This window comes from Hibiscus syriacus, unplaced genomic scaffold, assembly GCF_006381635.1.
Source record: "Hibiscus syriacus cultivar Baekdansim isolate YM2019G1 unplaced genomic scaffold, ASM638163v2 tig00110377_pilon, whole genome shotgun sequence".
Taxonomy (NCBI): Eukaryota; Viridiplantae; Streptophyta; class Magnoliopsida; order Malvales; family Malvaceae; genus Hibiscus; species Hibiscus syriacus.
Genome location: NW_024062711.1, coordinates 622,184 through 694,272, shown reverse-complemented (window position 1 = coordinate 694,272; position 72,089 = coordinate 622,184). Strand labels below are relative to the sequence as shown.

Here is a 72,089-nt window from a genome sequence, read left to right as displayed (position 1 = left end):
ACTCAGCATCATCAGGCACACAATATCTACTTTTAAAACATAAAACTTCATCCTGATCAATTGCGTAATCTAAGTTTGTCCACTGCTCTACTTGCTCAAAGATGGAAAGCAAGGAGCTATCAAGGGGCTGTTTAGCCTTGATCTCATCAACCAAGGTCGGCTTAACTTGCAATTCTGCTAATAAAGTGCCATCGTCATATAAATTCATCCTGGCCATTAAAGATCTCAACTCCGATACTGCCTTTCGACTCAAAGCATCCGCTACAATGTTAGCTTTACCAGGGTGATAATCAATCACACAATCATAATCCTTCAGAAGCTCTAGCCAGCGCCGTTGTCTCAAATTAAGCTCCTTCTGGGTCAGGAGATACTTTAAGCTCTTATGATCCGTGAAAATATAACACTTTTCTCCATAAAGATAGTGTCTCCAAATCTTCAAGGCAAAAATCACTGCTGCTAACTCCAAATCGTGAGTAGGATAATTACACTCATGCGGTCGCAGCTGACGGGATGCATAAGCCACACCTTACTTTCCTGCATTAAAACACAACCAAGTCCTGAATGTGAAGCATCACTATACACTGTAAAATCCTTCCCGGACTGTGGTGAATCAACACCGGTGCTTGAGTCAAAACCACCTTTAATTTCTCAAAGCTCTCCTGTTGTGCCTCGCCCCAATCAAATGGCACATTCTTCCTTAACAACTTTGTCAAAGGAGAAGCAATGATCGAGAAGCCCTCAACAAAACGTCGATAATAACCAGCCAAACCCAAGAAACTGCGGATCTCAGAGATGTTCTTGGGTCGTTTCCAATTTATAATAGCCTCTATCTTGCTGGGATCGACCTGAACACCTCGCGCAGAAATAATATGCCCCAAAAACGACACTTCTTGAAGCCAAAACTCACACTTGCTTAGTTTGGCATATAGACGATGCTCTCTCAAAGTCCGTAGAACGATTTTCAAATGCTCATCATGCTCTGCCTCAGTACGAGAATAGATCAGAATATCGTCAATGAAGACCACCATAAATTGATCCAAATATGGTCGGAACACCCGATTCATCAAATCCATGAAAGCTGCAGGAGCGTTCGTCAAACCAAAAGGCATCACTAAAAATTCATAATGACCATATCTAGTGCGAATGGCCGTTTTTGCAACATCAGATCCTTTAACTTTCAATTGATAATACCCCGAACGAAGATCAATCTTAGAGAATACAATAGCTCCTTGCAGTTGATCAAATAAGTCATCAATCCTAGGTAGTGGGTATTATTCTTGACCGTCATCTTGGGTATTTATTCTTGACCGTCTTTCCGATAATCAATGCATAGCCTTAAAGACCCATCCTTCTTTTTCACGAACAAAACTGGAGATCCCCATGGTGAAGTACTATGTCGGATAAATCCTCGATCGAATAATTCTTGCAATTGGACCTTCAACTCCTTAAGTTCCTTTGGAGCCATGCGATAAGGTGCCATAGAAATAGGTGAAGATCCCGGATAAGTCAATCTCGAACTCTACCTCTCTATCAGGAGGTAACCCAGGCAACTCCTCAGGAAAAACATCAGGAAACTCGCTAACTGTACGAATCTCCTCGATTATGGACAATGCACCTTTAGTGTTCAAAATACAGGCAATGAACGTCTCATATCCCTTTCGGATCATACGATCAATTTCCATCGCTGAAACTATATTGGAGAGATAGCCACGCCGTTCACCAATTAACACAACAGTCCGACCATCTGAAGTCTTCAGGGTAGCTCGCTTGTACTCGCAATCCAGATTTACCTTGTGTTTATTCAACCAATCCATCCCAAGAATTAGATCAAACTACTCTAGAGGAAGCTCCATAAGATCAGCGAGAAAAATTTCTCCCTGCACCTCCAAAGGACAACGCCGAAATACCTTATTCACTAATACCGCTTGTCCTACTGGACTTGTAACTGTAACAGTATTTTTAGTGTTCTCGATCGGAATATGAAGGTTTCGAGATACTGAGCTCGATACATAGGAGTGGGTGGAGCCATTGTCCAATAATGCAAAGTATGGGATAGAATAAATAGTAAATGTACCTGCAATAACCTCTGGCTCATCTCTGTCATCACGTCGTCTAGTGGCATAAACCAAAGCTGGCTGTCTAGCCTCAGAAACTGTTGGCCCTCTATTTTGCTGAGGTCGAGCTCTACTGTCTGTCCTGGACGCTGAACCACGAGCCTTTACTTGGCTACGATCTCTAATTGGAGTCTGTACTGTAGTCTGAGAACGCACAGGAGTCTGGGTAGCGATCCGCTCATACGAAGCTAGTTGAGGACAATCCCTCCGAAAATGTCCACTAGATCCACAATGAAAACATGCTCCGGTCTTCCTATAACACTCTCCTCTGTGTCGTTTCCCACAAAAGTCACACTGAGGCACTAGAATCGGAACCGAAGAACCACCTCTACTAACAGCTGAAGGTGATGATGTTGTAGGCCTGAAGCGTGTATTGCTCCTCTGAGGGGCTGAGGTACGAGTCCTCTTACCAGACTGTCCGGATGATTCAGTAGGGCCAAAAGATTTCCTAGATCGCTCCTGATCAACACGCTCTCTACCAGAAGCTAACGCCTCCATCTCCTCAGCATCCTTGGCTCTGCTTACCAGCACATCAAAAATCTCATCTTGAAGGGCTACCACCTGCCTACGTAGCTCGTATCTGAGTCCGAGGGCAAATTTACGGCATCGATCTCTCTCGGTAGGCACCATACTGATTCCATACTTTAACAATTTCAAGAACTCTATCTCATACTCTGAAACAGTCATGTCACCCTGAACCAAGTCCTGAAACTGCTGTCGTCTCTGGACTAAGTAGCACTCACCCAAGAATCGGCTCCGAAAACGCTCCTTGAAGAAATCCCATGTCAAACGATCAGTAGGAACACTACCGGTCACTGACTCCCACCATGTATGGGCATTGCCATCTAACATCGCTACTGCCCCCAAATATCTCTTAGTTGAGTCCAAACCCAACTGATCCATGCGTCTTTCTGTATCATGTAGCCAATCTTCTGCTTCAGTAGGAATTCCTCCAAGCTGTCCTCCAAAAGTCCTGACCCCATTAGCAATTAGAGTTTGCAAAATAGGAACCTCAGATACAACACCAGCAGCTCTGACTGCTCCCTGTATCAACTGCAGAAACTGTCTACCAAAAGTCTCATCCAAAGCAACTCCGGTAGATTCTGGCTCAATATCTGTCGCTCCTATGATCGGTGTAGTCATGCCAATACCATCGGTAGGAGGCAGATTCGTTGGGGTCGAAGGAGCAGGATCACCTATCGGAGGTGGGGGATCTACTCGTATCTCATCGATCGGATCTGCAAATCTAGCCACTCGACCTCGTCCACGGCTAGTTCGACGACCACGTCTAGCACTCATTTTTTGTGGATCTCAAGTTTGCTACAGAAGATAAAACTTAGGGTTAGATAAGCACTTGGAGTCTCGAACACAGTTAAAAATTTAATAACTTTGTGACATGACCTTAATAACTCGTTTTGTAAATATTTCAAAATCGTATTTTCAATTGGGACTCATACACAGTCCGAGGTTTAAAAACCAAAAGCTCTGATACCAATAAATGTAACCCCTAGACCCGGCCTATGCGTTTCGACTAAGTCTAGTGGATCACATTATGATTCTTTAAGACATTTTTCCGAAACCGTTATTCAAACAATGTAAAATCACATTATAAATTACATGAAATTATAATAAATCATACTATCAAAACCTAACTTGTAAATATAATACCAATAAGTAATAAATTAATTTAAAACATATCTTAAAAATCAAATCACGATAAACCGAATAGTAATAGTAAAAATGTCATCATATTAAAATCCCATACTTTTAAATAAGGTCAATGTCAACAAAATAAAGTCAACTTGCAAGGTAAAAACATTACAATCAGATATACTTCAAGAGATATGTTGATCCTCCAAGTGCTCAATCCAGGGTATCTAACCAACAGTATCTGAAAGGGGAAAAACATTTCGAAAAGTGAGCTAGGCTCAGTGTGTCCCAATATTACCATAAAATCACTATAGGTACACTAAACATATCATAGTCCAAAAAGTCTCATAAAATTATACTGCAGTAAATCTCTTTAAAAAGCGTTACCCTAAGGGAACATCTTAGGGCCTGAGAGCCTACCCAAGATAGATTTCGGGCCGTGGGGCCTACCTAAGAACACATCTTAGGGCCGCAGGGCCTACCCGAGAATGATCTCAGGGCCGCAGAGCCTACCTAAGAGTCACATTAGGTCCGTAAAATTTTCCAGCTTGATCAGAGCTGTACTTTATAAATTCGTATTCCAAAAATTCAATTGCACCGTGTTATAAATTCCATAAATCCATAAACATGGTAATCATATACCATTTCAAAACAAATATCAGATAACAGTCATAATCTATAAATAATCACATTAAATCGGTGCATCAACAATACGGTAACCAAAGAATTCAGTGTACCACATATTAAAACAAATAAAACAATTCAGTAATAAATAGGGAACACACCTCGATAATAGTTCAAATCGTGGATCTACTGATTGCTGGCTTCACCACGCTCTGCTACAGTTTTCGAACCTAATTTATAATATCACTATATTACTAATGGGTAACATAAATAAATCTCTAAAATCATAAAATTTACGAGTCTTACGAGTGAATACTGGTATACGTGGTTTAACTGATCTAGAAGAACTGGGTCGAGCTATCGAACGATCCGGTGAGTCTCGTGCACCTTCAAATAACAATAATTTATCAGCCCCAAATCTTACTTAATTGTTCAAAGCTAAAATTCTTAAGTATCTAAGCATTTTCCGAGTTTGACTATCAATTTGGGGTATTTCGAGTATGAATTTGGCCAAACGGATTGCGGAATCGGAATCAGGACGTCGAAAAATATAAAGTATGACTTTTCGAAAATCCAAATTCTTGGTCAAAGTCAAAGTCAACCACTTTGACCGTCGATTTGGAGACCTTCGGTTTGAATTTGGTGAAACGGACTGCGGAAATGGATTTGGCACGTCGAAAACTATCAGGATAGGTATACTCGGAAAAGATTTACGGTCGTTTAAGGGTCGGTCAAAGCCATCTTAAGTTTTAGTCAAAGAAAGTCAACGGTCAACGGTCACGGTCAACGGTCACGGTCAACGGTCGGGTCGGGTAAACGGTCGGGTCGGGTCAACAGTCGGGTCGGGTCAACCCGGTTCAGACCGGTCAAACCGGTTCAGACCGGTCAAACCGGTTCGAACCGGTCAAACCGGTTCAAAACTGGTTAAACCGGTTTTCCAGCAGCTCACTCTCCCTGCGGCGGCGCGTGCGGCGCGTGAACAGTGCCACGGTGTCGGAAAATTCCCGGAAAAATTTCTAAAAATTATTTTGAGCGATTTCGAGATACTTACAACGATCAGTTCAAATTTTTGAACGGCGGAGAGCTCATATTTCAACTCGGCCGAATCTTTGACTGCTCCACCTCCTTACGCGCCGCTGTCGACGGCGAACAAGGTTGACACCGGCGGACTCGCAACGACACAAGGAACACGATGATGCAGGAGGTGTCGTAAACGGAACAACGATCGGCGGTGAATTTAAGTTTTTCCCGGCGATAGAGCTAAAAAAAACGACGATGCTTTGACTGAAAATTCCCGACGTTTGGCAGCGTTTCACTTCAATTAATTTGAAGGGTTTGTTCCTCGCTTGATGATGAACACAACGGTGGTTTCAATTTTACGATTGGGCGTCGAACGGCGTCGGAATCGGGCTTGGAAGTAAGGGTACGGGAGGAGAAAAACTTAAGCAATTTAACATTTGTGGTTTCTGATTTGAAACCAGAAACACGCTTAAATCACCAAAGCTGCCGACACTTTTAGGATAAATTTAGGGCTTGGTCCCTAAATTTCCTTTAACTCTAAAACAAGCTCCAAGTTTTAAAATATTTCAATTTAGTCCCAAAAATTTTACCAATTTTCACAATTAACCTCCAATTTCAATTTAATATTATTCTAAATTTTTCCGGGTTGTTACATTTTCAATTATTTAACATTGAACAAATACATTTTTTTAGTCTGAAATACATAATTACATATAAGATTATTGTTAATCATTTGACATTAAACGCTCATACTTTTACATAAGATCTTAAAAAACTCAAATTTTTTCATCATTTCCATTTTTTTCTCCAAAACATAATGGAACGAAGTTAAACTTATAAGAATATCAAAATCTAAGTTGAAGCAATACTTATATTATGTTACCAACCTTAATTAAACCTTATTATAGCTATTTTAGGTATTATCGAATTCTAAACAAATTACAGTTATTAAAGACTGTTATTTAGCATCTAATAATATTAATTAACAATATACAGAAGGAAAGAAATTCAAAGAATATATATATGGATATGATCAATACTGTATAAAATTAATAAGTTTTACAATAATTTATAATCATTAGATTTAAATAAATAAATTAGATTTAATTAAAATTTATAATTCACAAATAATTATTTTTTTAATTTACAGTAAAACAATATATCTTCTAGACGTAAATTCTGAAACCTTGGGTTAACTCTAGTATTTGATGTTTTTCTGGATTCACTGCGTCTTTCCAATGTTTGAGTTGTGTAGATTTTGAAACCTTTGGACTCATTCTTCGATTTAGATTTTTGAAACTTAACCAACTCTGCGTTGTATTGTCATTCAAAAATTTAAACCAAGCCATGAAATATGCATGCACAAATTAGGAATAAATCACAATGTCAGAGCAACAGAAAATATAAATAAATTTGTTGTCTTTAGGTCTCCATTCTGTTAAATCGAGTCTAGGGTTTATAAAACAATTTTATTTGACAAAGGATTAAGAAGTTTAGAGCAGCGGGAAAGCGAGGGATTTAAATAAAAAGTAGCAATGCATGATTCTTAATATTCAAGATTACGGTCGCATTCACTTGTCTAATGGCTGAGGTAATGGGACAAGATCGAGGATTAAGATGAGAATGATATCTTGAGTTTTTATGTATGAAACAAAGAGATAAGGATGGGGAAGAAATGAAAATAGTAAAGATGGGGAAGATGGATTTTGATGGTAAAAAGAGAAAAACATTATTTTATTATGAATTAAAAATATTTATTTATGTGTTATAAATTTTAATTAAATCCAAGTCATTTATTTTTTTAAATCTAATTATTACAAATTAGTGTAAAACTTATAATTTTATATAGTGTAAGTGGATTTTTATCTCTCTATATACATGATATTGTTTTTTTTTAAAAATTAATGATGATATGTCACTATCTTAGGGTAACACTTAAATATTATCATTAACTTTTTAACTGTGAGTGACTAGAATGAAATTGAAATATAATGTTAAATATGATTTTTAAAATAAAAATATTAAACGAAAAAATAATAAACATTTGGTTTGCCATATATATTTATATTGATATTGTACATTAAAGTACAATTTGATTAATAAAAAAAAGGTAGAAATTGATGATTATAGTTTCCTAAATAGCGTCACAATCCTGTATCTGGGCCGGCACCAGAAGCGCGAGTCTCCTCAATCCGTTTCTTACCACACTTTCCTTAATCCCTTATGTCTTATTAAGCTGCCGTAACCATATTTTTAAAACAATAAAATATTATTTTAAAAAACGATTATGACTCCCTCAAACGTGGATTCAACTCCTAAATCTTACCATATATACTATCAAATAAACCCACCAAACCCATGTTTTGTTTTTTCTTCTTTTCTTTGAAAATCCTTCCTTTTTTCCATTTTTTTATCGATGAACACAAAGTTTGACACTTCGTTTTCTAGCTCTATTCTCTTGTGCCAAGAAACTGAAGAAGCTTGTTTTTCTGAAACTGCAACAGAATGCTACGAAACTGTTTATTCCGACCATTACAAATCATGTTTTGTTTCAGACAATGAAGACGATGAGTACATCCAGAACTTGGCTGTAAGAGAAACCGATGTGGGATTCAAAACCAATCCATCCACCTGTAAAACCTGTCTTCAATCTGCTCGTTCGGATGCCATTCAATGGATTTACAACGTTTGTTTCTCTCCCCACTTATATATAGTTCCTTCTTTTCTTTTCTCTGTAAATAAATTTTCTTTTGTTTTTTGATGCAGACGAGAGAAACCTTCGGATTCCAACTTCATACAGCTTATTTGTCTGTAACATACTTTGATCGGTTTATTTCAATAAGATCTATTGATGTAAGTTTCTTTAAAATAATGATCACTTGGGTTTGTTGTTTTTGTTTGAAACAAGAGTTTTCGATGTTATTCATGAGCAGGAAGATAAGATGTGGGCTGTTCGATTGTTGTCGATAGCATGTTTATCACTGGCAGCAAAAATGGAAGAATGTGAAGTTCCCATTTTATCAGAGTTTTATACAAAAGATTATCAGTTCCAGAACAAAGTGATTCAAAGAATGGAATTATTGGTACTCAGCACGTTGGAATGGAAGATGAATCCCATCACACCTTTCTCTTATCTGCATTACTTCATCAGAAAATTTCATTCTCAATCTAATCCCAAAGGATTTATCTCCAAAGCTCTGGAACTAATTTTATCCATCACCAAAGGTAATGAAAAATAAAGGTTCAATCTTGAATAATCAACTCAAACTTTGTGTTTCCATTACGGAATTCGAATGTTTTCAATGCAGAAATCAATTTGGTGGATTATCGACCGTCGATTGTGGCTGCAGCTGCAGTTTTAGCTGCTTCAAACAGTGGTCTAACAAGAAAAGCAATGGTGGTGAAGATTGATTTCATTCCATTGTGGGGATCTTCACAAAGTGTGAGCTTTCTCTATTTTTGTAAATAATGTATGAATATACTTTGTATTTATAGTGTTATATTGGATGAATATACTTTGTATTTATAGTGTTATATTGGATGAAACAGGAAGAGATATATGGATGCTATAGAAAGATGGTCGAAATAGAGAAGAGGAAATGTAAGACGCCAAAGTTAGTAATAACCTCAAATTATTCGTCAGTACATAATGTAGTAGTTAAGGGTATTTCAGATGTCAGTCATGGAGGTGGCACCAAGAGGAACCTTATATTCAACGAGTCTGATCAAGATAGCCTGGCAAAGAAAATATGTCGGCCATGATGGATTCCAGTTTGATGTTTACTATTATTATTATTATTATTTCTTTTTTTGGTAATAAGATTTGGATTTATCAATGTTATTAAAATCGGATCGGACCGACCGATTCGACTGGTTGAACCGTGAACCGATCGTCTGTTCGATCCGATTAACTCCCAAAACCTGATTAGCACAGAACCGGTAAAGAATCGGAAGAATCGACTAAAAATCGGGAAAATCGGGGTGAACCGGCTGAAAACCGGTTTGAACCGCCAGTTCACTTTTTTTCTTTTAAAAAAAATTAAACCAAACAACGTCGTTTGTTCAACGAACCGAGTCAAATTCGAGTATTGCTGAGCTCGACTCGAACTCGAAAACTTTAAAAGTAAGCTCAACTCGACTCAAAAACTTACGAGCTAAAAATTATCAACTTGAAATATAATATTAAAACTTAAAATTTAAAAGGCTCGAACTCAAAAAAAAAAATTAAAAGTTCGATTGAAGCCTAAAATTTGAGCTCAATTGAAGCGAAAGAATAGTTCGCTTTGTGCTCACCAAAAGGCTCCATGATTTTGAATGTCAAATTACCTCTATTATTTATAGAAATAAGTTGGGATGGTCTTCTATGTTTCTTAGCCATGTGGGATTGTTTTGTTCTCATATTTTTACTCTTTAAACTTTTGGGATACTCTTCTATGTTTCTTAGCCATGTGAGATTGTTTTTTTTTTAAACAATTAAACCAAATGACATCATTTGTTATGATTTTTTTTAAACCCCAATTTTATTTTTTTATTATAGTTATATAATTATATTTATTATTTAATATGTTTTACCTTAAATATTATGTTGTAGTTGATTTGAATCATTTTGTTTCACTTGATTTTATGGTTTTTCATTTATACATGTTATGACTTGTGATATTTTTATACCTTTTAATATTGTAAACTTAAAAAAAGTGTTACATATATATTAATATTGCTTTGAATATTATGTAAAATTAAAAAAATATATTATTTTATATAAAATCCGGTTCAACCCCGGTTGAATCCGGTTGAACCAGTGAATCAGTACCTTCACCGGTTAAATGTCCGGTCCGGTTTTGAAAACATTGAGATTTATTGATGAAAAAGAGAGATTTTTGGTTGTTGCAATTAGTTTTTCCATTAAGATTGGGGATCTTTTATCCTGCAATTAACCAAAAAAAAAAGTAAGTAAATAAGAAAAAGGGTAGGGTAGAGAATGGGAAGATTGTTTATTTATTTTGATGGGTCTTTAGTTTTTGTTGTTAATCTTTGATTTGTTGTTGTTGAAAAGAATGGTTAGATATGATTCACATGTGCTATCAACTGAACCCCTTATATCTGTCTGTCCTAAGCCAGCACATGCGAATGCCTGATGTTTGTTCCTTTAGATTTAAGCTTGAGATCATTGTTTGGGGGAGCATCAGTTTCATGGCATTTGGCAAATTGGGTGTCAGAGGTTCCACACATCCACATGCCTTCGTGGGGTTCTTAGGATTAGTATTATTATTATCCACTCTGCCATCCTAAATTGTATTCTGCTCTCCATGTATCCTCTGACTATACAAGTCATATCCCAAAGGTTCAATGGTAAATCAAAATAGAGATAATTCATTACGTTACACCTCCACATGTTTTTGGTTCCCAATGTCTCTCTCACACAGAATTATTGAGAAACAAGTTTGAATGGTACTGTAGATGTTTAAGGATTCATTACTATATCAAAATTGCTTCAATAATTACCAAACTTGAGTAAGTCCATTATGAATGTACTTTTTTTTATATAAAAAAGATCATTTATTTTAAAATATCATACTCACGAGTCTCGGCCAAAGACATTTTAAGAGACAACGGAGAAGTGTAAAATTGCAGTGCCCAATAAGGTATGCATTTCAATTATCACACAGAGTGAATGAAATACTTACATGCCTTGCATGTTAATGAAAACGAACATAAGAAACAATAGAATTTGAGCAACCTAGAGCTTCACCTGTAAACAAAAAGTTCAATCCACAATGTATACAAAAATAATATGCTTTGAACACACCAAAATGCTAATCATGGTGATCCTTGGTCCTGAAATCTCTATTTACCTTGTGATCGGGAAAACTTCCTTGTCACTAATGAATCTAGACTAGATGTAGGAACATCGAGGCTTTATTGATGTTCATTTGGAAAACTGTTTCTCGTGGCTCATACGGGTATCGTCTTCAAGGCAGATGAAATCGGCATGCCTAAAAATCCTATGAACACGCTTACGAAGTAAGTGAGAGGAATTGTACTAGCAAATGTTCTCAAGAATTCAATAATGATGACTAGGAAGATCGCAGTGCAACCGAGGACAGCCACGAAAACGTAGTTATCTAATATACCCTTGAAAACATTTCTTTCCTCCATGTTACGTGAGCTGATCTCGTTGAAAACCTGTGGAAATTATGGAGCATACTTCGTAAGGTAAATTCATAGACACATAGAAGTTCAAATTTCCTGTGCATAACAGAGTATAGCTATTGAAGACAGATGGAGAGTATCAAGAAGCTCATAATAGAAGGCTACCTGACAGAAGACAAGTGAATTGAAAATAAGCGTGTTCAATGTCAGGACAGAATCAGGGCCGTCGAAACTAAACGTTGCTTTTCCTTTCACCTGAAGATACCATATATCCATAAACTGATAAAAGGATTGCCCTAAGATATTCTTCCACGTCGTATTACAGATAAAATTTCCGTTCTTTCCAACTGGTGAACGCTTCATTAGCTCATCAGTTGGAGGCTCAGTTGCCAGCGCTAGTACTCCCAGAGTATCCATAATCATGTTGACCCACAATAGCTGAACAGATGTGAGAGGAGCGCTCCCTGCAAAATGATTTGGCGCAAAAAGCATAGGCAAATATGACAACATTATATTCATTTGCAATGAAAGCTACAACATAAGTATAAAATAGTTGTAGACAAAACGTATCCCCTTCTTACCAGTCAAACATGCCGAGGAGAAGTTAACAATCAGTGCGACGATGTTGACTGTCAGTTGAAACTGTACAAATTTTTATGTATACCGAACGACCCCATTTGGCTACTGTCACAATTGTTGAGAAATTGTCATCCAGAATTATGACATCAGTACTCTCTTTAGCCACCTGGAATTGAGAATTGAGATTAGTTGAATCTTGATACAGTTAAATATCACATTTCTTTATATATTTAAGAAAAAAATACTAGCATGTAATAGGGACAGCCATTATTACAACGCTCCAGCATCAAGTGCATGAAAAGTGGTTGTACTCTTCCATAATCAGTTTGCATATATCGCATCAAAACTAATCATAAAGGATTCCCTCTACTTAGGGGGCCGTTTCTCAAGCCCTTCTTCTGTTCTCAAGTCTATGTCCCTTCTTTTATATCATACTGAAGCTAGCACTCCATTGAGAAAATGCATCACAATCGGACTCATTCTGTATAAAATCATTTGATTGTGACAAGATGCATGCAGAGTACAAAAATAATAACGAATTGATTACCTCAGTTCCAGCAATGCCCATTGCTCGTCCAATATCTGCTTCATGCAGAGCTGGAGCACCATTTGTTCCGTCACCAGTCACAACAACAACTTCATCAAATGTACTTCGCAATTGCCTTACCAGAGTATGTTTGTCCATGGGAGAGGATCGAGCCATCACCTGCAAAAAGAAAGGAAATGTAGGTGTGAATCACATAATTATTTTAAAATTAATTATTTAATTAAAAAATGATTATCACACTTTGACGACTCCATTGGGGATTATTTGAGAGTCAGACCTTACTCGATTATATGTTGTCTGAATACTTGGATTTTTATAAATTTGAATATGTACTTGAATTATGATCTTTTTAATTTTAATTTTCATATTCATGCATCATTTTTTAATTCTTGTAAATAGTTGTACTGATGTTTGATTTCTTTGTTTTCAGATTTGTTAAGAAAACAAATATCCCTAACGTTTGACACTGTATGCAAATTTGTCCCTATTGTTTTTTTGGAACATTTGACCCCAAAACTTTTTATTTTGATTCAAAAGTCACTCCGTTGGATTGAAACCGTTAGTCAACTGACAGCCAATGCCTCCAGCTGACTAAACAAGCACATGTGGACACAAATGGTGATTTGGTGTGTCCACGTCACTAAAGTATGCTGACGTAGAATTGACAAGTCAAATTATATTTTTTGTTAAAAATCAATATTTTTATCAAATACGTGTCACTCTCCTATTAGTGTAGATTTAGAGGAATAAAGGAAAACCCATTTTGCGTGGAAGGGGACTCGAACCTGGGGCAAGGGCGTGAAATGGTATGTCTCTTACCACTAAGCCAAATGGACTACTCAGTTTTATAATGAAATAAAACCTTATTTAACCCATAATTTATTTTCAAATTAATTAAAAAAATAAAACACGTGCATTATATATCACAGGAAGATGAAAAGGGGGAGACCCGGTTATTCCCAAAATATTAGGGTTTAAAAATCCCAATATTTCAAATCATTTCTCCTATCAAATTCTTCATTTTCCTTCAACCAACAGCTTCCAACCGATTACACAATCGCATATTTCAAAGGTGAGTTGATTTTCTTGAATCGAATCATTAATTATTTCCTCAAATTTAAATGGGTTTTCGACTAAGTTTTGTTAAATGTTTTGAGTTTGTACGGGTTTCGAATGAGTTTTGTAGATTGTATGAATGGGTTGTTTATAACCCTTGAACATTGTTGCATACTTTTGATCAAAAATGATTTATTCTGTGGGGTTGTGTTTTACAAATAATTTTTTTTTATTTGGTTTAGTTTGAAATTAACATTGTTTTGTGAATTCATTTAATTTAATAATTAATATTGTTTGTATGTTTTCGATTTTAGTAGAATTTGTGTAATAAACATGTTCGAATCTCCAACCATTGTTAGTTCTTCCTGACGATATTTCGTGTACGATGGTAAACAAAAACAATGTTATTGCAATAAAGTAGTACCTAGGGAAATTTTATGGACCGATTTAAACCCAGTAAGAAGGTATTACGGTTGCTTAAATTTTCCGGTAAGAATATGTTTATAATGACCTTGTATTAGTTAGCTTGAGATAAAGAATGCATGTATGATAAAGTGTTATTGCATATATCGATTGATAATGGAATATGTTTTCCCCTTATTGTAGCACTGTTGTAGGTATTTTGAATGGTATGATGGTAGCATGCCAGAGCGAGCAAATTACTTACTACGATAATTACGTGATAGTGAGCGAAATTTAACAAAAGAGAATGCAAGACATAGAAGACAGATTACAAGTTGTTCCTTTACTTCTACTACTCAAATGAATAGTGTGTTGTTGGAAAAAAGTGAAAGTGAAAGTGTTCAAAACAAAGTGAAAGAGATTGAAAGTGTGCAAAGTGAAGACAATGACAATAAATTAAAGCGAAAGATTAAGAGCTTGAAGGAAAAATCTAAAACAATGAAGAAAGACAAAGAATTTTATAAGACAATGTGTATTTGCTCAATGTTGTGTGTCATATGTATCTTTGTGGTAAGTTTACTTGCAATAGCACTTTCGGTGTTATGTTAAAGATTAAGTGTTTATGTATGTCTATTATTAAGTGTTTAACTGTTACTTATTAAGAAAAAATGACTAAGTTTAGTGTTTTCTATACATTAATGTATTTTATAATTCATAAGAAAACAAATACTGATAATTAATAAGTTAACCCGTAATTAACTTGTTTCATCAATAAAATGATTAACAGCATTTGTAATGTCTAAAATAACATATTCATATGAGATTTTTATCCCTCTCTTAGCATCTCACTCAAAAATTTATCCTGTACTAAAAAGGTATTTCATATCAAGTTAGGCAGATATTTTCCATACACAAAAAACAGCACAACCCAAACTATACCCTAAGAAAAAACAACACAACCAAAAGACCCACTCGATCAGACAATTCATTTCTTCTTCTTTGGTGCTATTGATTCTTGAGTGCCCATAGGTTCCTCAGCTCATCTGCTCTTCGTTAGTGCACTTGTACCAGTCTGGTAACAAATTAGAAGATTAAAATATTATTTAATTTGTCGAAGAATTGAAATTCTTATTTAATATGTTCCTACATAGAATGTCTGTTCTCTAGTCCTCAAATTTGTGTAAAGGCCTATCCCTTCGTATCTTTTTCCTCATTGATTTATCAGAAGTAACATGGGCCTTTTGTTTCTCTTTTCCTTTCCTTGATACATATGTTGGGTTTGATACGATCGTACTTGCTGATCTTGTCGAAAAATTCTCATCCTTATTGTTCTCCTACAACAACAAAAAGTCTACTTTAGAAATCTAACATAACTTTAAGTTTTACACCAAACTTAACACAATAACTCTAAATACTTGGTTTTCAGTTTTAGGCTGAGTATATGATATTTTATTACGACCTTGTCCACCATAATTTTCACAAGTCATAATAGGACCAATCCTACTAATATGTCCAAGTTTGACTTTTTTTTGGTTCATATTTTTGCTTCATTCGATTTTTCTTAGGCCTTCCAAGTATATCTCTATCAACCGGTGGAAGAACATGGCCAATTCCAGATTTCTTTCAATCTTGAGGCCCATTAATAGGTTGTAAAATATATTTATATGCTTTAATGTATGTGTATTTGTGATAATAGGAATGTAAAAACTCATATAGGTCCCCACTAGTATGCCATATTGCATAACAAGCATGCGGACACGAAATCCCACATATTTTCCACATTCTACAGGTATATATTCTTTCATTCAAGTCTACAATGTACTACCTATTCCCTTTCTTTACCTCACATTCATTATCTTCATTCCAAATTATTCTCCATTAAATGTTGTCTTTCTTCATGATGTCAATTTTTTTTCTTAATTAGTGGCCCATAATTGTACTTCCATGTAGTCAAGAATCTCCGCTTTTCAACTATTCTTGTCATTATCATGACTTGAATATCTTCAAGCATTGTAATGATGCTCTTGTACCTTGCATCAACAATGCTTGAATTAAAAACCTCACATAAATTATTGTCCACTATATCTGACTTGGCATCCATCATTTGAAAGGCCTTGGTCCACATTTTTCTCTTTTTGGATAAACAATTCAAAACCAAGTATGGTATCAATCTTGAAAGTGCATCTTTGTTCTCCTACTATTATATCTTAGTATTGAACTTCACAATTTGCCAAAAGACAAACTTATATGCTTTTGCTCTCTTCCTTCCAATCCAATTCGCAAACACGTGTCGAGCACAATTTTGATGTTCTACTCATGGTAGAACATCATTTATTGGAATCTCAATACCTTGTTAATTTTTTTTACTTAATTTAATATTTTATTCAATTATCATAGAACAATATGTAAACACTTCTTGTAACTAATTTTAGTTTTCAGACAAATATCATTTTCAATTAATCTAGAATGTTGAATTTAATATTTTATTCAATTATCATAGAACAATATGTAAACACTTCTTGTAACTAATTTTAGTTTTCAGACAAATATCATTTTCAATTAATCTAGAATGTTGCATTAAAAATAAACAAACAAGTTTTTTGTAGACAATTAGCAATTAATACTACTGTTGTAAATAATTTTATACAATTCTAATTCGTGAAATGTTGAAGAATTGGTTCCCAAACATTGCAATTTAATGGATAAGATTTAACTAAAACAAATACTGTTAGCAACATCAAGTGATATAATAATGGCAATAAAGATATATCAGCAAGTGATATAACAGCAGTAAGTCAGACTGTTAATAATAAACTAACAACTAGCACCAAGTAAATTTAATAAATTTAATTACCTTGTGTTGGTCATTGATGATGGTGTAGCCAAATCCATCATCTAATCCCAAGTCTACTGCCACTAGACTTATAAACCAAGAAAAAGAATCTGTGTTTTCACCCTCAACAACAAACCATGCGATAGGGTATAACTGATTATTGCCATCTATCCCAACAGCAGACAAAAATATGTCTTTGAATGGGTCACTAAGGAAACATCCATCTAGACCGATTATAGGCCTACACTCTTCTTTCCAGCCTCACTTCATAGCATCAAAGCATACATAAAATCGTTTGAAGTGAGGTGGAGAATTATCTGACACCCAATTTACTACTATATTTATTGTACTCCCTGAATTCTTTACCCGTAACTCATTTGCATAGTCCCACAAGTTAGCAAATACTTCCTTCATGTTTTCAGCCAACCTTAATGTCACCAAATTCTTTGTCTGTCGACATTTACTCAGCTTAACATTTACATGTATTTTAGATTGCACCATTCTTTGTATTTTTTAAGTTTCATTTTTGGGTGGTCTCTAATAGTATCTTCAAAATGATCTGCAATTACCTTAGCAGTCACCATCCCGTTACTAAAACTAACAATGTAGTTGTGTTCATCTATGAAATTTTTAACCTGTAGACTCCCTGCCATCTTATTTTTAGTCACATAGATTCTCCATGGATAACTTTTAAATGTAATACATTTGTAATTATTCTATTAATTTTAGAATGTACAATTATCAACTCTCTTATACTACATCTTGAGTATTTATGGATGACATATTTGAATTATTTGTCATATATAAATAACATCCCCAAACTAAAATGAGGACTCTCTGTATTTGGTTTGTAAATAGGATATATTCCTCTTCTCCTAGCACCTTATTCTTGTTCATCACCATTTGACCTAATCAAACTCCCATGATCATCACTATCATAGTAATTAGTATCATTCCTGCCTACATCTTCTGTAACTCTATTATTTCCTCCATCATCTACTGCCTCATCAGAGTAATTAGTGTCATTTTCTATCGAACCATTATCATTTTCCTATTCAACATGTTTTTTACCTTTACTATTCTCTCTGCTAGATTGCAGTTCATCATCACCCTCACCGTTAGATAAATATGGCACATCCATACTATATGTATTTTGTTCGTCACTATCACTCTCTTTATCATCTTCACTTGTATTCTCAGTTTCTTGGACACCCTCATCAGTAGCAGCAATAACAACATCAATACCACCCTCTCATTCTGTAGCAACATCCTCAACACCACCCTCCCATGAAATAGTATCCTAAATACCACCCCCATCACACTCAAAACCACCTTGTTCTACAACATCTCCGATGTCATCAAGACCAGCAGCATCAACTACATTTTCAGTAACCCTCTCAACAACACAATCACCAACACCATCACCAGTAGTTATTCGTAAGATATCATCAACAATAACAGGGGTGTCTACTTCATGCTCAACCTATATGTCTATAAACCCATATTTTACCCAATAATTCAGCATGGCAATTGTACTTGTATCATCCTAAAGAACCCTAAGATTATCTTGTAAACGACCACTAAATGGTTCATGGAAGTAGATAATTTGTATAGTATTAAAATACAACACATTTTGAATAATTTTAATTACTTCAAAGTACAAAATTGTGTCTGGATCCTCTTTCAACCTAATCAACTCACCACCTACATATCGCACGTATGGATCGCGGACAAACTTGCCACCAACATGAAAATTCATGTAATACTCCTTATAATCATCCATATGCATTTTAATAAAAAAATTGAATGTTAGCATACACATGGAGGGACCCAAAGAAGTAAAAATAAACAATGGATGCATGCACATAGAGGGACCACTTTCCTAGTAAAAAAACCAAACATGCAGTCCCCAACAATCATATACCCTAGAAATTGTAGTCCCCACCGATGATATATGCATGAAATTATGTTTTCCACCTTTGATTCATTTCTGGAAACCCAAATAATAAAGACACAAACCCAAATATATACCCTTTCGTGCAAAACCCAAACAAAACCCAAATCGGAAAAAAACCCTAACAGATTTCACATCAATTTGTACAGTTATTAACAACCCATCTATAAAACCCAAATATTTAACAAATAATTTGAGATAAAGACAGAAACCAAAACATTTAACCAAATTAATTTATACTAAACAAACCCAAATATTTTAGGTTTTTCTTTAAAAACTAAACTCACCTTCTATTGCATCTGAGATTGAGAGATTGAAAGGGGAAAAGATTTGGAATTAAAAGAGGATATGAGATTAGGGTTTTAGATCGATTCAAATTTGGGAATACTTGGTTTTAGGGGAAAATGAGATTAAACGCAGATGTGTTCGGGGCTTGAAACACGTGTTTTTATTTTGTTTAATTAAATTGAAAAGAAATTATGGGTTAAATAAGGTTTGTTTCATTATAAAATCGAGTAGTCTGCTTGTCCTGGTGGCAAGAGGCATACCATTTCATGCCCTTACCCCAAGTTTGAGTCCCCTTCCACGTAAAATGGGTTTTTCTTCATTCCTCTAAATCAACACTAATAGGAGAGTGACACGTGTCACTCTCTCATTGGTAAAAATTCACATTAAATTATTAAATTTTAACAAAAAATAAAATATGATGTGTCAATTCCACGCCAGTATACTTTAGTGATGTAGACATGCCACATCATCATTTGTGTCCACATGTGCTTGGTTAGTCAGCTGGAGGTGTTGAATGTCAGTTGACTAAAGATTTCCATCCAATATGGTGACTTTTGAATCAAAATAAAACGTTGTGGGGTCAAATGTTTCAAAAAAAAAGGGAAAATTTCCATATACTGTCAAAAGTTAGGGATATTTGATTGCATTATGCCTTTTTATTTTATCAAAAGGTTTGTGGGTTGCTCATAACACATATCACATGAGTAGCCCTCTGTACAGGCTAGTGAATCACTCCCGAAATACATACCCTTGTGATCTTTGTGAGCAACCCTTCGTGTAGACATAAGGAATGTACTTCCTTGAATTGAACACGATCCATTTAAGTCTATAATAGATACAAATTGAGGGTTTGATAGCCCAAAGGGGCACCAGTATCAAGGATAATTCGAGTACCTCTATTACTTTAGAACCAAAACCATGCATATAGTGAACCCTTGCCCTTCAAAAGTAATGTCGAAATATTGTTTGATAATAGTCACCCTAACATGTGTACACAAGGGAAGAACGGTTCTGAACCTTCGCTATTTACTTCAAATTCATAGAATAAATTTATTTCCTTATGAAAACATGCGAACTATATACCATGCGGTTAGGACTAATTTTCTAAAATAAATCATGTCGGGTAAAAAACATGTCCTGGTTAGATTGTTATTTTAATAAAAGCATGCTTGGTTAGATATTGTGATGGGGTAGGTGTTATATTCATATTTGAATATCACTTTTATCTTTATCGATTATTTTAACTATACTAATTCATTTTATCATTTTTTGTTGTTTTTTCATTTTCACCTTTTTGCATTGCATCATCATCATCATATCATAACAAGAAGGTGTTGATCAGCAAATGACTCTCCAATTGGAAAATTTTCATAAATAGAGAAAAATTATCAATCAAGTAGTCGCATACACAGACATACACTGTTGGACATGAAAAGTTTGGAGAAAACGATGAGGAAGTTCACTTGAAGATCAAGTATCAAAGTTGATCAATAAAATAACATCCAAGATTTTATAGATGATCACTTGATCCGAAAAATGATACAACTACGGAATCATGCCTACAGTTGTTACAACTTTAATCATCAAGACGTAATGCACAACTTCTACGCTACATAGGCATCATCTGAGATGGGTCATATTTTGAATAGAGCTTTTACATAAGTCTAGGAGGCCATAGAACACTTAAGGGGCATACTTTTCGAGGACAAAACTCAGACAAAAAACATCGACTTATTTTAAACCAAGCGTAAAAGCAAAAGCATGTATGTGAAAATGGATTATCTTGAATAAGGAATACTTTTTTCTCTAATGAAACTTGTTTTATGATATTCATTATTGGGATCAACACCCTTTTACATTGTATTCGTATTTCCATCTCTGGTTTTTGCATCTACATTATATTTATTTTAACATTTTTGCATGCATCATTCATAAAACATGGGTTTAATTCATGGAGGATTCCATGGCAGTGGTCTAATCACGTAACATGATGGAAATAAAAATTGAGAAAATGAAGAAAGAGTTGAAAGAGAATTTGCAAAAAATACAAACAAACTAAGAAGCCAAATTAGAATGATCACAAAAGACTACTATGGAACAAATCTTGCAAAACCAAGCCAACATGGTTGACCAGATTGTTGAGAAATTGGCTAGGATCAAAAAGAAAAAAGGCAAGGAGAAGATTTCCCCGAATTTGGAAACCATTGAGTGTGTGATGGTTATTGTGTGATTTGTGTGCTTATAAATTACACAAAAATATGTGCAAGTATACAAAATCGAACAAGTAATATAGAGTGAGTGAATATCGTCTCCACAGGGATTGGAGGAAATTACGAATTAAGTTAAAGCACTAATCTAAATTATCTAAGTATAGTTAGTGTGATGGTATGAAAAAATGATAATGTCGTGGCAAAAGGAAATGTACGCAGATAAAATTTCAGTGGTAGTGTGGATAGGTGGGAAACAAAAATATTATGGCAAAATGAGATGTATGAAATGTAACCCATTAAAAATACTAAGACAAAAACAAATGAGAATATGGGATTAAAAGAGATAACTTAACAATCCTCACACAAACAAGCTACAATAAGAATGATTGGTGGGGTCACTAAGGAATCCTAAGCTTTGTTTTCTAGAATGGTCCAACTTCTATGGATTATTTGCTCCTTAAAGTTTACTAAGAGTGTCCCTATGCTATCTCTAGTCAAGGAACCTGACAAATGAAAATTCCACGACAATATATCTCGGCGTGAACAATAGCATAAAACCTATTAATTAAATTCTACTCCTTTTAGTCGTTGAAATCTTATTCTTATCTCTAAGGTGGATTAGGTCTTAGTTAGTAGCTAAAACCCATTGCTCACGTTAATTTTCACCTAGTTTCTCTCAAACACTAAGTATCGAACCACATAGTTTCTCTCAAACACTAAGTAGTGAACCAAGAAACAACTACTCTTATAGCTCTTACAATTCTAAGTAATTAAATACAATGAGCAAAGCAAATAATAACCATAAAAACTTAAACCATTCATTGAAACAAACACTTAATCATTCATAAATAACCCACACTAAATAAGATTTAGTTCATTATGGGGTTTAAATCATCCAATGATATCATTTGTTTCATAACAACCCATAAAATATAAAGGAAAATAAAGCACAAAGATGGAGGAAAAACTCCCAACGCCCGTTGTCGTGAGCTCCCTCGGCCACCATGAACCACCTTAGCAATGCTAGCTTCTCTCGAACACCTAGCTTACCACTCCCTTGAGCTTGAAGATGGAGGACACCACTAAAAAGATAAAAAGGGGAAGAGAAAATAAAAGCTTGTAGATGCCCTTTACTCTTCCTTAGCTCACCCATTTTTTTCCAAAAAGATTTCTCTCTCATTTTTATGTTATCATGTTCTATTTATACCAATGGAATGCCTTAGGGGTTTATACCAAAATTCCATTAGTACCCTATGTAACATTCCCCTTACGTGAAAGGGAGTACAAAGGTGGTAGTGGTCCCCTCCTAGGTGGCTGGCAACAGGAATCATGTGTGGACTAGAATGTTGGCTGTTTTCTAAAACTATTTTCAGTACTTTTGTTTTTTTTGTGCCTAGAAATGTCATCCTAGTTGCCCAACAATTTCCTCCCAACAATTTCCTCTTGCTTTATCATCCCAAATTGTTGCGGCGATTCTCCCTGCTCACAATGGCCCTAAATGTGCCCTAAGACATCCAATAACTTATATGAGAATGCCCTAAATATAACATTTTTACGGAGTTATCAACGACACATGCTACTCCACAGCTAATCATTTCACCCTGAGATACTTTAAAGCTAACAAGCAAGCTTATTTGCCTTTAAGGCTCAAACAACCATGACAAATCCTCAGTGCAACCCCATTGATTATAGTATGTCTGATTCTGATTAAATGAAGAAGGGTGGGAATGATATCCTTGAGAACATGAAGAGCTGGTGCAAAGATTATCTCAAAGGGTTGAAAAGGCAGAGCTCCCAAGATGAAGTAGATGTATATGAGTTATCATTTCTTGACCTGGTGCTTTTACCCAAATTCAAAATGCTTGATTTTTGAAAAATACGATGGAACCAGTTGCCTTACTACCCATCTCACAATGTTTATTTAGAGGATGATGACTGGATATACCAATAATGATCAAATATTAATCAACTACTTTCATGATAGCTTGATTGGACCTGCTTCTAAGTGGTATAATCTGTTGAGCCTTACTCAAATTAGTTTATAGAAAGATTTAGCTCATGTCTTTCTAGGTCAATACAAGCACATGACTGAAATGGCCACTGACTGAACGACGTTGCAAAATATGGAGATGGGGTGTAACGAGAGCTTTCAATAATATGCACAACGATGAAGGGACATTGCTTCTCAAATGCACCCATCAATAACCAAAAAAGAGTTCATCACCATGTTCATTGACACATTAAAATCTCCATATATCAATCACATCCTAGGGGTTTCCACAAAGAAATTTTATGATATTATCATGTGTGGAGAGATGATTAAAATAGCTATAAAAATGGCAAGCTAGGGAGCAGTGACGTTATTAATATCGAGATAGGAGTTGAGATCAATATAGTGGAATCTTGTTCAACTAATCATAGGGACAAACCTTACAATATGGTCAGATAAAGGACTTATATTGACCAAATTCCAATGACATATGAGGATTTACTCCCAACCTTGGTTGATAGGAATCTTTTGACCTCAGTCCAATCTGAACCAAAAGAGCCACCATTTCATGAGGGATACAATGATGCAATATGTAGCTATCACAAAGAGAGCTCGTGGCACACAACTAAAAACTATGGGGTCCTAAAGTGAAAGGTCCAAAATTTGATTGATTCAGAGGCATTGACATTCAATAAGTGATGTGGTATTCCGACTAAGAAAAAAATCATTTGCATCTACCATGAAGCTTTTTGCACTTGCATGAAAGAGAGATTGTATTTGAACTTGTTTTTCTTTATTTCTTCCTCTGTTTGCAAGTTTATAAGTCACTTAACCATTTTTGAACATGCTAAATAAAGTATTACCGTATGAGGTAACGAACAATGAGCAAATTTTAACCTTGAAATTCTTTAAATATCAACTAAATTAGATGCTCTCTTGAGAATCAAAGTTATGTTCTCTTGGCAAGTGGCAAGATTAAACCCTTGTAAAACAAGGATCCTTGATCCTTCTCCAGCAGGTGCACCTGAACATCATATCTTCTATTGCAGGGACCGAGATAGCCTTCTCCTCTCATGAAGAGATAATCAAAAGGATTGGCATTCAGGTATGCATAGAAGCGAATGAAATATGCATCTTGCACATGAGGTTCCAAAGTTAATTGGTTTATACTTTTATTAAGAATGCTCAATGATGATTCTAATCTTCACAAATGGAATAGTGGAGTTGATGAATCTAGTTTAGGTCAGTTGCTTAGGAATTGAGCTCTAAAGATGAGATTTCTGACCTTCAATGACACTCAGACTATAATAGGTTCTTCTCGATGAACTTAGGAAATTGAATATGTATACATAGGAAGCTAATGTAATTATATAAAATTATATATATACAATAAACTAACATATTCTTCTAAATGGTTATATAGGTAACTCAAAAACTCTGGCTTTATGAATATATTACTTTCAAATTGTGACATCGATCGAATACCTAGTAATATGGTGTTTACTCCACCGTGGTTGTCTAGTCGAAGGCTCTGTGATGAGATGACTCCTTCAGGTATCCAAATAAAGGAAAACAAACACTATACATATACATACAATAAAGTTGAGCTATTCCTCTAAAGTAATTGGTTAAAAACCCTGGCTTTATGGATAGATTCCTTTAGCTAGCCGAATTAAGACAAATGAAATTAATTTAATAAATTTAAGAAAACGGAAAAGTCTGAGGTTTAAATAAATGAGTTTTAGTGAAAATAGACTAAGGGAGTTGATGAACACCTGTTATAGTCAATTTTACACGAGCGCTTAGAAATTTTATTTTTAGACCGATATTTTTGCACTACTTCAACTAAGGGAGTCTACGAAGCTTAAACAAGTGTTCTAAAAGGTATAACAATTGAGTATGCTAGTTAAATACTCAACTTTTGACACTTATCAAAGAGTCATAATTTTGGAAGATTAAAAGAGTAATTAATTCTTTGATGTCTAATGAACTCTTGTTTTGTAATTTGTCTCAATTGTGAACCTAAAGTAAGGGGAACCATTTTTAAAAAACTTCATCAAAAATTTTTCAAAATTATTTCATCAAACATTATTTAAAATTATTTCATTATTTATATTTTTCATAAAATAATTTCAAAATTTATTCATCAAACTTTTTCACTTTTTGAAAAACAAAAAGAAGAAGAAAACAATCTTTAAACAAGACAACCACTATGGAGTATATATTGGTAATTGATAAATGTCTCTCAGGCATAGAAGCTTATTATAAAATTTTGGGGCAAGAAAAACCAAAATCTTGGGGCAAAAGAACAAGTTGACATAAGTCAAGAATTTTAAGGGATACCCCATGTTTGATCTCAATCAATTGAATCATTCGACCTTTGTACAAAACATGGTTCTCTAATCAAATCAGAAAAGACAAATCACAGGCAGTAGTAAGAAGATTGGTTACTGTGGCTAAGCGTCAAATAGTACAGGGACTTGGCTATCAAGGTTAAATAGTACATGGACCAAGGCCACCAAAGCAGACATACATATTACGTAAATCTGCATCATTGCATCAAACATTCATCATCACATACAACATATGAAGCTTTGATTTCCCTCTCATGAGGATACCTTTAAAATTTCTTTTGAAATTACATCTTACCAAAAATGAATTCCATACTGTCATTCATGAAAACCCTTAAGATAGTTGCATTCATACATGTACATTATTTTTTTTAAACCTTTTAGGAAATGAAAGATCAATGACAATTAGATCTCCTCAACACGAAAGAGCAATGTTGTCTACGACAAGCAAATTGCCAAAAAGTGATGAGATCTCCTTAGCATGAAAGAGCAATGTCACTTACAAAATTAAGTTATCATTAGACAATTAGACTTCCTCAACGTGAAAAAATAATGTTGTCTTCATATGCATAATTACCCAAATACGACTAGACGTCCTCAACGCGAAGGAACAATGTCATATATTGACTATACCTCTTCAATATGAAGGTGCAATGTCAGCACTAGATTTGACATTAAGCAAATCACCCCAAATGCATCCAGATTCTCTTCAACGTGAATGAGCAGTATCTTTTTCAACATCAAATTATCTCCAGGCAATCAAATTTCCTCAACACGAAGGAACAATGTTGTCTTTAGATACAGTCTTTCAAATACGACTAGACGTCATTAACTCAAAGGAACAATGTCTTCCATTGACTAGATCTTATAACACGAAGGAATAATGTCATCATCAGATTTGGCATCAAGTGAATCACCCAAAGCAACTAGATCTACTCATCACGTATGAGTCATGTTGTTTCCAAAATAAAATTATCTTCAGGCAATCATACTTCCTCAACGTTAAGGAATAATTTTATCTTCAGACACACATACATTCAAATCCGACTAGCCATCTTTACCACTGATAACTCCGTAAAAAGACTTAATTTTTAATCTTTTCACCTATGTTATTACTCGTCTAGACAAAGTATGCATAGAATTTTAGTTGCATTTAGTTGCAAATAGGTTACATTAGCTTGTGGTGGATAAATTTTGCTTAGGTAAGATTTATTTGGTTTGACTGATGTTGCTGAGGAGAAAGGGTCGTTTGGATTATGTTTGTGCATGAAACTTACAGGGGAAGAACATTTCAGTCGTGACAACGAAAATTTGCAAAGGCCAACGGAACAAATGAGAACATGAGGAGCAGATTTATCTCGCCGAGGCAAGGGTTATCTGAGGAAGTCTGAAGCAGGTGTGACGAAACCGCCTATGTCACAAGCCAGCTGGATGACCTACTTCACGTGCAAGCAACCCTAAGTTATTTTGATAGCCGCCTTTCCTTTTTAAGTCTGGACATTTATTTGACAACGATTATTTAAGGAAACTCCAAAAAGTATGAAAAGCCCTAGGAGATTGGCAACTGACGAAATTGTTTTTAGCCATAAGAAGTTCTCTTTGTCACATTATATTAGTCTAACGTAGTTTACTATTGTTTTGTAGGTTTTAATTATTGCATGACCTTGAGATCTTCTAGTAAGCCTTTAGAACCATTTGACCCTGAAGTTGAGCAATCACTCAGATAAAGGTTGCGCATCCAAAGAAACAGAGAACAATTAAATCAACTCCAAATGCAACACAACATGAGAGATTTAGGACCTGATGCAGGTATCAATCTTCAAGTTGCAAGGCCAAGAGCAATACGAGATCATTTGAACCCGATTCTTAATGATCTCAATCCAGGCATAGTGGCACCTGAAATACAAGCCACTCATTTTGAACTCAAACCGGTGATGATTAACATGCTAAACTCTATCGGACAATTTGGTGGTTTACCCAATGATGATGCTAGGTAACATGTTCGTGCTTTCCTTGAAGTATGCGACTCGTTTCGGCAACAAGGAGTACATGAAGACGTGCTAAAACTAAAACTTTTCCCTTGTTCCCTACGCGATAGAGCAAGAGCCTCGCTCAGTAGAGTTCCTTCCGGCTCAATGGAGTCATAGGCAGATTTATGCAAAAGTTTCTTCCTGTGATACAATCCGCCCAATATGAACACACATATTCACAATGACATTGCTAGTTTTCGCCAAGGAGATGATGAATCAATGTACGAATGATGAGATAGGTACAAAAGCTTACTTCGCAAATGTGTTAACCATGGCTTTCATGATTGGACGCAAGTGGTAATGTTTTACAACAAAGTCAATGCACCAACTCGAATGATACTAGATGCCTCAGCAAATGGCACCTTACTGGACAAATCACCTGAGGAAGCTTTTGACATCCTCGACAAGATAGCAAATAATGATTATCAATTTCCAAATACAAGATTGGGAATCGTCAGAAAAACATCTGGAGCGTATGAATTAGAGGGTAAGGATTCAGTAGCCGCTCAACTTTCTGCCATAACCAACATGTTGAAAAATTTACAACGTCCTAATGAGGTAAGAGAAATTAAGGTGGCCAATAACGCATGCTTATTTTGTCACGACAATCATCATTAGAGTGAATGCCCGGAAAACCATGAGTCATCCAATTTCGTGGGCAATTACAATCGAAGCAACAACAACCCATATTCGAACACATACAATCCTGGTTGGAGATAACACCCAAATTTCTCATGGAGTCATAAAGGAAACAACAATAATCAGGCAACAAATTACAGGCCACAATAAACTAATTCTGACCATCAACATTTTTAGAATCAACATCATCAGCAGTCTTGGCAAAACAATAAAGGTATAACTTCTTCCTCTAATACTAATTCTAATATTAATTCCTTGGAGTTATCATTACAGGAGAACTAAGTGGGACAAATTGCCACATCACTACATTCTCGCCCACAAGGAAATCTTCCTAGTGATACGGAGATCACCAAGCATCATGGGAAGGAACAATGCAATGTGCTTACACTAAGGAGCAAAAAATAGATCAACCAAGATGACAAGTTTGGGGGAGAAAACTCCAACAGTTTTTGCCATGACATAACGCAACCTGATGACCGAACTGAAAATGTTGAACGAGAGGAAACACCTAAAGAGAAGGAAAGAATTGAAAGTGCATAAATGCATCGCTCAAACAATGAGAAATTCATGGCTGAGGCCAGAAATTTTTCAACAACAACATCAGATAATGTGAGACCTCAACCACCATTCCCTCAACGGTTGAAGAAGCATGATGATGACATCTAGTTCAAGAAATTTGTTGATATTGTGGATCAGTTGTGTATTAATATGCCTTTACTTGAAGCCATCGAGCAAATGCCTTCCTATGCCAAGTTTCTTAATGAAAATGTTACGAAGAAATGGAAGGTAGAATGCGTTACCACAGCAACATAAATCTGTTCAGCAGTGAGCAAACTCCCACCAAAGCAAAAAGATACTGGCAACTTTATAATACCATGCTCAATTGGTAGTAACTTTGTAGGACGAGCTCTTGTTGATTTGGGATCAAGCGTGAACTTGATACCAAAGTCTATATTTATGAAACTAGACCTGCCTAACCTCAGTCATCTTACAACTAGCCGATTGGTCATATGTGCGGCCAGAGGGCAGAATAGAGGACGACATCGTAAAGGTGGATAAATTTATCTTTCCAGTTGATTTCCTTATCCTAGATTGCGAAGTCGATAAAAATGCCCCGATCATCCTGGGACGACCATTCTTAGCCACTGGGAAAATCCTAATAGATTTTGAAAAGGGAGAGTTCACAATGCGAGTAGGAGAGCAAAGTGTCACTATCAATGTATTCAACTCTATGAAATATGTGGACGATTCAGAAGAGTGTCAATGCATTAGAGAAGTCGAGGAGAAGATAATCCTAGGACAAGGTGAATCTCTAAGACTCGATGAATACAACTCTTTGTATCATGACCCTACAATCGAGATGCACAAACAAGATACATTTGGCCCAAGCGAATTAAAATCAGAAGAGGATTCAAAAATTCATGGCCCTGACAACAAAAATCTAAACAATGAACGACCTGCAATTGACAACAATACATGATACGGAAAAGAGACAAAGGATCAATCGAAACTTCTTTATAACAGATCAGGTATGAAATTCGAACCCTTAGAATATGATGAAGTAAAGTCTTAAGAGTCATCCTTGCAACAAGCACCAAAACTGGAACTTAAACCTTTGCCATCACATTTGAAAAATGTTTATCTAGGAGTTGATAAAACTCTACCAGTGATAATTTCTACCAACCTAACCTCCGAACAGGAGAATAGTTTATTGAATGTTTTGTCACAACATAGAAAAGCTCTCAGATGGACAATGACAGACTTGAAGGGAATCAGTCCGACTATATGCATACACAAAATCAACCTTGAAGATAGCCATAACACTTCGGTTCAAAGAAGGCTCAATTCAATTATGAAGAAGGTAGTTATGAAAGAAATCATAAAATGGTTGGACGCGGGAGTAATATATCCTATATTCGATAATTCATGGGTTAGCCCAGTGCAGTGTGTGCCAAAGAAGGGTGGGGTGACCATGATTAAAAGCGAACATGATGAACTCGTCACCATAAGAACAGTCACAGGTTGGCGCATATGCATGGATTACAGGAAGCTCAACAAAGCCACAAAGAAAGACAATTTCCCCTTCCTTTTATCAACTAAATGCTTGATAGGTTGGCGGGAAAGGCATTTTACTGCTTCCTTGATAGATATTCAGGGTATAACCAAATAGCCATAACATCAGAGGATCAAGAGAAAATAACTTTCACATGTATGTATGGCACCTATGCATTTAGAAGAATGTCGTTTGGATTGTGTAATGCTCCAGCTACATTCCAAAGATGCATGATGGCAATATTTTCAGATATGGTGGAAGAATGCATGGAAATATTTATGGACGATTTCTCTGTCTCAGGTGATGATTTTGAACGATGCCTCGGTAATTTATCTAAGGACTGAAATGATGTGAAGAAGCCAACCTAGTGCTGAATTGGGAGAAATGCCATTTTATGGTGACCGAAGGAATAGTGTTGGTCACAAAATTTTATGTCAAGGCATTGAAGTCGATAAAGCCAAGGTGGACGTAATTGCAAACCTACCCCCACCCACTAGTGTGCGAGGTGTACGAAGCTTCCTTGGATATGCAAGCTTATACAGGCGGTTCATAAAAGATTTTTCTCAAATCTCTAAACCCTTATGTCTTTTGCTTCAACAAAATCATCCATTTTCATTTACTAACGATTGTTTGAATGCCTTCATAGATTTAAAGAAAAAACTTTCGACAGTACCAATCATTGTCCCGCCAGATTGGAACGAACCATTTGAACTCATGTGCGATGCTAGTGACTATGCAGTCAGAGCAGTGCTAGGGCAATAGAAAAGTAAAATTTTTCACGTCATATACTATGCAAGACGTACTCTTAATGATGCACATGTTAACTATACCACGACTGAAAAGGAACTCTTAGCAGTAGTATTTGCGTTCGATAAGTTTAGGAAATACCTAATAGGCACTAAGGTAATTGTGCATACAGATCGCTCAACCATTAAATATCTGATTAATAAAAAAGATACGAAGCCTAGACTAATTTGATGGATATTATTACTACAATAGTTCGATTTAGAGATTAAGGATAGAAAAGGTATAGAGAATCAAGTGGCAAATCATTTGTCTAGCCTAGATAAAAACCTGATTGTATTGACACTACAGCTATTAAAGAAGATTTCCCTGACGAGAAAATATTATTTGTCACGGCTGTGCCGTGGTATGCTGACATTGTTAACTTTCTTGTTAGTGGTATTATTCCTTCTGATTTATCTAGCCAGGGCAGAAAGAAGTTTCGACATGATGTGCGACATTACTATTGGGATGAACCATTTATATTCAAGCAATACGGAGACCAAATAATCCGAAGATGCATTCCAGAAGAAGAGAAGAAAGATATTATATACCAGTGCCACTCGTCACCATATGGAGGGCATTTCGGTGGAATGAGAACATTAACAAATGTGCTCAAATCTGGATTTTATTGGCCAACCCTGTTCAATGACGCTCATGAATTCTACAAGACATGTGATAGATTCCAACGAACATGAAACATATCAAAAGGGCACGAGATACCATGGTAAAATATTCTGGAAATTGAATTCTTCGATGTATGGGGAATAGACTTAATGGGACCTTTTCCCACATCTTTCGTAGATGTGTACATCCTCTTGGCAGTAGACTATGTATCTAAGTAGGTTGAAGCCATTGCTACACCTAAAAATGATTCCCAGACGGTGTTAAAATTTTTTCACAAAAATATATTCACCCGATTTGGAATACCACGAGCTATCATCAGCGATGAAGGCACTCATTTTGATAATAAACTGATTGCCAAGGCACTGAAGCGATATGGAGTACGACATAGGATTGCTATGGCATATCACCCTCAAATGAATGGACAAGTTGAAGTGTCTAACCGGGAAATTAAACAGATCCTTGAGAAAGCGGTCAACCCGAATCGAAATGACCGGTCGCCGAAGCTAGATGAAGCTCTATGGGCTTATCGCACAATATTCAAGACACCGTTGGGAATGTCACCATTCAAACTGGTCTATGGAAAAGAATGTCATCTGCCGGTTGAACTCGAACATAAAACCTACTGGGCCATCAAGAAGCTAAACATGAATGCTTAGCTTGCTGAAGAAAGAAGACTTTTAAAGCTTAACGAGATGGATGAACTCAGAGAACACACATACGAGAATGCCCGCCTATACAAGGAGAAAATAAAACCACGGCATTGCAGAAAAATACTGTCAAGGCAATTTTGTTCTGGACAACAAGTACTTCTCTTTAATTCACGTCTTAAGTTATTCCTAGGCAAGTTAAAATCATGATGGTCGGGACCATTCATTGTACACCAAGTCCATGACAATGGAGCAATTGAAATCCAAAACCAAAACGATGGTTCCATCTTTAAGGTGAACGGGCAGAGACTAAAGGAGTACAAAGGAGCCCCAGTCATGCGCGACAAACTGGCATCATTGGTACATGATAACCAAGAGTTTGCTTTACTTTCTTGCATAAAATTACTACCTCGAAACCACCCATTACTTTCCAAAGAAACAAATTGTTCAATAACTTTTTCTTCTTCATCGTACCTCAACTTCTCATCACTAAGCAAGATTTGTTTTTCTTTCCCCATCGTCACCACTGATATCAACCAAGAAAAATGGTAAGAACAAGGAAAGCCCCAGCCCCAACACAAACTTTCGAACGTTTCCAAACAGCCGAAGCAAAAGCACGCTTCAAAATTTTTCAGAAACGTCAAGTCTATTTGGAAGATGGATTCGTCTTTCCAACCAAGGAAGAGGAGTTGTTTAGACCGGAGGTGATGGACGTGATAAAGAAACACAACTGGGAGAAGTTTGCTCGCAATCCCAAAGTCGTAGCACCGGTGATGGTACGAGAATTCTATGCCCATCTCGAGGACCCTTCTAACCACACAGTTTATGTTCGAGGAAAGCTCATTTAATTTTCCCCCTCTGCAGTCAACCGATACTTTAAGTTGGGAAAAGTGGAGGAGCAGCACAAGCGATTTGTGGCAGAGGCCGATCAAGAAATGGATGACGGTGTACTACAAGATTTATGCTTTGGGTGGGCCAAGTTCGAAGGGAAATCCCCAACGAGAAAAAGAGTAGATCGACGAGCACTAAAACCGCACGTGAAATTATGGAACCACTTTCTCAAAGGCAAGCTGATGCCAACATCCCACAATACCACAATCCTCGTGAAGAGATTGTTGCTCTTGCACTCAATCATATACGGGAGGAAGATTGACATTGGAGAATTCATTTTCGAGCATATCCATGAATGTGCCAAGAGGAACCGGGGTAACCTTCTATTTCCCAACTTGATTACTGCATTATGCAAGAAGAAGAAAGTTCCTGAGGATCACTTCGAGGATTACATTAAACCAAATAAGGGTAATACTAGGAAAAAAGTCCCCGAGTTGATGAGTTTCAATGATGACGACCCATAGGAAGGTTTGGAGCAAGGAGCAAAATCAGTTGCCGTAGCTAGAATGGCTGTTGTGGTCACGTACACTCGATAAACGTGTGAAACGATCGGTCGCTTGAAGGACCACATGGAAATTTACTTCGAGTATGTCAAGGATAGGGACATGCAACTCAACGTCTTCTTCAAGAAGATACTCCCGAACACAAACATCATATTACCGACCTTCCCCGTTGTTATTCTCAAATACAATATAGGCGGCAGTACATTCCATGCCTCGATATCGTATGCGCCTCTAGAAGTTCCCCCAGAAGTACCCGTGGATGTGCCACCACTAGCAACTCAAGTACCACCTATACCAGAGGAAGGCCAAGGCGACACAGAAGAATTCCTCAGCTCCTCCTCCTTTTCATCCTCTGAAAGCAGTGATGATACTCCACCCCACTTATTCTTCAATGAAGATTTTACTCCAGCACTGCTGCAACCAACGCAAGATCCCATTCCGTCCCCTGTCAGTAAAGTTACACCAGCCTCAGTAACAGTTCCTAGTCCAGCACCAGTTCCAGCACAACTAACTCCTACTACCGAGCAGTCAACTCCAACACGAGCCTCATCCAGCAAGAAGCACTATAAGAGGACCGTAGGCCGTATACTTCAACCATCTCCCTCGCCAGTAGCAGTAGACTCAAGATCTGAGAGTCTCTCTCCTCTCACACGACGCCGAACGAGGGCGTCCGTAAGTTTCTCTTTTTTTTAGTTTTCCTTTTTCGTATCTGCATATAGATTCATGTAGTTCTAATTTCATGCATTGAGGATAATGCATCCTTTAAGTTTGGGGTAGGTATTATACCATATTTTACCATACTTTGTTAGAAAGTAGTTTACGATAATTGGTTGAAAATTTTGATTGTCACGATATAAGCAGGTTAAGGTTATTATTAGGAATGAATTAGGAATGCCCAATGATGAATGCATAATTTGATTGCCTAGGCCAAAATTATTGTTAAGATTGTCTAAAGAAGAGAACCAACCTTAGGCCTGATTCTTTCAAATTCATAAACACGATTGTAGGTTGTCTTTGTTTCAGGTAATCTGTAAAATTTTTGGAAAAGAACTTTCTACTTGCCGAGACTTCGAAAGTATTTTAAAGGTGAAGTAAAAACTCTCTAATGTTTGAAAACTTGAAAAATAAGAAGGGACACTCCTCTATGTAAAGGCATAAGCATAAAAACTCCATAAGAAATAACGAGTAGCCACAACATATGAGTGAATAAAAGTAGTCACAGGATGACTCTGCCCGACTAGCTTGGGGTGGAAGGTATGCTCCATTTCACCTAGAGTGTAGAACGGTAGTTGTGATGAGCTGACTCCTCTACGAAAAAAAAGTTGATAAATAACTAGGAGTATAAACCGCCTATGTCACAAGCCAGCTGGATGACCTACTTTACGTGGAAGCAAGCCTTAGTTATTCTGACAGCCGTCTTTCCTTTTTAAGGCTGGACATTTATTTGACAACGGTTATTTAAGGAAACTCCAAAAAGAATATAAAGCCCTAGGAGATTTTCCCTTATAAATAACCAGTCGTAACATCCAAAAAAAAGAGAGGAAGAAGAGAGAATAACTTTATCCAAGGCGTGAGCAAGCAACTGCAGTGCTTCTTCACCATCTACCCACCGATCTTCCTTGGTGTCCTCTATAACCAGACATTAGCAGAGCGGTGATCAGGCCTCGAGAGAGGATGATCACCAAGGAATGCGTAGTGCTGATCAGAATCGTCGCGATAGAGCCCTCGATTTTGGGAGTCATTGTTCCTTTGTTTTTAACTCTTTATCTATTTTGGGTTGTACTAAACATTGAATTTTGGATGATCTTTGATAGCACCATGAATGTCTTACTTGGTGTTAAACTTTGTGTTACCTGAACAATATTTTTATGTTTTATGAATGATGAAGTATGTTTAGCTTATGATTGTTTTGCTTACTGTTTAAATATTTTGCCTTATCATTGTGAGAGCATCGAGAGATCGCCTGGGGTTTTGGTAAAACATGTCTTGACATTGTAAGAGCATCGAGACATAGCCTTTTGTCTAGATAGTGATTCTCATATTCAATAGAATTAAGATAGATCGACATAAGCAATATAATGAATCTGGGATGATGAAGTTCTAAGTTGTCTACCTTAGAGATAAGGAGCGGTTTCAATCGACTAAAAGGGATAGACGCTAGAGTAGGATAGACAATGCCTATAGTTTACGCTGAGAGGTATTGCTACAACAACAGATTGTAGTTAACGCTGAGGAGTATTGCCATAGCAACCGTCTAAGAATACCTAGTAATCCTGTCGGGCAGCTTGAACGAGTCATAGCAATTCATTCTAGACTTAGAAATAATTGTTGTCAATACATGAGTTTAGCATCAGTGATCTATGATATGTCTGAATATGTGAGGTTGTTTGCATTCGATTTAAATCAACACATATCTTGTTTTATTTACTTTAGTGTTCTGCATATTTCTTTTGTCTCGACCAAACTTTACTGCACTCATTAAATCACCCATTTGCTTTAGTAGTTCTTAACTTGACAACTTAGTAGGACTTAGTTTATGACAATAGTTCTAGTTATGGTGAAAATATATTTCTCGACCAATTCCTGTGGAGACGATACTCACTTACCCTATATTACTTGCATCGATTGTGTATACTTGCACATATTTGCTTGTCTTAGCATATACATTTACAAGCGATCAACCACGAAGGAACAACATCGTCAAAACACTTTACTTTCTCAAACAAAAACATCACATCATCTAACAACGATTAGACTTCCTCAATACAAAAGAACATATCGCGTGTATCTTTTTTGATTGCTTCTCTTAAAGGAAAATTTCATCTTGCTTATCATAGTCTTCCTTGAAACACAAAACAAATTTTGCCTCACTCGAGGCAGTTTTATCTGACAATGATTAGAATTCATCAACACGAAAGAACAACATCGTCAACAAACTTTACATTCTCAAATGAAGCGTCATATCATCTGACAATGATTAGACTTCCTCAACACGAAGTAATATATCACTTGTATCTTTTTAGATTGCTTCTCTTAAAGGAAAATTCCATCTTGCTTATCATAGTTTTCCTTGAAACACAAAACAAATTTTGCCTCACTCGAGTTATTTTATCTGACAACGTTTAGACTTCCTCAACACGAAGGAACAACATCGTCAAAAAAACTTTACATTCTCAAATAAAGTGTCACAGCATCTGACAACGATTTGACTTCCTTAACATGAAAGAACATATTGCATGTATCTTTTAATATTGCTTCTCTTAAAGGAAAATTCCATCTTGCTTATCATAGTTTTCCTTGAAACACAAAACAAAATTTTCCTCACTCGAGGTAGTTTTATCTGACAACAATTAGACTTCCTCAACACGAAGGAACAACATCGTCAATAAACTTTACATTCTTAATTGAAGCGTCACATCATCTGACAACGATTAGACTTCCTCAACACGAAGGAACATATTGCTTGTATCTTTTTAGATTGTTTCTCTTAAAGGAAAATTCCATCTTGCTTATCATAGTTTACTTTGAAACACAAAACAAATTTTGCCTCACTCGAGATAGTTTTATCTCAAAAGCAAAAGTTTTATCTCACATAAGATAACTTCTTTTGAAAGCAATTTTATCTCGCTCGAGATAGCTTCTTTTGAAACCTGAAGTATTGGCATTGTTTATCTTGAAACATGTTTTGTCTTGCTTAAAATTTCTTTCTTCTAAAGACGCAACTTTTAAAATTTATCTCTTTGAAATCGTTTCCCTTGAAACAAAACTTTGAAAAATCACTCTTGAGATAAAGATAATTTTCAGTCTCACTTGAGACAACATCAAAATTTCAAAATAAAAGATAGAATCAGACAAAAACGCGTTATCTTTTTATCTTTACCCTATTCTTGTTAACACAAGAATGGGAAAAAAGGGGAAGGTGTAGACACTCGTTTTCATCTAGGTTGTAACCATTTTTTATGTTTATTATTATTATTATTATTATTATTATTATTACTATTATTATTACAAGTCAAAATTCAAGGGCCCAACATGCCCACTTACACATACATGACCCAAACTGGGCCAAAACAAAAGTCGTAAGCCCAAATCTAAGGCAAACCCTAACTACTAAGTTTGTTGCCATTACCATCCTCTACCAAGGCTTGCCGCTACCGATCTAGCCACCTACTACCACTATTGTCACCTCATACACTCACATGCGTCATTGTTTCACTCCACTGACAAGAAAAGTAGAGAAATCAATCAAAATAGGGCAATCATCAACCCTTACCCTAGCTCCACCAAATCAGTTACCCTAACCATTAAAGGACCGAGAACAAGCATATTAAAAGGGGGCTTGAATGAAAAATGGAAAAGAGGGGAGATCCTAAAAAAAGAGAAAATAGAGAGAAGAAATCGAATAAAAAAGGGTCATTCAAACTAAAACGAGAGGAAAAAAGAAGAAAAGAGGAGAAGGCTTACCTTCGAAGGACTATCTTTCACTAGAAGCATTCAAACGACGTTGGAAAATAAGTTACCGAGAGGTAACTCCTTAGATCTAGGTCGTTTGGTTGAGTTTTAGGCTTAGAGGATTTTAGATATGAGATTATGAGGTTGATAGCGTCATTTTAGACAGTGTATTTCGAACTTCGGCCGCCATGAAAGACGGTTGACGGTTCCACTGAGCGACAGAATCTTCTCCGGTGAGGGAAGGATTTCAGAGAAATTTTTATTTTCTTTCTCTCTTTGGTTTTGAGTGGCTGAATCAAATGGGGGGAGTAGGGTTGTAAAAATTTTATAATAGGGTATATATATCCCTCAAAACGACGTCGTTTAAGTGAACTAGGACAATCGTGTTTTTTGCTTTGTGGGCTAATTATGTAAGGACTCTGCCCTATTTTGTTTCAATTCAATCTATTCCTCAAATAGAGGTTTTTGAATTCCTGATTTGGTCTCATAATTTTTTTGCGAGTTCAGTTTGGTCATAATGCCTTTATATCTCATTTTAGGTGTTTTTTTTTCTTTTTCTGCATTTTGCTTGCAATTTCATATGTTTATATTTTGTTCACTATATAACTTGTTTATATGATGGCTAAATATTTAATTTGGTTTGCAATTTTAGATTTATTTCATTTTAGTCCTTTCTTCTATTACATGCTTGAAAATGTCACATTTACACTTGTAATCTTAATTTTGCTCCATATTCATTTTGATCATTCTTTATGTTGTTTCAATTTAGTCCATATATTATTATGTGTACACTTATTTTATTTTTATTTTTTGAATATAATATGCATATATATTATTTTAAGTAGTAATTTCAATATTTATAAAACTATAACGTTAAATATGAAGTGTGCATATATATATATATATATATATTATAGAAAAGTTCATGTATGTATTTATATATTAATACCAAAAAGGATATTTTTCAAATATTTTATTAAGTACTTTTTTTAGTTTTATAAAACTTTATAAGATTATTTGTTAATTATTCGAATAACTTATAGAAGATCCCCAAACACAGGGTGCCATTTCGAGGTTTATTCAAATAAAATATTTTAATATTATTATATATTTCTTATTAAGTTAATCAAATATAGTTTTTTTTCACTTTAAATATTTTTTGATATATTATTGTTTTTTATATTTTTTATATATTACGTTTTACACAATTATTTTAATAAATATAAATGTTCTTTGTTATTTATTTCATGTATTTATTTATATACCTTAGTTTAGTTATTTTATTTATTTATCCATGTTTAGTTTTATTATATTTTATCAATATTTCATTCATTCTATATACACCATTTATTACTATTGCATTAATAAATTATGCATTAATAAATTATGCATGTGTTTTCTCATTTTTTTGTTATTCAAAGGCAATGTTGTCTTACGTCGTGGATTAATGAAATTACGTCCAACATGACTGGACTAAAATTTCAGTTAATACACGTAGTAGAAGAACACCATTTTCAAATAAGATCGAGTGAATTAAATTATTTTCACTGAGGCGGATATTTTAAAATAGATTCACTCATTCTTTTAAAAATCATAAAAATAATAGGATCGTAATTTCAATTTTGAATTTGAATTTGTAAAATTCCACTACTTAGATAACATATAATTGAGAAGTGCCAATTTTGGGCGCCGTGGGGGTGCTAGCTCTGCCCCACGCGAAATCGACTCTCGAACCCTTAAAAAATGAGTCTTTGGTAAACGCATACCAATTTTTGTCTTAAAAATGATTTTTCTTAAAATTGTTTTAATAGATGTTTTTAGGTATTCGACCTACCTAACCCAAAGGTTGATGGAGACTCCAAATTTCAAATAAACCGAAATCCAAATTCATCAAAATAAAGTTATAATTATTTTAAAATTAATTATTTAACTAAAAAAATGGTCATGGCATAAGTATATATCAAACCCTCTATTCTCAAAAGGGTTTGGGGCAAATTTGCTCGGCGATGGGATTGTTGAGATTAAATGAAGAATCTTTGTGAGACTAACTTGAGCTCTAAAACATGATCTTTCATAGTTTGTGTTACTAGAGCATGAGTTTCTTACATGATATTTTCAGCATAAAGAAATCATTTTTAGACAAGGTTTCACCAATTTTTTCGAGAAAATTCAAGATAGAAAAAGAAAATGAACAGTGAGTTAATGAGACAGAGAAAGAGCAGAAGAAATCATTTTTAATGGGTTAACGACCAAACTTAACGGTTTGTTATGGCTTGACCCATTTTGAGTAATAAAATGAAATATTAGACATCAAACTTGAACAAAATAAATATTAGGCACTAAACTGGAAAGACTGGCATAGGGTGGACACCTTTTGTATATTTAAGCCTAAATATATTTTATAATTTTAAATTTTATTTAATATTTTAAATGATATTATAATGTGAAATGAATATATATAGAGAGAGAAAATTTGAAAATTTGGAATTAATCCATACCTTAATCCTATAAATAATTATAATTAAATTGGAATTTGAATACTTAAATTGTATAAAATAGATTTGAATTTTTTTTAAATGAAGGTTAACCTATAAAATACGAATTGTGAACTTAAATATTTTTTAACTCGAATTGATTGAGTACCCACCCTTACTTGGAGGTACACATGACACGTTTTATTATAGACTAATAAAAGGAAGTGACTTATTGAAAAGAATATTAATAGATCTTGACATGACTACAAATGTAGAAGGACAGAAATGGAGAAAGAATATACTTTGGGTCCAAAGAATGCATTAACCCAAAGATAGAAAAGGAGGAGTTTGGCGCTCAAATGAAATTAGAAAAATCAAAAGTTAAAAGTGATAGCAAATAGCAATAGCAGAAGCCGATCTCAAAGAAAATGGAAGAATTGATAACAAATTTGAGCAAAAGTCTGGGTTCATTCTGCAACCACCTTCAAAGCAGTTGCGACGCTCTGAAGCAATCCATCGACCGCCGCCCCATCCCTCTTGGTTATCCCCCTTTTCCTTTTCTTTCTCAACCTCTTTTTTTTTCTCCTACTACTAACCAAACTGTTCTTATTTTGATGATCGTACTTTTGGCAACTCAGATTCGGCTTCATCGACGTTCGTTCAATGCCTAAACCGTCGCGTTTCAACCGCCACAGCCGACCTCAACCTCCTCGATTCCATGTCCTTCGGCACCGTTTCCTTCGAGGAACTCTTAGGCCACTGTTATCAAGTCTTCGACAATAACCAAACCCATCTCCTTCATCTCCAAGATCGCCTCAAGCCTCTGGGTTATATTTCCCGTATGTATCAACACTTTTAATTTCTTTTACAGAATATATTGTAAGTTTCTACCTCACTTGTTTTTTTTATATATATAAGTAGAAGTTGATATTGAAGATGAAGACGAAGAGGATATTTTGGATTCAAAAGAAATATCTTCAGCCGTAACCAGTTCAGCTTTGAATAGCTTTGAAGAAGATACTTTGTTGTATCCTTCAACCTTTTTAAAGCATAATTTGCAAAACTTTTACCCCTCCTTAAGAATTTGACTAATGCATTAAAAATCAAGATAGTAGAATTGTAAAATTCACGTTTAATGCAAAACTTTTATCATAAAATAGTACATTAAATTAATGAAATCTTCTTTTATTAAGCACTGATGAAAAAGAAATTGGTGTTTTCCCTTGATGCTATTTCTTGTAGTCTTGATGAATCGCTGAGCCTAAAGAATTTTGGGCTCTCCGATGTTTGTCTTGCCACTTTAGCATCTCAAGGTTTGCGCTTTTGCTTGCTTCTTTCTTTCTTTCTTTCTTTCCTACTTCCCCCTTTCCTTACACTATTTAAATCATTATTTCTTGTAATTATCCATAGAAGATGAAATGAGTTATCATTTTTTGAGGGGTTTCGAGTAATACCCACTTTCAATCTATAGAAGATGGATTGGATTTTTACCCTTTCAGAATAAGAATGAGCTTCTACTATTGCCATTTTTGCATCCGCAGCTAATCAAAAGGTTGATGACTCTAATTTATCTTTTGGAGAAAACATGAAGTAAGTTTTCAGAGTCTTGAAAGTTCTTTATATTGATTGTACAAGGACCACTTGCTCTTTTGTTGGTCCTCTTTTTCTTTCCTTTACAAACTATCACTAAGCCTAAATTGCAGGTACAATGGAGACAAAACAAGCAACATCAAGGGTACAGATAAGCCTATTACAGACACAATTGAAGTAAATAGAGGTAGAAATTACAGAGTTTTACTACACTTTTAAGTTGCCATTGACCATCCATTTATTGGGTTTATGACTGACCAATAGCGGGTTGTAATCAATATTATGTCATTTTTTTAATGCCATGTTACGTTGCAGAAGAGGAAAAAGACCCAAATCACGTTCAAGCTCAAGCTAAGGGGCCAGTATTACAAGTTTCTAAGGATGGTTATGAAAGTCTTCCTTCGTATATGACAAATCTAGCATCGTGGGAGGTATGTAGTTCATGTGTTTGGTTGTTGAGGATTCTAACTAATGTTTTAAATTTCATGTACTTTGTTAGAGTTTTGCCTTTATGTTAGAGCTACACCAGGAAGGTTTTATAAAAACTCTTTCCACATTTAAACAGGGCATGATTAAAACTTGGAACATTGAAAACGCAGAATTAAAATGGTAAAAGAAAAAAAAATTACAACCTCTTCTTGAATTGAGTTTATTGCTTCTTGACATTGTGCCAAGAAAATGTATCATGGGATGAAGGATTGGGCTGAGCAAAAAATAGAAAATCGATTCGAACAGTAATAATTGTATGTTGAAGCCACGCTCCTGTTGTGATGCTTATATTGTTTCTTTGTTGGATGGATGCACCTGACTTGGGTTAGCTAAGGTATTAGGATGGTGATTTCTGATTTAAAGATCTCTCCATAGGTGCTTAAAATCTGAAATATATTGAATACCAAATCCTGTAGACATTTTTTTATCTTAAATTTTTAATTACCAATTCTTTATAAAGCATAACTGCTACATTCTCAATTGGTAATCATCCAATACAAATCGTGTTCATTTATTTGTGTACTTTCAGGATCTACTTGCAGCCGTGGAGAAGATCAACTCAAGTTTGAGCAAGAAAGAGAAAACAAAAGGTTATAACTATTTCCACCAAGATGAAATTGAAGCCTTGGACTTAGGTAACCCACTGCATCCTACAAATCGTCTCTAGTTTGATTATAACTTATTATATTTTCATATATCTCAGATTCAGGTGTAACGTCAAACATTGTTTTTTGTTTGACGTGATATGTTCATTTTTTATTATCATTCTAAAGATTTTCATATATATAGAGGGTCTTGGGAGGGTTATTCTTTACCTATATCCGAATATGTTTCTTAAGAGGCGCATATCCCTATACCATGACTTGATATAACATTGGATGTGGGTGCCGGATATGGATATTTCAAGAAAAATAAAGAATGGAAACAAAAAGATGAATATATTCCGTTGGTTCATTAAAGCATGTGGCCTAAATTAATTATTTATTGTCCTAGTATATTCCTTAACGAAGGATCGTCAGTTCACACATATGGCATGTAATGGTTTATAGCTAAAAACTGAGTTGACAAGTTCTGGTTGGTGCATACAGGGCCCAAAGGACGTGTTTACTTGCTGCTACTGGTGCGCATGAATCATCTGGTTGTAGAGACAATTGATGGGCTGATTTCTTATCGAGTCTTGTGAATGAGATCCAAACTGATGGGCATATCAACTTTATCAAGTATATTAAATACCAAACAGGATCGAAGTATATTATCACTGGTTCTTGAGAATGTAAACTATTTGAATTTGCCTGTGATCAGAAAGGCCAGGTCCTTACCGATCTGGCTTAACCTTTTGGATGCATTGAAGCTGGCTTTGCGGAGCTTCATGCGTTGCTTGCTGATTTGCAGTTTGCATGTGATAAAGGTTGGGAGGATGTTCAGTTTGAAACTGATTTGATGATGCTTGTGCACAAGATATCAAGACATTCCGGGGACATTTCTACTCCGAGTATCTTTGTTCAGGAAGCTTGTGACATCTTTCAGTCTAAGCCTTGTTTTCGTATAACATTTTCTAGTCGTTCTTGTAATATTGTTGCACACAAGCTAACTAGTTGGGCACTTCGTACTGGTGTTTCATTGTTTTTTTGATTCGGTTTGTCTTGATATCATCAATCATGACATTATGAATGATGTACCTGGTTTTTGATTTATGATAGTTGGGTACTCTTTTCCCCTTATTAGGTTTAGAAGGGGTTTTTAATGAGGTCCGTTGATACATGCATCGCAAGGCTCACATCAAAGGAAGAAGTAATAACTCTTCCAAATGATCCACTCGTCCAAGCCTTGGAAAAGAAGATCAGAACAGTAGTAGACTTGTGACGACTTTTTGAATGGGATCTTGATCTTATTTGGTCAATATGTTTTCTGGATATATAACCTTCTGTCTCTTAGCTTTTCAACGGTTCTTGAATCGCATCAATCTGATATTGGGAACTCAAGATATGTTCATTTTATTGAAGATATCACATGTAGAAATTCATATATGAGATTAATACGTGATTTTGTAAATATTACGAATTTTCAATATTTATATTGATTATTTGTAATATAATTTAATATAAGATGATATATTATCTTTCAGGATTATATTTATTATTTTATTAGAAATTAAGGTTGAGTTAAAACATTAATTTTAGTTATTATTATTTTACTAGGAATTAGAGCTAAGAAATATTTAGTTTGTTATTATTTTATTCATTAGTTATTTAGGACCTTTAGAACTCAGCCCCTATATAAATGAGGCTTCATTTAACTTTGTAAATCAGATTTCTTTGATTAATAATACAACGATAGTTCATTTTTGCAAGTGTTGAACACCTTGTGCCTTCGAAGCTTATTCTCTTGGAGTTCTTTCAAGTTCTTGTGAGGGAGATTAATCTTCACACTCCAATTTGTCATTTCATTGCGACTAGGAGGGTTGGTTAGAGCCATTTATCGAGTTTGTCTTTTCATTACTATGAGGAGGGTTCGATAGGACACTTATCTATCTATTTTCCACAAATACATCCGTACCATCAATCATCTTTACCGTCTACCTTCATAAGGGAGATCTTTTGATTTCTTTATTATCTTATTTTCAATTTCTTTATCTTTTGTTTATTTTGTTCTAATTTTATTGCCTTAATTCCAGCATCTAAAAGAAACCCTAAAGAATACTAGTTGATGTCGCCACCTTCCCCTATTTATCCCCTTTGTTCTTCATCGAGTCTAGAGCTTTCTAGGTTTGATTCTTCAACAAGAGCAACGTCCATTAACCCGCCATCTCTTCTTTATCAATTGATATCAGATTTGGGTCGATTCTTGGAAAGAAGGAAACAATCTTGCTTGTTCTTGCACACAAAACCGTCAAGGTACCCAACGGAGCTAGTTCAAAAAAGATTCGTCATTTCAGATTTTTTTATTTAATTTTAATTTAGATTCAAATCCTTCTTGTTAGTTTTAAAAAAAAAACAAAAAAGGGCTGAAAAAGCCAAAATTTCAAAAAAAATACAAAAGAAGGAATTTAGGGCTAATTTTCTCTAGATATCATATTCATCCTAAGAGTAGTCTCCAATCCAAAATTCACCCCAATTGGAGTTCGTTAGAGCCTTCAAGTACATCATTCAAGTTTCATTAGCAGATTTAGTCTAGAATCTTGTCAAATTTCTTGAAACTTCTATAGGAGAAATTTCGTGGTGAAAATTTTCAGATTGAAACTGCATATATTTAATATCATTCACACAAAAAAAATCAGAATTTTTAGAGATCAAGAACACCTTCGAACAAAGCAATCACAAAAAACAGATTGTTTGAGGACTCACCGTTCAACAGAGTCTACTAAATACTACTGAAGGTATTCGGTTCTGAACTTTTACAGGTGGTTTCTCGACGCATCGAAAGAAATTCAAGAATTTTTACAAAAGTTTTACACTGGTAACCCCCTAAAAAAACGTTGCTCAAGTTGATCCAGCGTTTTCTAGGTTTCTGGTTTGGTTTTTTTTTCTTTGACTCTTAGTGCTTTAGGTTCTTTTGTTTTTCTTCCTTTTTATTGTTCTTTTGCATTATCTAACACATTATCTTTCTTGTGTTAGTAGGACTAAAGAATTTGCATACTTCTTCTTTCTTTGCATTCTCGTTCTCTTGGAGTCTAACCCTTGTTTGGCCTCTTAGAGCTTTTAGGTTTTCTTATCACCTTTGCTAGTAATCAAAATCCGATACGAACTGTGGAAGACTACTAGGTAAATTGAGTTTTAAAGAGTACAAGATCGCCTTACTTTCCTCTCACTGTGTTACTTTCTTGGAGTGACTTGTGAGGTTTCTTGCTTTGTTGAATTTTCTTTCTTTTATTTTTATTTTACTTTAAAATTTTCTTGAGTGTTATGATTTCAGGATGGGCGACAATAATAGCAAGACACTTATGGCTATTTTAGCCGCACTTTCCCGACTCACGACTCAAATTGAAAGATTTGATAAACTGATAAATGCTTAATTTAGTTAATATTTTACTTTTAAATCACTCTTTAATCATTGAATTTTGTGGCTTATTTGTTCATTTTAATTCATTTTCTGTACAGGACGTAAGATTATAGAAATTGCAAAAAAAAGGACACAATTCTGCAGATTTTTTATTTTCAGAATCAAAGCTGGCTGGAATTCGAATTTGGATTAAACTCAAATTTAGGATAATATTTTAAACATTATATTTTATCTTTGTGTTTTAGTTTAAATAGATTTTTAGTATTTTAATTAAGTTTTAGGATATTATTTTTATATTTTATCTTTATCTTTGTATTTTAGTTTAAATAGGTTTTAGTATTTTAATTAGGATTTAAAATATTATATTATTTTTTTAGGTATTTTAGTTTAAATAGTTTTAAGTGTTTTAATTAGCATTTAAGATGTTTTAGCTTGTTTTTAGGATTTTGAAGGCTATAAATACCCTCTAAGGGTGAGCCTAGAAACATATCTCTCTCATTTTGAGAATAAAATCTTCTTTTTCTCTCTATTTTTCGCATACTTTTCTATTATGCTAAGTATAACTTTGGTTATGCTTAGCTAATTTTCTTTCAAGTCGAAGACTAAAGCGAAGGCTCAATTCCAAACGTGAGAATTGTAAGGTACATAAATCGCTTCGGATTTTCTCTCTATTTTCTGAAGCTTACTTTTCAAATCAAAACTATTTTTGACATTGGTCCGGATATTGTTATGGTTAATGTTTGAAGAAGGATTTGCTTATTGAAGCATATTCAACTTCCCGAGAACACACTTAACAAAATTGTTTGCTAAGAGGAAACTGAGATCGGAATCAGTTGTTGTTGAAACGGCACAATCCGAGTTGGCAGCGAAGAAATGTTCTTGTAAGCTTACGTGAATCTTAAAGTAAAAATTTGTTTCGATGATCCTAGGAATTTGAGACAAAGCTGAAGTCTGAGGCTGCTTTCACAATAAGTTTCTCTTTATCTTAATCTCTTTAATTTGTTTATTTAATTATTTTTTATTTAATTCTTATTTTTTATTTTAACCACAACTTTTAAAAAAAACTTTTTATATTTATTACTATTAATATTTATTATTATATTATTTTTATTTTTTTATTTATTTTATTTTAATATATCTTTTCAACTTCATCTGGAATTCTATCTTTTTCTAAAATCAAGAAAGATTTTTATTAAATCAGAAACACCACAGTCCCTATGGATCGACCTTGTTTCTCTATACTACATTTTCATTTTTATTTATTAAGAAGCCAGGAATTATTTTTGATAACAAAACGACGGTTATCAAATTGGCGCCGTTGCCGGGGACTAACGACAAGTACTGATTTATTTTTCTAGTTTTTGATTTATGACCAGAAGTAACCCATGTGAATTAGTAGATCTAGATCCAGAGATCGAAGCACGAGCACGGAGAATCCATGCACAAACGCTTCGAGAAAAGATAAAAAGACAAGAAGAACAAAAACAAAGTTCAGAAGCAGAATCAATTCCAGAGACAAACTCTGAAGCAGACGCATACAACATCCCGATGGCAGAAGAAGAACAAACGATCCGAAAGCTAGCCACAACTCCTGTCACTCAAACGCCATTATGCATTAATTTTCCAAGTGGCGGGACTCCGTTTCAATTAAAGACATTACTCATTCATCTTCTTCCCTCTATCCACGACTTTCCCACTGAAGATCCGTACAAACACTTGTTGGAATTCCACATGGTTTGCACTAGTATGAAACCATATGGAGTTACCGAGGATCAAATTAAATTGAGAGCTTTCACTTTCTCTTTATCTGACTTGGCTAAAGATTGGTTATTTTATTTACCTCCAAATTCAGTTAATCCATGGGCTGACATGAATCGAATTTTTCTTGACAGGTTCTTTCCAGCGGCTAAAGCAAGAGAGTTGCGAAGGAGCATTCTTTCCATTCAGAAAAAGAGCGAAGAAAGTCTTTATGACTATTGGGAGCGATTTAAAAAGCTTTGTGCACGTTATCCGCAACACGGATTAAGTGAGCAAACGTTACTTCAATACTTTTATGAAGGTCTTTTACCAATGGAGATGAAAATGGTGGATGCCGCCAGTGGATGAACATTAGTTAACATAACCCCAACAACAGCAAGAGAATTGATTTCAACCATGGCAACCAACTCTCAACAGTTTTCGAGTGAACCCAGCCGACGGGTTCACGAGATAAGTACATTTTCACTTGAAAATAAGTTAGATAAATTAACTGAAGTAGTTAATTCACTTGTTGCAGGAAAATCTAGAGCAACAAGAGTATGTGGGATATGCACAAAGCTAGACCATCCGATGGATTGTTGCCCGCTGATACAACAAAGAGGCAATGCAGAAATCAATACAGTAGAGAACTTTCCAGGTCCTCCACAAATACAATACAACCCATACAACAATACTTACAATCCAGGATGGCGAGACCACCCAAACTTCAGCTATGCGGCAAATCAGAGACCAACTTATCAACAAAGGCCTCCTCCTAAAAAACAAACGCAAAACTCATCATTGGAGGAACTCATAGGAAAGTTAGCAATTTCACAAGAAAAGTTCATTGCATCCCAAGAAAAATTCCAAAACCAACCGAAACACATCTTCAATAGTTAGATAATCAAGTAAGCCGACTAGCTCAAACTATGGGAAAATTGGAATCACAAGGAAAACTACCTTCTCAAACGGAGTTAAATCCGAGAGAGAATGTTAGTGTCATCACACTCAGAAGTGGAAAAGTTATCTCACACAAAGTTCTAGCAGAAAAAAGACACACATCAGGAAGACGCACATCAGGAAGAACAAGAGGAAACACCACCTCCAGAAATACAAGGTACGTCTGACTCACATCCTTCTCTTTCTTCTCATGAAATCACGCCACCACCCTTCTCATCAATGTTGATGAAGCATGATAAAAGAGCTGAAGAAAGGGAGATCTTAGAGGTTTTCCAAAAAGTTCAAGTCAACATACCTCTTCTTGAAGTAATTCGACAAGTACCAAGGTATGCTCGATTTTAAAAAGAACTTTGCATTACAAAGAGGAAATTAATGGGACACGAAAAGGTAAATTTTAGAGAACATGTTTCTACAATTTTTCAACGAAAACTCCCACCAAAGATGAATGATCAAGGTATGTTCGCTATACCTTGCAAAATAGGTAATTTCAAAATTAAACGTGCAATGTGTGACTTAGGAGCTTCAATTAATGTTATGCCATTTTCTATATATAAAATGATTACTAACGATCCTTTGAAGGAAACATGAATAACCATACAGTTGGCTGATCAATATGTGATCTACCAGTGGGAGTAATGGAAAACGTCTTGGTAAAGGTCGATGTATTATTCTTTCCTGCAAATTTCTATGTCAATGACATGGAACATGATAGGTCAGATTCTTATTCCTAGGTACTCTTAGGCCGACCTTTTCTAAGCACATCACATACAAAGATCGATGTTAGAAGTGGTATACTAACAATGGAATTTGATGGTGAGATCGTTGAATTTGATGTTTATAAAGCAATAAAATGTCCTGATCATGTTGAAAGAATTAATTTTGTTGATATTATAGATCCTTTAATTGATGAATATATTGAATCTAATTTTTCTTATGATCTTTTTAAGGTTCCTGAACTTTGCCACGAAGATGAAGAAAGGGAGTTTGAAAATATTAATTCAATCAATTCTGATTTATCTTTATATTCCTCTAAAACTAAAATTTTACCTTTTGTTTTGTAGGCACCTGAGGTAGAATTGAAGCAATTACCGGAGCATTTGAAATATGTCTTTTTGGGCAAAAATGAAACTTTACATGTGATCATCTCAAGTAAATTATCCAAAAGAGAAGAGGAAGCTTTGGTAGCGATATTGCGCTCTCACAAAGAATCCATAGGATGGACCATTACCGACATTAAAGGATTAAGTCCCTCGACTTGCATGCATAAGATCAAAGTCAAAGAAGAAGCAAAGCCATCACGTGAAGGACAACGTCGATTAAATCCACTGATGATGGAAGTAGTAAAGAAAGAAATTTAGAAACTTCTTGACGCTGACGTAATCTATCTAATTTCGGATAGTAATTGGGTAAGTCCGATTCATGTGGTTCCCAAGAAAATGGGAGTCACAGTGGTCGAAAATCAAGAAGGGGAGTTAGTGCCAACAAAAGTTCAAAATGGATGGCGAGTTTGTATTGATTACAGGAAGTTGAACTCTCTTACTTGAAAAGATCATTATCCTCTTCCTTTTATATATCAAATGATTGAAAGATTAGCTGGGAAAACTCATTATTGTTGTCTTGATGGTTTTTCAGGTTTTTTTCAAATTCCAGTGGCGTCAGAGGATCAAGAAAAAACAACTTTTACTTGTCCCTTCGGTACATTTACATATAGACGAATGCCCTTTGGTCTTTGTAACGCACCAGCCACCTTCCAAAGATGCATGCTAAGTATACTTTCCGACTATGTGGAGAAGGGCATCGAAGTCTTTATGGATGACTTCACGGTTTATAGTAACTCTTTTAATGAATGTCTTGATAATTTAACTAATGTGCTTAAAAGATCCTTAGAATATAACCTTGTTTTGAATTATGAAAAATGTCATTTTATGGTTGATAAAGGGTTAATTTTAGGTCATATTGTTTCCTCAAAAGGGACTGCGGTTGATAAAACTAAAACAGATGTTATACGCTCACTTTCTTACCCCACAAATGTGAGAGAAATTCGTTCTTTTCTTGGCCATGCAGGATTTTACCACAGGTTTATTAAGGACTTTTTGAAGATAGCACAACCTTTATGCAATCTACTTCAAAAGGATCGAGACTTTGACTTTAATTCAAAATGCAAAGAGTCTTTCGATTCATTAAAGGAAAAGCTTATTTCAGCTCCAATTGTTCAGCCGCCAGATTGGAATTATCCCTTTGAAGTTATGTGTGATGCATCAGACACTAGCGTTGGAGTCGTTCTTGGCCAAAAAATAGGGAAAAAGCCACATGTCATAGCCTACGCGTCCCGAACTTTGGACTCGGCTCAGAAAAATTATTCGACAACGGAAAAAGAACTTTTTGCTATAGTTTTTGCTTTAGAAAAATTTAGATCCTATTTACTTGGTACTAAAATTACTGTTTTTTCTGATCATGTAGCTATAAGTTATTTGATGAGCAAAAAGGAAGCAAAACCAAGGCTTATCCGGTGGATCCTGCTTTTACAAGAATTTAACTTGGAAATTAAAGACAAAAAGGGATGCAAAAATCTGGTAGCAGATCACTTGAGTCGAATTCCCCTTTCCACATCCGATCTACCACTTAGAGAAGAATTTCCTGAAGAAAAACTGATGGTGGCGCAAAGCATAACTCCATGGTTTGCAGACATGGTTAATTATTTGGCCACAGGTAAGTTACCATTAGATTTGATGAGAGCTGAAATCAATCGAATTAAGCGAGAATCCCAATACTATATTTGGGACGATCCTTATCTATGGAAGCACTGCTCGGATCAGGTAATTCAATGATGTATTGCCGAAAGTGAAGTAAACTCAATTTTACAATTTTTTCATTCTTACTCTTGCGGTGGTCATTTTGGGCCAAAATGTACATCTCATAAAATTCTTGAATGCGGTTTCTATTGGCCTAACATCTTTCGGGATTCTTATCTATTTTGTAAAACTTGTGAAAGATGTCAACGTACATGTAATTTAAGCTGTAGGAATGAAATGCCGCTTAATTCTATACAAGTTTGTGAAATTTTTTATGTTTGGGGAATCGACTATATGGGTCTTTTTTACTTCGTCATTTGGAAATACTTATATTATTTTAGCTGTTGATTATGTTTCTAAATGGGTGGAAGCTAAAGCCACTCGGAATAATGATGCTAAAACTATAGTTAATTTTTTGAAAAATATTTTTTTCCAGGTTTGGCACGCCACGGGCTATAATAAGCGACAGAGGAACACATTTCATCAACCGAGTAATCGAGTCGCTAATGAAGAAATTTAGAGTAACTCAAAGAATTGCTACCGCTTACCATCCATAAACAAATGGACAGGCAGAAGTATCAAATCGAGAAATTAAAATAATTCTTGAGAAAATTGTTAAATCGGACCGAAAGGATTGGAGTTTAAAATTAACCGATGCACTTTGGGCATATCAAACTGCTTATAAAGGTCCCATTGGATGTCACCATACCGGCTTGTTTTCAGTAAACCATGTCATTTACCGGTCGAGTTAGAACATTGGGCTTATTGGGCTGTTAAACAATGTAACATGGACATGGATGCAATTGGTGAAGCTCGGAAATTACACATTCAAGAACTTGAGGAAATTCGAAGAAATGCCTATGATAATACTCAGATATTTAAAGAAAAAACAAAAGAATTTCACGATAGTATAATTTCTTTTAAAACTTTTTTTGTCGGTCAAAAGGTTTTATTATTTAACTCCAAATTAAAATTTTTTGCAGGAAAACTCAAATCAAAATGGCTCGGACCATTTACAGTTACTCAAGTATATCCTCACGGTGCTGTTGAAATTGAAGATAACTCAGGAGTACGATTTAAAGTTAATGGTCAAAGATTGAAGCCATATTATGAAAATGCTCCGGTTGGTCTAATCGAAGAAATCAATTTAGAGGAACCCACGCTTTGAAAAATCAGGTCGTCGAGCTAACGGCGTTAAACAAAAGCGCTTGATGGGAGGCAACCCATTTCGTTTTTTTTATTTTTTTTTATTTTTATAGCGATTTTTTTTTCATTCTATTTATTTTACTTTGATTAATTTTATTTTTTCTGAACAGATCTGAATTTCGATCGAATATTTAACAAAAAATAGTGTAGAAAAACTGACTTGGTTCGAACTGTGCAGAAAAATTCGAACAGAACAGTGCAGAAAAAACTAATTTGGTTCGAACAGTGCAGAAAAATACACAATAGATTCAAACAATGCAGTGCAGAAAAAAAAAACAGTGCAGAAAAAAAAAAGATTTGGTTCGAACTGTGCAGAAAAGTTCGAACAGAGCAGTGCATCATCGGACAGTCTACTCTACAACAGCTTGTCTCGACATGGTCGTGATCGCCACTAAATTGGGGAGTATTTTTTTCCTCTCTTTGTTTTTAAATTTGATATACGTTTTGGGACAAAACGGAATAAGTGAGGGGGGAAGGATAAACATGTGCCAAATTTTTCTTGACTTGTTTAATTGTTTGAAATTGAGTTATTCTGATGCTGATATATTGTAATCGTTGGTTGCTAGTCTTGAATTTCGCTTTATACTCTTGCTTCCTTTTGAATTATGACCATGTTTTTTATCGAATTTAATTTGCATGATTGGTGATTGATATAGCTAGTGAATTTTTTGTTGAGTATTGATATTTCATGCTTTTGTCAATAAAGATGAACTTGACTCAATGCGTATAAACTTTTCTTGTGATATTTGAGCCTAACGAGCATACATTTTATTTCTTGCTCATGTGTGTGCCAAACTAATTAGGATATTCTAGAACTTGTAATCACAATGCATATCGAGACTACATGTTGAACGTAATATTTTAATGTGATAGGCGCACCTAGGATAAACCCACTTTTCCAAAAAAAAAACCTATTTATATATCCACTAGTGAACCACATTTGAGCCTATTTCCCTTTCTTTGTTTTTACACATCATAATTAAACCCGAAGCCTTTTTTTTCTCTCTTTTCACACCCTTACTGAAACTTGAGATCTTGTATCATTGTTGTTCCAGAAAAAAATTCAATGTTTCAAAAAAAAAAATAAGTTGTTCACTGTATCGAACATAAAAAAAGACCATTTGTTCGAAAAAAAGGGAAGGAAAAAAATCGATCGCTTCAATTGTCTTTCATCTATTTTTTTCCTTGTTTTGTTCTTCATTGCGCTTCATGTTAATTCGTGGATTATTCTTAATTATTTTGATCTCTTGTTTCGGTATTTTAAATCTTTCTTTTCGGCCTTTCCCTACCCTAACCTAAGCCCCGTTACACCTTGTTTAAAGATCCCTTGATTATTGCATTATGTTTATTTTTCGTGGTGGAGACTTGATTGGATTCCAAGCATATGGTAATATTTTGGTTAGTTTCGGTTTGAGCGGTTCCATTTACCCCAAACACTTTGAGCGGATATGTGTGAATCTTTGTGAGGTATTGAGTCATGTTTCATTGACGTTGGCAATTAATTGAGATATCTTGCATACTTTAAATTTTCTTGGTTATGTCTTTGCTTGATTGTAACTTGAATTCAACAAATGTCATGGACTTAATTCGATTGGAAGTTTGAGGAATAAATTGAAATTGAAGATGTCAACTTATGATTTTGATATGTTAATTGAAGAATGCTTGAGGACAAGCGTTGAATAAGTGAGGGAGAATTTGATAAGTGCTTAATTTAATTAATATTTTACTTTTAAATTACTCTTTAATCATTGATTTTTGTGGCTTATTTGTTCATTTTAATTTATTTTCTGTACAGGACGTAAGATTATGGAAATTGCACAAAAAGGACACAATTCTGCAGATTTTTTATTTTCGGAATCACAGCTGGCTGGAATTCAGATTTGGATTAAACTTAAATTTAGGATAATATTTTAAACATTATATTTTATCTTTGTATTTTAGTTTAAATAGGTTTTTAGTATTTTAATTCAGTTTTAGGATATTATTTTTATATTTTATCTTTATCTTTGTATTTTAGTTTAAATAGGTTTTAGTATTTTAATTAGGATTTATAATATTATATTATTTTTTAGGTATTTTAATTTAAATAGTTTTAAGTGTTTTAATTAGGATTTAAGATGTTTTAGCTTGTTTTTAGGATTTTGAAGGCTCTAAATACCCTCTAAGGGTGAGCCTAGAAACATATCTCTTTCATTTTGAGAATAAAATCTTCTTTTTCTCTCTATTTTTCGCATACTTTTCTATTATGCTAAGTATGACTTTGGTTATGCTTAACTAATTTTCTTTCAAGCCGAAGACTAAAGCAAAGGCTCAATTCCAAACGTGAGAATTGTAAGGTACTTAAATCGCTTCGGATTTTCTCTCTGTTTTCTGAAGCTTACTTTTCAAATCAAAACTATTTCGACATTGGTCCGGATATTGTTATGGTTAATGTTTGAAGAAGGATTTGCTTATTGAAGCATATTCAACTTCCCGAGAACACACTTAGCAAAATTGTTTGCTAAGAGGAATCTGAGATCGGAATCAATTGTTGTTGAAAAGACACAATCTGAGTTGGCAGCGAAGAATTGTTCTTGTAAGCTTACGTGAATCTTGAAGTAAAAAATTGTTTCAATGATCCGAGGAATTTGAGACGAAGCTGAAGTCTGAGACTGCTTTCACAATAAGTTTCTCTTTATCTTAATCTCTTTAATTTGTTTATTTAATTATTATTTTTATTTAATTATTATTTTTTATTTTAACCACAACTTTTTTAAAAAATCCCCATTTTATATTTATTACTATTACAATTTATTATTATATTATTTTTCTTTTTATTTTATTTTATTTTAATATATCTTTTCAACTTTATCTGGAATTCTATCTTTTTCTAAAATCAAGAAAGAGTTTTATTAAATCAGAAACACCACAGTCCCTGTGGATCGACCCTGCTTCTCTATACTACATTTTCATTTTCATTTATTAAGAAGCCATGAATTATTTTAATAGCAAAACGACGATTATAATGAACTTAACAATACCGTGAGAGAACGACAAGAACCACAACTGGATCTACCAAACCAGAATCCAAGACCAAACAATGCTAAATTTTTTGTACTCAGGCGAGAATAACCACGTTTCCATGTACCCGAACTCTTTGCAAAATCAAAGTTCACAATCCCATCTTTCAAAGGAGACAACGATCCAGACAGGTACATCAATTGGGAAGGAAAAGTTAATCTCATGTTCGCATACCATGACTGCCCCCAAGCTAAACAAGTTCCCCTCATCACCATGTAATTTGAAAGATATGCTCGAACTTGGTGATACAAACAAGGAAAAAGATCGAGAACTTCCAAATTCAAGTAATCACTTCTTGGACTGACCTCAAATAAACCATGAGAAAGCGATTCCTAGCGACACATTATACACGAGAAGTTAAACTACGACTACACTGACTTCGACAAGGTAGAAGTTCAGTTGAAGACTACTACAAGGAGATGCAGTCCTTACTCAATAGGGCTAACATAACCGAAGAAACAAATGACACCGTGTCAAGATTCATTATTGGCTTGAACTCAAACATCAGCGATCTTCTTGATCTCCATTGGTACGAAAACCTTGAAGATACACTAAAGAAAGTAATGACAACCGAAGCACAAATCCAAAGGAGATTCCGATTTAGAGAACATTACCAAGGTATTTTATCCTATTACCAAGGTATTCCTTCAAATCATTCCTCATTTTCTACTCCACCTTCTTTAAAAAAGCTGAGAGATGACAAACCTGACAAGGACAAACAACGACCAACAAAGAATGACACACCTCCAACCCCTAAAGATTAAATGAGAATTTGTGAGGAGGTTGTGAAAGCAAAAAAGAAAAAGCTGAGAAAGAGGCAAAAGCAAAAGAGGTCACTAGTTACAAAAGCCAAAAGAATAATGACCCTTGGGAGGTGAGTGAACCTAAATGTGAGAAGAAAAGAGTGACTCAAAATCTATGTGTGAGCACAAAAGAATTGAGTGAGATCGCTTTAGGGAATCAATTATTTCGATTTCTAACATTAACAAGGATTTGCCTAGTGTGTTTTCATCTTTGTTACAGGATTTTCGAGAAGTGTTAGGTGATTCACCTGATGGATTACCGCTGGAGAGAGGAAAACAACACCAAACCAATCTAATTTAAGGTCTCATCATACCTCGTCAAACATATAATCTCGAATAAACCAAAAAGTTAGATTTGTTACAAAAAGGCTACATCGAGGAAAGCCTTAGTCGTGACGCCATCTTAATGATGAAACAAGATTTGAACAACTCCACAGGCTTTATAGTTCATGCACATGGAATCCATGTAAATGATGAAAAAGTAAAGCAATACGAGACTGGTCCACACCATCTTCCATCGCCAAGAGTTTTTGAATAGTGCTAGGTAACCCTCCTGACGGGTTACCACCTGAAAGCCCTAATCACTGTGTCATATCATTGAAGAGTCACGATTTACGAGATTCTAAAGGTAAGTATTTTATTACTCATTTTAATGATATTGTAACATATTTCTTCTCCTTTTTACAAGGTAAGACTCTTGAAGTTGTCATCCATATTAAACACAACTCCTTTAAGTGCGTAACAAACCGAGGTAAGCAAAACACAATATATGATGCACTACCACGAAGGTATACTCTTACCTATCAAACGCATACTATTATTCCAAGAATTGAACATATCAAAGATGTATATCACGATAACTCGGATATTTCTACCCATACTTTTAAAAGTGCTTTTAATGAGTTTTATCTTGTTTATGGGTTTCCTTGTCAACTAAACAGGTTCTACAGTTCACAAGTCTCCTCCTGAGAATTTTTAATTCATGGAACACACTTAGGAGACTTAAGGGATTACTTTAACAAACCAGTTGACATGGTTTTTAAACACTCATTCTCGCCACACACGAATAAAACCATGGAGAAATTATTTGAAGAAATCATACAAAAAGCCAACAGTGGTCGACGCCATGTTGAATTTCAACCTAAACATCATATTACAAGACTTGTATGCAAAAGAGGATTTCAAGACTACAAGAAATCAGTTCCTACAAAGAAGAAACCTCAACTAAAACGCATAAAGATACATCACATTGATCTTGGTAAATGTTTCACAAGTTCTCCTTTCAACACATTTAATTCTCTTTCTCTTGGATTTTCAGATTCGATGATGAATCCTTTTAAGGAGTGGGGGAATGATACATGCACCAGAGTCCATAATACATGCTTCTTTGGACTAATGTTTCTACTCGAACCTATTAGAAGAATAAAGTCTTGAAGATTCAAAGCATATCTATTCGGTAAGCATAATGTGAATGAATCATTAAACAATTCTAATATTGCTCCCTTTAATGTTTCAGATTCGAGGTTGAATCTTTTTGAAGAAATGGAGGTTGATACATGCATCGCAAGGCTCACATCAAAGGAAAAAGTAATAACTCTTCCAAATAATCCACTCATCCAAGCCTTGGAAACGAAGATCAGAAAAGTAGTAGACTTGCAACGACTTTTTGAATGGGATATTGATCTTATTTTGTCAATATGTCTACTGGATATACAACCATATATATCTTAGATTTCCAAAGGTTCTTGAATTGCATCAATCTGATATCGGTAACTCAAGATATGTTCATTTTAGCGAAGATAGCACATGCAGAAATTTCTATACGATATTAATACATGATTTTGTAAATATTACGAATTTTCAATATTTATATTGATTATTTGTAATATAATTTAATATAGGATGATGCATTATCTTTTAGTATTAGATTTATTATTTTATTAGGAATTAAAGTTGAGTTAAAACATTAATTTTAGTTATTATTATTTTATTAGGAATTAGAGTTAAAACATATTTAGTTTGTTATTATTTTATTCATTAGTTATTTAGGACATTTAGAACTCAGGCCCTATGTAAATGAGGCTTTATTCAACTTTGTAAATCAAATTTCTTTGATTAATAATACAACGAGAGTTCATTTTTGCAAGTGCTGATTATCTTGTGCATTCGAAGCTTCTTCTCCTGGAGTTCTTTCAAGTTCTTGTGAAGGAGATTAATCTTCACACTCCGATTTGCCTTTTCATCGCGACTAGGAGGGTTGGTTAGAGTCATTTATCGAGTTTGCCTTTTAATTGCGACTAGGAGGGTTCGATAGGACACTTATCCATATATTTTTCACAAATCCATCTGCACCATCAATTATCTTTATCGTCAACCTTCATAAGGGAGATCTTTTGATTTCTTTATTATCTTATTTTCAATTTCTTTATCTTTTGTTTATTTTGTTCTAATTTTATTGCCTTGATTCCAGCATCTAAAAGAAACCCTAAAGAATCCTAGTTGTTGCCGCCACCTTCCCCTGTTCATCCCCTTTGTTTTTCATCGAGTCTACAGCTTTCTAGGTTTAATTCTTCAACAAGAGCAACGTTCATTAACCCATCACCGCTTTCCTATCACCTGTCAATGGCTACAGCATTTTTTGGGGCATCCCGTGTTTACAGCCTTCCGTAAATAGCATAGTTTCACTTTTATTCATACAATGGCCTGCGCAATCGAGTTACAAGCTATGTGGAGCTTCATAAATGCTCATTTTCAGTTCATTGATAGAGAAGGGGGCAATTTTTGACACCCGACAAGCTTGCTACATGCTGGTGATAGGTTTTTATTGGTTCTCAGCAAGTTCAGATGTCTTGTAAGCGTGACCAGCTTTAGCATTATTTCATGTATAGGTTAGGTTCTATGTCAGAATTTGCATATATATGAAATTTCTTTGAGAATATGATTGAATGTCATACTGATGCAGCTTTCATTAAAACCATCCATTCTGTACTACAGAGTAATGGTATCTGAACATGTAGAATGAGTTCAAACCTTTGTTGAACTCCCCACTGACAGGTCAGGATTGAAATTCCTCTACGTTTTTATCTGGTAGGGGTCATGATGTGCTTCCTACATGCATTATTTGAAAGTCTTTGGCCTTGCAAACAGTTGCATGTTAAGCTTAATGATAACAATCATCGGTCATTAAGGTATTAATGATTAGCCACATCCTTCACATCAAAGCCATTACCTGTTTTCTCAGGTTTTACTGGCATCAGCAGGGATTATGGTGCTGAGTTAACATCTAGAAATGTACGCATTGGTGCTGCTATTGTTCTGCAAAACACTGATAAAAGATCATTCTAAAACCTAACAGTGCTCTGAGGTTTGTGCATTCAAAAGAAAAAGAAGGCCCATTTGCCACTAATATATTTGCAAATTGCTCTGCATCAAGAACAAGAGAAGGCAATATGATCACATGGCAGCTACATAAAAGACAGCACGCAATTGCTGGTCCACCAGCTGCAGAATTCTCAATAAAAACAGTTTTTTTTGGTATATCATTCAGTAGGAGAAGTTTTTGGATGTTTCCCGTTAACGTTATCTTCCCCGTATTAGTTTTATGCATTACAAAGAAAAAATACTTTTGAGAATGAATGGCTTTTTTCTAACCCGTAGAGCAACTAGAAATAGCCATTGCGGACCACATCTACTTATTGGCATTGCTACCAAAATATTAATTTCCAACACAGAAATGTCATTCTTAACGTTGTCCAACTACAACGTCATGAGCTGATTTCAGTGCTTTTTGGGACAATGCTATATTCAATATTTTTTACAGTAAAAGAAAAACCTTCTTTATAGGAAATGATTGTCAACTTTCGGTGAAAGCTTGAATCAATCAATGCTGTAAGTAGGGTTTTAAACAGATTCTCCAACCCCAGAACTCTTTAATAATACTTCCCTTGTTATTATTTTGTCGATTTCTAACTCAAATTTCGTCTCCCTGATTGTTTATCCATATTCATACTTGAAAGATATATCATACTAATGAATTGGAAAAAATAGTATGATACATGACATACTTTTAATCCCATTAAAAGATGTAAGATGCTTTCATCGATAATGAAATAAGAAAATGTATCATTGTATGAACTTGCACGTGTAAATCCATGTCAAACTGATGTGTAGTTTTTCCATATTTTAATGGATTGCGTATTATTCTTTTCCTGACATTTTTTATACAGTTCCTGATAGTGTCAATTCAGAATTCATCTTTCAAGTTGTCTTTGATTGTATCCATCCACTCAACTCCTCGCAGGAACAAGGCTGCCTGCTTTTCTGCTTTAAAGTTGATTTCTACTAACTTTAAAAGAGGAAGAAATTATGCAACCTCTGCTTTTCTTTTCCATTCTCCTTCAAGTTTAACACCTGCTACTTTTTTCTCCACCATTAATCAACAACTTGTTTTTCATAAGATTGTGGAAACAATAATGATAATCAAAGTGATATTATCATAAAATAAGACATGCATCATAAGTATCGTCCTATGATTGAACCAAAAGTACTTAGACATTGATTTTTTTTTTTTTTGTTAACAAGTAGGTGAAGAAACTCTTAGTTGTTAATCCCACAGGTAGGGCCTCATAATAAACATCATCAATCAGAAAATTAAAAGAAGTAAAAGTATTTAGCAATCAAAGAGACTAGTTGCAAAAGAAAAGTCTGGGAGAAAGGAGGGGTCCAATTCCAACTAATGGGGCTTAATGGTGTTGAGCCATGTTAGGCCAAATCCAACCTCATCTTCTTCTTCTTCTTCTTTTGCAGGTCCACTAAAGTTTTCTTTGGCAAGGTTTTGGTATACATGTATATAAGGACGGATCAAAAGGGTGCCGTTGCACATGGAAATTTCAAATTCCTACATTGTTTAGGTATTTTCCATCGATTATCTAATATAACTTTCAAAATTCACATCATAAAATCTTGTATATGTACATATACATACATACAAACATTAACCCCACCATAATCTGTCCTAATATGAAAACAAGTTTTATATATATAAAACTTGTTTTCATATTAGGACAGATTATGGTGGGGTTAATGTTTGTATAAAGGTCATAAGGAAAGCATGTTTCAGGCAAAAAACTGATTGACCAACTCAGAAACCATGTCCTTTCTGTGGTCGCAGTTACTTCTTTTTCTTTCTTTTATCAACATAAGACACTGAGTTTTTGCTTTTGACCTTATAAAATTTTCATCCATCATTCTATCAAGGTATGGGGAAATAAAGGTTGTTGGATTCTAAACTCTCGTCTTTTTTTTATCTGATTTATGTGGTTACAAAATACGGTAGACTATTCAAAGATAAACAAAGGTGTAAAGTTTAAAGTAGTCCCCTTTCATTTCAAAAGAGAATTTTAAAATTTGAGTTTAATTTAATCAAGTGTCCTTCAAGGACTAATATTATAAGGATTATAGTTTTTTTATTAGTACGGGATGAATACAAGATAGTATTTATTTAAATTTTTTTCTTAACCATTGACACATACATACACTTTGTATATGTAGCAACTCAAAATTTTTATCATTAAGATCGCTTAATAGATTCATATAAATTAAAATTTTGATTCTATGGATATTTGTTATGTGGTTTAAAGGATTCGTAAAGGAAAAAAGACAATATAATATGTTTAGGGTTGCTTCTCAATTAAGCAAATTTATAAGGTATCAAATAATAAAATAATGAAGAAAAAAAAGGAGTTATAAAATGAACAAGTTGGGCATCACCTTAAAGCAAAATTTCTTCAATGGTTGAGGTAGTGTGACGTTTCACCCGCAATCCTGTTTCTATAATCCCAAAGGCAAAATCATGTGAACAAATTGTGGTACCACGAATCCATCCAACATCCCCTAGTTTAAGCTTTTTGAAGTCTTTATATTATGTTTTAGACCATACATTATATATGAAATATTGGTTTTCCAAAAACTATATATATATATATATATATATATATATATATATATATATATATATTTGATTTTTCCAATCTAAAAAAATCAAAATCCATGAGTGTTGGGTATATGTTGAATGTTTTTGTTGTCTTGAAGCATGGTGGGACAAATAGTCCAAAGCCAGCAATTCCCCTAATGATTGTTGAAGGAAATCGAGAAAGACAAAGAACAAACAATACATGGGAATATCTCTACAGCAAAATAAATGCAGAGGCAGAGCCACCCTTCACATTGGAGAAACAAATCAAACCACAATAACCTAACCTCAGCTACCACAGCTTTGTATTTTGCTGTCCCCTAAAACCCCCAAAGATAAGGACAAAACCGGGAACCTTCCCAGGCTCAAAATTATGTGAAATTGTGAATGTTAAGGTTTAAGACTTGAAGTTGAAGACAATAGACAAGGAATTCAATTTGAAGGGAATTGGGGGATAGTGACATTGGAAGAAAGGTAAAGGTATGCATTTATAGTTCTGGGTTTTAGAGATCTAATGAAATAGATTAGCTAGAGTGTTGGTGTTTTCTCAAGTGATTAGTGCTAAATGTGTGGGTCTAATAATAGGTGTCTGGGAATAAAGTAAGGAAAGCAAAGGTGCATGCCATTGCCCTGGGGAAGGGTAGATTATGGTAATATATTATTATAATGACAAATTGGTAGTATGGGATATAGTGTAAATAGTATAGGAAACGGAAAAAGTAGGAATTTTGGCAGGGTTGAGGGATTAGGATGCAAAGAATGTGAAGGTATTGGGTTGGTGAATATGGGTTTGATGCTGCCCATACACGCCGGCAGCTTTTACTTCTTTTTTCTCTCCATTTCGCACGCCTACTCTCACTAAAATCTATACCATTTTTCATTCTCTTTCTTCCTCAATAAAATATACACAATACATCATGATAGCTATATAGTACCTTGTATATATATGTTTGATTATACAGCTATTCAACTAACCCATTTTATGATATGGACCTCTATTTTCTTTTTCTCTTTTCAGATAAATTATACTATCCCCTAAAACACCATCTTAGCTGATTGTTAATAGAAAGGCCCCATATTAGTCAAGAAATAAAAGGAAAATGAAATTAGAAAGTTAACCCTAAAAGAATAAGCTATGCTAGAAAAGAACCCTCGGCCACTAACCGGCCACCTCCATTTTTCTCATCGATTACACAAAAAGAAAAGCATATTTTTTACTGTCACGACATAGTTTCCCAGCCCCTTTACTTTTTCTTTTTTACTTAATAAGTGATTGTGTTTTGCCAAAACCCAATTACATAAATCATAATTTTTGGTATCCTCCTTCATAGACTATATCCCATGTTGATGTTGTAGTATATACTGTTGTAAAAATCATAAGCAACTCACTGGTCATTCCATCTCTTCAAACACGCTTTCTCTTTCCCGACAACCTGAATCCGAAGTTCATTGATGTGGGTCTGTTTGGTGTTGGATTTAGATGGATACCTTGTTTAGACTTGTGAGTCTTCAATCATCGGATCAATCTTTCAACTCTAGCAGAACATCCAACAGCTCTAGATCGTCCAGACAAAACAATCACTACCAACAAGAAGACGAAGAATGCTTCAACGTTTTCATGGATGAAGAAGACTTCTCTTCGTCTCCTTCCCCTTATTATCATTACCCTCAACAACAACACCAGCCCCACCTTTCCACCCCCACCCCCACCACCGCTACTCCTACAAACACCTCCACTACCACTCACCATGCTTTTGAGTCGTCTGATTACTCCACCACTACTTTTTCCCCCGCTCGTGACCTCAACAACTTCGATTTCTCCGGAAAGTGGGCTTCGGATATCCTCCTGGAAACGGCGACTGCTATCGCCGATCGGAACAGCGGACGGGTTCAACAGCTGATGTGGATGCTTAACGAGCTTGGATCACCTTACGGTGACACCGATCAAAAACTGGCTTCTTATTTTCTTCAAGCTTTATTTAGCCGCATGACTGACTCCGGCGAGCGTTGCTATCGGACGTTAGCCTCGGTATCTGAGAAAACATCTTCTTTCGAGTCGACGAGGAAGATGGTATTGAAGTTCCAAGAGGTAAGCCCTTGGACTACTTTTGGTCACGTTGCTTGTAATGGTGCAATCATGGAAGCTTTCGAAGGTGAAAGCAAACTACACATAATTGATATTAGCAACACTTATTGCACACAATGGCCTACTTTGCTTGAAGCCCTAGCAACCCGTAGTGACGAAACCCCAAATCTAAGGCTAACCACGATCGTCACTAGAAAAAACGGTGGGGTTTCAGGCTCATCATCACAGGGCTTGGCCGCTGTCCAAAAGGTAATGAAAGAAATAGGGAAAAGAATGGAAAAGTTCGCTAGGCTTATGGGAGTTCCTTTTAAATTCAATGTCATACACCATGCTGGTGATTTATGTTACTTGGATTTATCAGAGCTTGATATCAAAGAAGATGAAGCCTTAGCTATCAACTGTGTTGGCACACTACATTCGATCACAGCCGTTGATAATCGTAGAGATATCGTGATATCAAATTTCAGGCGATTGCGGCCGAGGATAATCACAGTCGTTGAAGAAGAAGCTGATCTTGATGTTGGGGTTGATGGGCTTGATTTTGTTAAGGGCTTCCAAGAGTGTTTGAGATGGTTTAGAGTTTACTTGGAAGCCTTGGACGAGAGTTTCAATAGAACAAGCAATGAAAAGTTGATGCTCGAACGAGCGGCCGGTCGAGCCATCGTTGACTTGGTGGCTTGTCCGCCGTCCCAGTCCATCGAGAGACGTGAACCGGCCACGCGCTGGTCCAGACGATTCCATGCAACTGGGTTCAGCCCTGTGGCTTTGAGTGATGAAGTGTGCGACGATGTACGCGCCTTGTTGAGAAGGTACAAGGAAGGTTGGTCAATGACACAGTGCCCCGACGCCGGAATATTCTTGTCTTGGAAGGATCAGGTGATGGTCTGGGCCAGTGTGTGGCGGCCTTGACGACGGCCGTTGGCGTTTCCTTTTTCGTACATGGGATTGCGGTGGGGAGGGAGTGGTTCACACGTGTGTTGTGTTTTTCTCGTACGTGTAATGTGTATCGGCGTATTTCTATATGGTGTATGGGCTATATATTTAATTTGTGTTTTCTGGATGAGGAAAAAAAAAGAGATAGAAGGGTGGGGGAGTTCCTAAGAATTTGCTTTTGATTTTCAATAGGGTTGGGAGTAATTAAATTGATTTTCACTAATAATAATTTCTCATGGTTTTTCCCATTTTTATTATATGTAAAATTAGGGGCAGTGGGTTTTGAAAATCATCAAGTCGAGATGTTTAATTTTCTTCATTTAATTGCTCAAATACATAAATACTATTGCATGCGCATGTAAACTGATAATGAATTTTCTTATCTATTTTCCTATCTAACAATCAAGACTAGATGGTGAATTAAATTTAGATTAATCAATATTGAATATAATTAAATACTTAATATATAGAAATGATAGATTTATTTCATAAAAATATTATATAAACGTAACTAGAACTTAATTAACACCCCTAACCGAATTTGGCTTGCTGAAATTGCTATTAAGACTAATCAAGAAATTATTAAAGAAAACCATTTTTTTAGTCTAAACATAAGGTTGGTGTTGTACACAATAAGTAATCAGCATTGCTAAGTAATCTTTTTAGTTAGCAAATAGGTCATGGGGTTGGTATTTGGTGTTAAAGGGTTGATATCAGCTTAGGGAAATTAAACTAATAATTTTGGTCTTAGGACGGCCATTGGGTAGGAGACTTGGATTCCAACTATGGGTATTTTATATATAAAAAAAATGGATTAATGGAACTAAATTTAGAATATTTTAAAGCAAATCAATTATATTTCTGCTTTTCACTTTTAATCCTCAGAAAGGGAAAGCTCTGTTTGGTTTTTCTACATAACCTATAAAAATGCATTCATGGTAACGTCGGCTTTTTGGCCCACACACAAAACCAAAACAAGAAGGCAAATAAATTTTCTTACCACTTTTCTGAATATCTTCTCCTCTTCTTTACTTTTAAAGTCCACAATAACCATACATTCTATGATTTTTTGATGAATTATTTATGAAACTAATTTTTATTAATTTTTTTATCAAAATAACATTTAAAATTTTATCAAGGGTCTATTTGAAAATAGATTCTAAAAAATTAATTTCGTAAAAAATAAATTACATTTCATGTTAGAAATCATTGTACGGTGTTTGGATGATATAGTGTAATTCATGTTCTGTTGGTTGATCAATTTTTAAAAAATGATTTATTATAAACATCAAATACAATAAATAATATTATTCACTAACAAAATAATAATATTATTTTTAAAATATTAGAATATTTTATTTAATATTTATTACAATATTATATCTATAATTTTTATAAATAAAAACATTAATATTATTATATTTTATTAAATTATATTAATTATTTATTAAAATAAAAATAATATATTATTAATTATAGTAACTACTTAATAAAATAATCATATTATTAAAATATTAAAAAATATAATATTTAAATGAGAATATTATGTTATGTTTTAAGCAATATATTTTAATTTAATAATAATATTTTTATGAAGTTAATAAATAATATTAATTTTATTAATAATTTATTATATACTATTACAATAAAAAGTATAATATTATACATTATAATAATTATAATAAAACAATATAATATAATAGTATTAAAATTATAATTTAATATAATTTAATAAATAATATTTTTATTAAAATGATAATAAAATAATATATTAATATTAAATATATAAAATGATAATGTTTTTAGCATTTATGTTTTGGAGTGAAAAGTTCGTAAATTGATTTATGGAAAACCAGGCCATAAATTATTTTTAAAAAAAATACGAGAGAAATTATGTTGACTAGCTGTTTCCATTAACCAAATACTAAGAAATAATAAAAAAACTAATTATATGTAAATAAACATATCCTAATATTATATGTTTCATTTAACGGTTAAAAAATCTAAAAAAATGAGTGGTGTTTATTGTTGGACTAAAAAAACAGCCCATGAAGCCCGCTTTGATCGGGGTTCGACTCACTCGAGCACAAAGGTTTTTTATGTTTTAGCATATTCATTTTAAATTCTTAATAAATCACTACCCTTTAATCTTGTTTGTTTTTATAATAATTAAATTTATATTTTAATTTTGATGGTTGTAAAACATGTGTAATGGCACCAAGCAGTGGAAGTGTTTATGAGAAGTTTAGTTATATTTCTTCATGTTGAAAGTCGATAAATATGTAAATATTGAAGTTAAGAAATAATCAAAATTATTTTTATTAGGTTAGATTTCATGTTATATGTATGAAAATCCTATTAAACTCGTCGACTGTTTTGATTAACCTGGCTTAATATATTAATCAAAGAAAAGAGAAATGCTTGAATAAATGAACTTAACATGATGTTTTTCTTATCTCCAGCCCCAGGTACCGTTAAAATCGTAAAACTTTGTGGTATAAATTTATATCTTGTTGAAAAAGAAAAAGGCTTCACTTAGACATTGAAATGTTCTCTGGCACCTAACATTTCCTCTGCAGTTGTCAATATGCCTTTGTAAATTATGGTCCTAAACCTTTTCACCCTTTGTTATCTTAAGTTTCAACATCAATTTCCCGTAATTTGTTTAAAAAAATGACCAGCCGATCTTTTCTATCACCTCCGACCCAAGGGAAGTCTCCACTTCTGATGCCAATATATGGACACCCTTGGCCATGATGGAAATCCAAAATCGAACTCAAAAGGACCGGCTGGGTCACCGACTGTTAGCGGCAACCATACGTACCTCGAGTCGTTTAATTGAGCCGGATTCCACCGATCCGCCATAAAAACGTATGAACCCGGACTGCCTGGCAAAGGAATCACAAATGTACTCTGTGACAAAAACGCTGCAAGTCGAAACGTGTTCGTCCCTCCAATGCACGGGTCTCCGATTGTCTCCCATGGCCCCATCATCGACTCAGCCGCATGTGCCAATGCTTCATTTGGTGCCCATCCGGTGCAAGCCGAAGTGATCATGTAATAAATCCCCTGGTACTTAAAAACAGTAGGGGCTTCCCGGCGTAGTCCAACCAGAATCCTCTGCATATCAGGCTGCACATCTAGATAATCATCAGTTAGTGGTCCGATGTGAAGCTCACTATTACTCTGGGACGAATAAATCAGATATGCTACACCATCGTCATCCTTGAACACGGTCATATCCCGGCTGTCACGTCCATGGGGCCTTAGGCTACGGAGATACTGAAAAGGACCCGTCGGGGAGTCACCAATAGCAATCCCGACGGAAGCTTTGGAGTAGTTGCCAGTGTCAATATGCATCCACATTACATACTTGCCTGTTATCTCATTGTAAATAACTCTTGGCCGCTCCAACACATTGGATATGTGGAGATCATGGGTTTTATTTTCCATGTCCGCAGGCAACACAATACCCTCGTTTTTCCATGTCCACAAATCCTTGGAAGAATAGCAACCCACTCCAATAACGTCAATCTGATCACAAGAGAAACTTGTTAGAATAATAAAACATGGATTATTCACGCATTCAAAATAATAACTTACACGTCCCGTCGTTGAACCCTGGGGAACATCTCTGTACTCTCCGTACCAATAGTATGTACTGGAGATTTCATCGTATAGCACACCACCCCCATGAGCTTGAATAGGATTTACATCAGTATCCAACCAAATATTCCCTGGACGGTAGTAGTTGTCGCCGTTCACCGGATTTATGGCAGTTGCCGCCTCTGGAAAAAATACACGGCGAAGCGGGGAATTCTCATCGAGGAACTCATCCACCAGAGTGGCTGGGCCTGGTTGCCTCTGTCTCCGTTTAGCAGCTTGGAGGAATCGTTTCGTCCTATGAAAGTGAACCTGCGAATTCTCCTCCTCCACCTGGGATAGACTCACACGCAATTGGCTATCTCCACTCACTGCATTTGTGCCACTAGCAACAAAGCAGAGTTGGAGAAGAAGAAGGAACCCCACCAAGCTCAACGCCATACCAGACCTTGACCATCTGTACCCTGCATTCCAAAGGAAAGCGGTTGGTTTCTTATATGAACTGCAGCCATGTGTCAAGATTTTAAGCCTACCGTCGGCCATTGTTGACAAAGAAAATAATTCCATTCGATGAACCCCAAATTATCACTCACACACTTATTATTTATCTTCTAACTTAGTTTCTTTTCAATTAATTATCCGTGATAGTTGAAAAGTAATTTATAGACTGGACTAGAGATTTTTACTAGAAGACTGATATTATAATTATATTCTTCCGACCAAGAAAACCTTGTTCCAAGGAATCATGTAAAGAGTATTTATCTTTTAACTATGCCTGAAATTTTATTTAAACGGGGTTTACTACATGTAGCCAGACACGGGATGGTGGTGTCACGGTGCATATAGATCTGAGTTTTTTCATAACCACTAATTTTAATCTATTTATTAACTAATTTATACCATGTACGATAAAATTTTATTACGGACAGACAATCCTTGTAATTTAACTTTTTTCATACACTGCATCAAGATTCAAATTTAAATCTTATAAAATTTAATGTCTCATCGTACACTTTAACACACGAGTAAAACAATGCTATTTCCCTTCTTCAATTAGGTTGCAATATTTTGATATTTCCTCCAAAATCTTAATATATACATATTTTTTATATCATTTATGTCTATTTAATAATTTGTATTCGAAATTCATAACTAACCTTTTGATCTGATTTAAAAATTTATGGTGTGTTCTATTTGATGAACAAATAAATTAAAATAGAATATTATAAAATATTATTGTTGAACTAAATTTTGATATAATAATTAAGGTAAAATGTTTTTGGACTTGATTGAATTTATTCAAAGTTTTCAAAAATAATTCAAAGTCCATTTAACTTGGAATTGAGCACAAAATAATTTTCTGGACAAGCAGTTTCGATATTGTTCTTATAGTATCGATACCTCATGAACAGTACTGATATTGTTCATATGGTACCAATACCAAAGGTAAGGGAAGTATTGATACTTACTAGGTAGTATTGATACTACCAACAATGCTCAAATTCCAGAATGCAAAAATGATATCAATACCCAAAGGGGTGCCGATACTACTTTGTATAGTAGTACCGATATCATAGGCATAGTATCGATACCATCAGGCCCTAACGACTAGTAACGGCTAGTTGATTTAAAAATAACAAAGGTAGTACCGATGCTCCCTATAGAAGTATTGATACCCTTTGTACTGGGCAGTTTTATTTTGTAGAGAAAAACATCCCCAACGGCTCTAAAAGACTCCCAACGGTTAGAAACGACCACAACTTCATTCCAACATATAAATACAAGTTCCAGACACTTGAAGAAGGGTTAAAACATATATCCAAGCATTCAAACACAAGAAAAGAGTTTTTCAATCTTATTTTATCTCTCTTGTAAATATTAGTGTTTTAATGAGCTAAATTTGTAAACACCCTACCTTTGAGAGGTTTTATTGTTTACTTCTTTTTACCTTTTGTAAAAGGAGATTGATTCTATCTTAGCCAAGTGAAAATAT

The 72,089-nt window shown here is 34.9% G+C and overlaps 4 protein-coding genes across 4 annotated transcripts; 2 read left to right on the top strand and 2 right to left on the bottom strand.

The window, feature by feature from the left end:
• Positions 1-11,345: 11,345 nt before the first annotated feature.
• LOC120121634 (calcium-transporting ATPase 2, plasma membrane-type-like) lies at positions 11,346-12,053 on the bottom strand. Its single transcript, XM_039140951.1, has 2 exons — positions 11,724-12,053; positions 11,346-11,591 (listed from the first exon to the last, which is right to left on the bottom strand). Exons 1-2 carry the CDS (start codon positions 12,048-12,050, stop codon positions 11,361-11,363), a joined length of 558 nt encoding a protein of 185 aa, XP_038996882.1. The 5' UTR covers positions 12,051-12,053; the 3' UTR covers positions 11,346-11,360.
• A 29,203-nt stretch (positions 12,054-41,256) lies between these two features.
• LOC120121644 lies at positions 41,257-44,215 on the top strand. The gene is made up of 7 exons (XM_039140961.1): positions 41,257-41,407; positions 41,506-41,706; positions 42,409-42,457; positions 42,571-42,644; positions 42,773-42,888; positions 43,476-43,581; positions 44,035-44,215. The coding sequence occupies exons 1-7, from the start codon at positions 41,296-41,298 to the stop codon at positions 44,127-44,129; spliced, it is 753 nt and encodes a 250-aa protein (XP_038996892.1). The 5' UTR covers positions 41,257-41,295; the 3' UTR covers positions 44,130-44,215.
• A 20,575-nt stretch (positions 44,216-64,790) lies between these two features.
• LOC120121585 (protein SHORT-ROOT-like) lies at positions 64,791-66,624 on the top strand. The gene has a single exon (XM_039140906.1). It carries the CDS (start codon positions 64,955-64,957, stop codon positions 66,467-66,469), a length of 1,515 nt encoding a protein of 504 aa, XP_038996837.1. The 5' UTR covers positions 64,791-64,954; the 3' UTR covers positions 66,470-66,624.
• A 2,554-nt stretch (positions 66,625-69,178) lies between these two features.
• Positions 69,179-70,651, bottom strand: LOC120121617. Its single transcript, XM_039140941.1, has 3 exons — positions 70,630-70,651; positions 70,097-70,560; positions 69,179-70,027 (listed from the first exon to the last, which is right to left on the bottom strand). The coding sequence occupies exons 1-3, from the start codon at positions 70,637-70,639 to the stop codon at positions 69,188-69,190; spliced, it is 1,314 nt and encodes a 437-aa protein (XP_038996872.1). The 5' UTR covers positions 70,640-70,651; the 3' UTR covers positions 69,179-69,187.
• Positions 70,652-72,089: the final 1,438 nt, after the last annotated feature.

Excerpts from the sequence above, each read along its gene's own strand:
- LOC120121617 (XM_039140941.1), bottom strand. Across the intron at positions 70,028-70,096 it reads AGGGTTCAACGACGGGACGT|ATTGACGTTATTGGAGTGGG; the intron begins GTAAGTTATTAT and ends TCTTGTGATCAG.
- LOC120121585 (XM_039140906.1), top strand. The coding sequence starts at position 64,955 with ATGGATACCTTGTTTAGACTTGTGAGTCTTCAATCATCGGATCAATCT.
- LOC120121634 (XM_039140951.1), bottom strand. The coding sequence starts at position 12,050 with ATGCTTTTTGCGCCAAATCATTTTGCAGGGAGCGCTCCTCTCACATCT. Across the intron at positions 11,592-11,723 it reads ATTCACTTGTCTTCTGTCAG|GTTTTCAACGAGATCAGCTC; the intron begins GTAGCCTTCTAT and ends TAATTTCCACAG.
- LOC120121644 (XM_039140961.1), top strand. The coding sequence starts at position 41,296 with ATGGAAGAATTGATAACAAATTTGAGCAAAAGTCTGGGTTCATTCTGC. Across the intron at positions 41,408-41,505 it reads CCGCCGCCCCATCCCTCTTG|ATTCGGCTTCATCGACGTTC; the intron begins GTTATCCCCCTT and ends TTGGCAACTCAG. Across the intron at positions 42,645-42,772 it reads CACAATTGAAGTAAATAGAG|AAGAGGAAAAAGACCCAAAT; the intron begins GTAGAAATTACA and ends GTTACGTTGCAG.